At 34.6% G+C, this 72,089-nt stretch overlaps 6 protein-coding genes and 1 pseudogene across 6 annotated transcripts; all 7 read left to right on the forward strand.

The window, feature by feature from the left end:
• Nucleotides 1-2,981: 2,981 nt before the first annotated feature.
• Nucleotides 2,982-3,908, forward strand: LOC105101021 (olfactory receptor 6C76). The gene has a single exon (XM_010994108.3). The coding sequence runs from the start codon at nt 2,982-2,984 to the stop codon at nt 3,906-3,908; it is 927 nt and encodes a 308-aa protein (XP_010992410.1).
• An 8,573-nt stretch (nt 3,909-12,481) lies between these two features.
• Nucleotides 12,482-13,493, forward strand: LOC105101020 (olfactory receptor 6C65). The gene is given in 2 exon segments (XM_010994107.3): nt 12,482-12,790; nt 12,792-13,493. Coding segments are annotated over 2 exon segments (1,011 nt in total).
• Nucleotides 13,494-19,515: 6,022 nt separating this feature from the next.
• LOC105100977 (olfactory receptor 6C76) lies at nt 19,516-20,536 on the forward strand. The gene has a single exon (XM_010994064.3). It carries the CDS (start codon nt 19,595-19,597, stop codon nt 20,534-20,536), a length of 942 nt encoding a protein of 313 aa, XP_010992366.2. The 5' UTR covers nt 19,516-19,594.
• Nucleotides 20,537-34,722: 14,186 nt separating this feature from the next.
• On the forward strand, nt 34,723-35,712 carry LOC105101019 (olfactory receptor 6C2). The gene has a single exon (XM_010994106.3). It carries the CDS (start codon nt 34,765-34,767, stop codon nt 35,710-35,712), a length of 948 nt encoding a protein of 315 aa, XP_010992408.3. The 5' UTR covers nt 34,723-34,764.
• Nucleotides 35,713-47,999: 12,287 nt separating this feature from the next.
• LOC105100976 (olfactory receptor 6C2) lies at nt 48,000-48,938 on the forward strand. Its single transcript, XM_010994063.2, has one exon. The coding sequence runs from the start codon at nt 48,000-48,002 to the stop codon at nt 48,936-48,938; it is 939 nt and encodes a 312-aa protein (XP_010992365.1).
• Nucleotides 48,939-57,568: 8,630 nt separating this feature from the next.
• Nucleotides 57,569-61,400, forward strand: LOC105100975 (olfactory receptor 6C2-like; annotated as a pseudogene).
• Nucleotides 61,401-67,941: 6,541 nt separating this feature from the next.
• On the forward strand, nt 67,942-68,874 carry LOC105100974 (olfactory receptor 6C2-like). The gene has a single exon (XM_010994061.3). The coding sequence runs from the start codon at nt 67,942-67,944 to the stop codon at nt 68,872-68,874; it is 933 nt and encodes a 310-aa protein (XP_010992363.2).
• Nucleotides 68,875-72,089: the final 3,215 nt, after the last annotated feature.

Raw genomic sequence — 72,089 nt, forward strand, 5'->3', positions numbered from 1 at the left:
CCTGGGCATATATCCAGAGGGAACTCGAATTGGAAAAGATACACATACACACAATGTTCACAGCAGCACTATATACAATAGCCAAGACGTGGAAGCAATCTAAATGTCCATTGACAGATGACTGGATAAAGAAGTGATTCATATAGACACACACACACACACACACACACAATGAAATACTACTAAGCCATAAAAGAATGAAATAATGCCATTTGCAGCAACATGGATGGACCTAGAGATTATCATACTATGTGAAGTAGGTCAGAGACAACTATCATATGACATCACTTATATGTGGAATCTTAAAAAACGATACAAATGAACTTATTTACAAAAGAAAAAGAGGCTCACAGATATAGAAAACAAATTTATAGTTATCAAAGAGAAGGGAGGGAAGGAGAAGTAAATAAGGAGTTAGGAATTAATGGATACAAACGGCTATATATAAAACAGATAAACAACAAGGTTCTACTGTATAGCACAGGGAACTACATTCAGTATCTTACAATAACCTATAATATAAAGAATTTATACGTATTATGTATAACTGAATCACTACATTGTATACTAGAAACTAACACAACACTGCAAATCAACTATACCTCAATAAAAGAAATAAAAATGAAACAGTACACAAATTTTGCCTGCTTCATTTTCTAATGTGAAGGAAGCACTATTTAATGAAATTTTTCAGACAACCAACTTCATGGGTTTTATGTGTGTATTATTAGTCTCTCAGTTTTTGTTGCATCTTGTTGTATGTGCCTATCCACTAGCTATAGCTTACCTAAAATAGGCGCTCAATATATTTACTAGCAAATTTATAACAAATAAAACCTTTGAATAGCACATTTTATATTCTTGTGGCCCTTCTCTTGCTATTTTTGGCTTCTTCACAAGTTTACATTTTTAATTAAAATATATTGCCTTGGCAGAAATTAATTTCAAGTAAAAATAAAACAACATTGACAATATGAAATCCAAAATTTCAAAGACTGCTATTTCCTCATTGTTGTTCTTTGCATTATACACCTCTCTGACATTTAAGGTTTTTAAAAAATATTTTCCCAAAGATACTTAATTAAAATTATTCAACTAAATTTGGGATGAACTAATCAGCACCATCTCTCTCCAGAGGCATTTTAATTGTTTCACTGCGAGAATCCCCTGTGACTGTTTTGAGGGAAAAATGGATAAAACCAGTCTGTTTGTTTCGGAAACAATAGTTAGAAACCCTAGTCTTCCCACTGGAAAGTAAAGAAAGTAAAACAAAAATTAGAAGCCATCTTTCTTTCAAAAGTTACTCAGAACCAAGGAAGATACTGTATCACTAGGTCTTTCTTTCATCTAAGGTTAGGACGTTGCCACTGAATGGAAATCTGGGGAAAGGAGAGGGAAATGGCCTTGGGCTGTGCAACTTGGAATTGTTCTTTACATTCCAAGGATTTTCCTTCTCTCAAATTTCTACTCAAATGCCATGCAGCTCGCCTCTTTTCCACAGCTATTACTTCTTGACTCTCACTCAAGAAGGTCTGAGCTGTCTCCCTGTGAACTAAGAGCTTCACTTAATTAACCAGCAAAATATATAACTTTAGCACCTCTATTTGCCAGTTTCACTGAAGTAACTACTGCCCTGATGCTACTTTTTTTTTTTTCTTTTTTTAATCTATTTAGTTTTTTGAGAGTTTTACCCACATTCCAGGAAAGTGTGCTCTCTGGTTCTGCTGTGTAACCAGTTAAAACCTTAGGACAGTGGTCCATTTTGCTGCAATTCTCTCCCACTTCCAGGGCTTCTAGCTTTACTCCTAAACAACGAGTTAGTACCAGAGACATTGTTACTCAATAAAAAAAACTTTGCAATACTACCTGAGTCTCAGACGTTCAGACTTTACATGAATGGACTACTTGGGACAACCCACAGAGCTTCTGCTACCATGTCACCAACCCTTTCCTGCAGCACAATCTTCAGAACCTCTTGAATACTCGGCCTGCCATCTGAATGTAACACCTTCTACCAGCTAGTGGGACTATGTCACCTTTCTGTCTGGGCCTTCTCAACTTCAGGAATAAGCTTTCTCCTGGATTATTCTTTAGTATGTTCCACCTCACTCTATGCAACCAAGATCATTCGGCCAAATTCCACCTACACACTATGTAAGTATGTTATTGCATAAGAAAATCAAAGGCAGGAACAAGTTGTGAAGTCTATGCATACTCCAAAGTTAAAGCACCACACACTGACACACAGTTGAAGTAAAGTAACAGAATATTTGGGTTTGAAAAGTCAAATTGCTACCACATGGGCTTATGTAATGGTAAGCATATTTTTCATGTCTCACCTCATTCATTTTTCCATTTTCTAATCAATTTATAACTTAGATCAACTAACTTTGGTTGTAAGAATCTCTTCTTAAAAAGCAATAGATTACTATTTAATTCAGAAAAGAAAAACTTTAAGTTCTGAGTTTGTTTAGGAGAATATAAATATCAATTTTGATGGCCCTGAGTCTTTCAGAAAGTTATTAATTATCCATGTAGCCAGGAATAACATTAAAAATTTTGAAAAAACTACAGAAAATAACAAATTTAAAAGGTTTCATATTCAGAAAAATCATTAGAACATGTGGTCACTGAACATTATAACATTTTATAGAGTTCTGCTTAATTTCTTCACACATACAACTTTTAAAAGAAAGTAAAACACATTTGATAAGTATATTTTTCTTATTCATATAAGATTATTAGACTTATCAAGTGACTTACTCAATATTATATGGCTAGTGATCTACAGATGTAAGAGTTTTTTTTATCCTGGTTTACATATATTTTCAAAATTCAGTACAACTTGGTGTTTAATTTATTGGTTCATTATAGTATATATTTCTTAAACCAGCAGAGATGATAAAAAAAGTAACCCTGCACTCACTAAATCTTTGTTTCTTATTTGCATTTACAGACCAGGAAGAAGTCAGCAATAAGAAATGAAAAATCACACGTCTGTGAAAGAGTTCATTCTTCTCGGATTAACAGATGACCCAGAGCTAAATATTCTCATTTTTCTATTTCTATTTTTCACATATACACTGAGTATAACTGGAAACTTGACAATCATCACCCTCACTCTGATAGATTCCCACCTCAAAACTCCCATGTATTTATTCCTTAGGAATTTCTCTTTCCTAGAAATCTCATTCACAACAGTTTGTATTCCTAGATTTCTGGTCAGCATTGTAACAGGGGATATGACCATTTCCTATAATTCCTGCATGGCCCAGGTGTTTTTTTTCATACTCCTTGGTTCAACGGAATTTTTCCTTTTGACTGCGATGTCCTATGATCGGTATGTGGCTATCTGCAAGCCACTGCATTACACAACCATAATGAACAGCAGAATCTGCAACCAGCTTGTCATTGGTTCTTGGCTGGCTGGATTTCTCATCATCTTTCCACCTGTGATCATGGGACTTCAGCTGGATTTCTGTGACTCCAACATTGACCACTTCACCTGTGATTCTTCTCCTATGCTACTGATCTCCTGCACGGACACAGCACTCCTAGAGCTCATGGGATTTTTCCTGGCAGTATTCACGCTCATGGTAACCTTAACATTAGTGATCCTTTCCTATGTATTCATCCTTAAAACAATTCTGAGGATTCCCTCTGCTGAGCAAAGGAAAAAGGCCTTTTCTACATGTTCCTCACACATGATCGTTGTCTCCATTTCTTATGGAAGTTGCATTTTCATGTATGTCAAAACTTCAGCAAAAGAAGGAGTGGCTTTGAACAAGGGTATAGCAGTGCTCAATACCTCTGTTGCCCCAGTGCTAAATCCTTTTATTTATTCCCTGAGGAACCAGCAGGTCAAGCAGTCCTTTAAGAACTTGGCCAAAAAAATGCTTCTCAAATAAATTTTAATCATAAAGAAATTCATGACCTGAACTTTAAATGAACCTTATGTCTAACACAATTATTAACATCATTATATTTTTCCATCCACTACTATATTCAACTTCCTTTCCCCTCAGGTTTTATTTTCCATGTATCCCATTTTCACCTCATTTGATTCAACTATTTTTCTATATTGAAATGCCCTGAAAAATTTTTAAGCATGAGTGATTTGATGTCACAAAGTGAGAATGACATTTAATAAAAATTCCAGAACTGAGTTCTAATAATCACCGAAGAACTTTCCCTTTGGGCATCAATCAAGAGCTAAATAAAAGTTACTGTCACACAATTTGAAAAAAATTATTTCTCCCAGTACATAAGATTGAAATAAACCTGTCTGTGAGGTAAAGCCTCCTACGTCTAGTGTGCTTCTATTTATCCTTGTATCTTACATTATAAATGTTGATCTATGCTATTTGGGGCATAGGGATTATACTCATTGCGAAGTCCATGCTTCAATATTATAACATACTTAGTGTTTTTTTGGACAAAATTCCAAAGTTACTACAAGTGTAGTGTTGACATTTCAGTAAAACCCCGATATCCTCACCATGAAGCACCTCTAATGAACTACAGGGATGATTGCTCCATGGCCCATTATTTTCTTTTAATTTGCCAGTGATGAGTCTGGGGCTCATCTCAGGCTCCTATGGAAAGAACCTGGCATGCCTTTTCCTTCTTAAGATTCAGTTTCCTCTGATTTTTTTTGGCAATTAAAACCATATGCTTTTTCTCTCCCAGGCAATTTTCAAAATTTCTGATACACTGATGATATCCTAAAATGTTTTCCAGCATTTGTATGATTTCATTCTTTTAAAATATATATATATATATATATACACACACACGTATATTTCAGAATTTTTATGGACATTGGACGATGTAGATTTAAGAATGTTTGCATTGCCCAACTTTGACATAAATCTTTTCTATAAGAAGTTCTTAATTCTAGCTGTATGCTTATAAGAATAAATCTTTGTTTAGTATTTATCCATTTGCTTCTTTATTACATTGTTCTACAAGGGATGCATGAACACATGAAATAATTTAATTTCAATTAGAACACTTTCCCTTAATGGATTCTCAATGCTTAGGTCTTTTTCCTTACCATTAAGAAACAAAATGAGTTCTTCTAACAAGTGTTAAGAGAAACAGGATTACACACATAATCAAAAACAGGTGAAAATTAACAAATTCTGGGTATGAATGTCTAAATCATTCATATATTTACATTTTCATATCTCAGCAAAAACATTTACTACATCTTCTTGTAAAAAGTGTTTTGCTCAATTTGATAATAACTTCAGTTAGAACTGGATGTATACTGGACTCTTTTCTTAGGCATCATAGGTGTGAATTTTCTAGCTATTCCAGTATTATGTTTTTGTTTATCTCTTTGCTTTACAAGACTTTTTATTTTTCAGTTGTTGCTTTGGAGATTCTACATAAATATAAATACTTCCTTTGCACTTGTTGATGTAGATATGACTCAGGTAATGTGATGCTCAATAATGTCCAGATCCTTCAGTGCATATGAGTAGAGAAACAGTGTGCTGGTGACTGTTTAACAACCAGTTCTCATAAAAAAATACACAGACATATTATAAATTTTACTAATATACAACATACAACAAAACATACAACAAACTTCATTGCAAATTCTGTGTGCCCAAAGGATTTTCACAGAATGATTTCATTGATTTTTACCTCACTCATGTCCATAATCAACCTATGGTTGCCAATCAATCACAATTTGACAAATAGATTTGAATTTGACACCACCATTCAAATGCACAATTATAGTCATAAGTTTCAATACACTCAATAACTGGTAGAAAAAGTTTTTTAAAAATTGTAAATATATGGAAGACTTGAACAACCTTATCAAATGGACCTAATTTATATTTTTAGAATATTCCACTCAATATTAAAAGAATACTCAATCTTTCCAATATCACACAAAACATTATCTAATAGACCATACTCTGGGATACAAAAGGTCTCAAGAAATTTACAAGATTCAAGCCATACATTGAATGTTTACTGAATACTGTGCAATTAGAAGTCAATATGGAAAACTATGTGGAAAATTCACTAATATTTGAAAACAAAATAATATGTTACTATGTAATCTATGGGCTAAAGGAAATCAAAGAAAAATTAAAATACAGTTTAAACAAACTGAACGTGAAATAACATATCAAAATTTTTAGAATGCAGCTAAAGCATTATTTACTTTTTAAGATTCTTAATTTGAATTTAAGATTCTAAAATTATATTGGAAAAGAAGGAAAGTCTCAATCAACGGCCTCACCTTCCACCTCTATGAACTAGAAAAATAAGAGAGTAAATCAAACAGAGTAACCTGATGAAAGGGAATAATACGGATCAGTGTGGAAATCAATGAAACAGGACACAGAAAAGTAAATAAGAAAATATCAATAAAAACAAAATCTAGTTCTTTGAGAATATCATTAAAATTGATAAATTTCTAGATGAGGAAAAATACAAAGATACAAATTACCAGTATCAATGAAGAGTAACTTTGTATCACTGATATTTTATACTTATTGAGGATAACATGGAGATTTTGAACAATTTTAGGCGTATTAATTAAAAAATGTAAATGAAATGGGAAAATTCCTTGAAAGACATAATAAAAGCTCACTCAAGAAAAACAATAGGTATAATTGGCCTATACGTATTGCAGAAATTGAACTTACAATTAAGAAACATTCTACAAAGAAAACTCCACATTCACTGGTAAATGCTACAAAATATTTAAGGAAGTAATACTAGTAATTGTTCACAAATTCTCCCAGAATATATTAGAATAAGGAATGGTTTCCCACTTAACCTTTGAGGACAGAATTATCCTGAGAGCAAAACCAGAAAACAGACATTATTAGGAAAAAATAGTGGCTAATCTTACTCATGAATATAGTTGAAATACTTAAAAGTAAATGGCAAATAAGTCTAATAATGTGTAAGAGTTTAATTCATTTTAGTCAACTAGAGTTCATCTCAACAGTTGCAGGAAAACAACTGAAAATGTTTAACATGCCTATCTGACAAAACTCTCAGCAAGTAGATCTAATAAATGGGAAATAGCAAAGGACATATAAAATATAGTAAAAGAGAAAAAGAAACTATAGCTAACATCTTACTTCACTGTGAAAACCTCAAGCATCTCAACCTAAGAAAAAAAATAAGTCACGATGTTCACTCTTACTACTTCTACTTAACATTGTACTGTAGATTCTAATTTATGTAATAAATTAAAAAATAAATAAAATATAAAAGCATTCATATTGGAAAGGAAAACATAAAACTGATTTTATTTGCCAACAATGTAAGCACCTTCACAGAAAACTCTATTGACTTCCTGTTTCAGCTCCAACATGTAAAGAGCTTGGAAAGTGTAACCTCTGCTTTACGAAAAGAAAAAGGTGAAAAACTCAATATTAATAACTTCATTTGGATCCATCAGAGAAGTAAAGTTGCTGGGTAAATCGCACCCTGAAATCTGGAGAAACAGGAAATCCAGAGTCACAGTTGAGATCTACTTGCTCAGAACATGTTACTAAAATCGTAAGTGGGTAGGAACACTACAATAGTAATTGTGACAAATTACTGGAACTGAGCACTTACTGCATGAAAGTAAGAATTACCTAAGGATTATCATAGAAAGGGGTTCCCCACCAGGTTCTTAAGGTGAAGATCTGAGAAAAGTCTCATCCTGGTTCAGGCAAGAAAGGGAAAGAGTAACCATTCTGAAACAACCTCAGAATATTCTTCACACAGAGGTCTATACCAATGGAAAAGATTTTACCAGAAACATTTATGAAGGCCCAGAAACACAAGCCCACTAAAAAACTAAGATTTAATCATAGGATCATAGAATGCTATCCTCCTGCCGCAATTTAGAACCACACCAACAAAAATCAAAGTATCTCGCCCAAAACACTTAATAATTTCAGAGGGAAATCTTTAGAATGGAGATCTAGGAGATACCATTAACCAAGTTTAACAAAGTTAATATCAGTAATAAGATTTACAGATATCATATATCTGACAAACAAAATTGGGATGCATTCTACAAAATACTTGATCAATACTCTTCAAATACATAAGGTCATGAAAAACAAGGGAAGAATTAGGAACTTTCACAGGTTGGGAAAAGTTAGGAACATGATCTCTAATACAATGAAGGATTAAGGATCTGATCCTCAACAGATAAAGGGCATTGATCGAAAAACTGACAAAATCCAAGTTAAGTCTGTAATTTAATTATTAGTATCATACCAAAATTAATTTCTTAGTTTTGATAATATTCTATGGTTAAATAAGATGCTGTACTTAGAGGAAGATGAGTAAAATATATGAAGAAATTCTGTACTATTTTTGTGAGTCTTTTAAAACTAAAATTATTGTAAAATAAAGGCTCTTTAAAATCTGGTGCCTAATCCCATCTTCCTAAATGCAAGAAATATTCTACTAGCCTTGGATAACCTCATAAAATGGTTTGTGCTGTGGTTACACCACCTCCCTCTTATTCAAAGTCATGTCGGTTGATTCCTTATCCACTCATCCATCAATGGACACCTAGGTTGTTACAATGCTTGACTAAATGTAAATAATGCTGCAATAAACACAGGAGTGCAGGTATCTTTTCAAGTTAGTGTTTTTATTTTCTTCAGATAAATATCCAGAAATAGAATTGCTGGATGGTATGGTAGTTCTATTTTTAGCTTTTGAAGACTTTCCATACGGTTTTCCATAGTGGTTGCATCAATTTACATTCCCACCAACAGTGCACAAGAGTTCTCTATTCTCTACATCCTCTCCAATAGTGGTTATTTCTTATCTTGTTGATAATAGCCATTCTAACAAAGTATGAGGTGACATCTCATTGTGGTTTTGATTTGCATTCCCTATTGATTAGTGATACTGAGCACCTTTTCATGTACCTGTTGGCCATGTGTATGTGTTCTTTGGAAAAATGTCTATTAAGACCCTCTGACCATTTTTAATTTGGATTTGTTTGTTTTTTGCTATTCAGTTGTATAAGTTTTTCATATATTTTGGATATTGACCCCTTATCAGGTATAAGGTTTGCAAATATCTTCTCCCATTCTGTAGGTTGCCTATTCATTTCGTTGACTGGTTATTTTGCTGTGCAGAAGCATTTTAGTTTGATATCGTCTCACTTGTTTATTTCTGTTTTTCTTGCTCTGCCAAAAAAGTGTTGCCAAGACCAATGCCAAGGAGCTTTTCCCCTGTTTTCTTCCTTTTCTTTTATGACTCATTTGTGAAAAAGTGACTTTAAAATAATGGACAAAAATATTCTTTCCAAGGGCATTTTTTTTTCAGAGATTCAGTTCTGTACCGCTTCTTAAGGGACGGGAAGGGAAGGGAAGGGAAGGGAAGGGAAGGGAAGGGAAGGGAAGGGAAGGGAAGGGAAGGGAAGGAAAAAATTTAAATTCAGTCAAATATCACTGAGTATATCCACTCTTCAAAGATTAGAGATTTCCTGGTTGATAATGGTGTAAGAGTAACATAACTCCTTCAGAGAAACTCATACTATTAGGTTTTATATTGTCTTTACCACTGCCTCATAATAGAGCACTATTTACCAAAAGCATTACTTCTAGCCTACAAATCCTCCCTATTATGCAAAGTAACAGCTATTATTTTTAGCTTTGAGTTTCATTGTAGAGTACAGACCACGTAGTCTGGCATCCCCATGACACTATTAATTGAAGCCTGGAATCCACTATGCTAATGACCTAACTATAATTAAAGTATAGCATACCCAATCTTGGATCATATAGTTAATCTATTCTAAATCCAAGTATGCAACTATTTATTTTAAGAAATCTGTAATACTTTGTTAAATTTCTCAACTAAAAATGCACGGCCTTCCCTAAAGAGAAACTCAGTTGTGCTCAACAAAATACTTCTTCATTGTTTGTACTATAGAACCACCTAGATTAGGATTTCTTCTGAGTCCTAATTAAATTTTGACCTCATATGCATGTTTTCTCATTGAAATTTGCAAGAAAGCCAATGATAGTCTTTCTTCATTTAAAATAATAATCAGAAAAATAATTTGAAAAATAAGGAAGAGATAATGTTTCCATCCGTTTTTCCCTTTGTTCCATGGAAAGTTCAATATTATAGGTAGAATTCTAAATCCCTCCAATACTTAATGGCTCCCAAGGGAACTCAATTAAAAAGTGTCACTAAAATTAATTGCATTGTAGATGTACTAGTTTTCCTGTCTCCAGAGAGGTTTCGTTTATGTTTCCATCAAAAGCAAACTCTTCTGTTAACATTATACTCAAAAATATATAAAATGTGTCTGTTTCTTTTGGAGAAAACCTTTTTGGAAAATCTGTATCACTGAGCAGTATCAGAAAAGTCATGAAACACATGACATTTAAAATCCAAAACAAAATATTTTTGCAAGTTTGCTCACTGGATTTTTCTCATCCTCAAAGATTGAGTATTTGACTGAGAAAAGGATGGTTTATGATAAAGAAAATCTGAATAAAATCTTTACATTTTAAATAGTGAATGCAGAAATGTGAATTAGTTTTATAAAATGTGTAAAAATGAGGGAAGCCTTTTCTAAGAAATTATGTTGCTCTTACTATAGATAATTAGAAAAATATTTATGTTTAAGCTATGACTCAGATCCATCAAGGACTCTCATAAATGTGAGTATGTTTCTTCTTTAGCCACATCTTTAATTATCTTTCTAAATCATGTAACTCTAACAATTGCTCTCTTTGAATTGTAGCATGAGGGCATTTTGTCAATTCTTGCATTATTTTCTCTGCCTATAGCATCCTAAATTTGTCACAGCCGAACTTATAAATGTATCATAAGCTGCATTCTGCCTCAGGAGGGAGCCAGGTAGCATATTTTTAGCCAAATCTAAACGTGTGTGACCAAACATAATCACACCAGCCACAGGATCCATTAACCCACACTTTTGTGACCTGCACATTCCTATTAACACACATTTTGAGTCTGTTATTAAATCAGACTACCCTCATAGTTCATCCAATTACAACCAGTCTGGTTTCTCTCTTTTTAGTACTAGTAGCAGCACATCACTACACAGATAAATACCTTTCAAGATATTGAGCATCTACCTCACTGGGATTCCAAAACTCTCCTTAGCAAAAGTTCCCATTCTTGACACACATGGATATTCGTATCTTTATCTTTCAGGACTGACTGTTTCAGAATAATTGATATATGAATGCAGAGCGAAATACATCCAGCTAAAGAAACCTCTGGGTTTTGAAGCCAATTCAAATCTGGGCTGCATACACATTATTTGGTCATTAATTTGTTCTTTAATTCATTAAAGAAATTGAATAAGAATCAGTGTGAAAACATGAGGAATGGTGCAGCAGAAGACAGACATGGAAGCTAACCTATCTGTATATACCTCTTATGTGACCTCAGGTAACCCTTCTGCACAATTTCCTCATCTGCAAAATGAATCTCTTAATAGGACCTACCAAAGGCGTTTTTAGGCACAGGGTAAAAGGCTATTTCGATCTTTACTATAATATTAATAATATGGATAATAATAATAACAATAATAATCAATAATAAAAATGCATTATATTTTTATATGATTAATTATTGCTATTATTGCTGCTATTATCTTTCTTCCAATATACTTTCTTTCCCTATCACATCCTCAGAAACTAGTCTGATAAACAATAAAGTTACCAGATTATTATTATTTTTGAAAGCAGAGCTTGATAAAGGCTGTTATGCAATAACTTCCTGAAATAATTAATCTTAAAGAAAGTAGTATGATCTTTCATTGTTGACATGATTGATTATATTTAAGGAATCCAACTGGAATTTTTATCCTATGACTTTATTTATTGATAAGGGTTGGCATTGTACTTATGCCACCTTTAGTCAGAGGAGTGAGTAGAGTCAAGTTGGGATAAAGCAAAAGGGAATTAATTTCAATGAACTGCCCATAAATATTGTATTTTCTGTTTAAATTTTTACTATGAGTAGAAACCAAAACCTACAAAAAGACCGCATCCTGATTCAAAAGTAAGTTTTCCAAAAGCAAAATTAGCATACAGAATTTTATGGGTATTAAGTCTTCAAAAATACTATTTATTCGATATATATTAATCTTCCCAACGAAGTAAACTAAGTATTTATCATTATTACCTACTTTTATGACTGTAAAAAAACAACTTTATGTATGTTAAGTAAGTAATCAAAAATACACAGCAGAGAATTATCAAAGCTGAGATTAAACTCTTGAGTTTTTAAAGTAATAAAACATTAATTTTTCCCCATTAAATAAATTCCAATATGAGTTTGCAATTCTGACGGATAAGTATTTTGTCACTTCACATTACTGTATGCTTTATTGTTCTTTGTGTAGAATAAGAGCACTACAAATGTATTTGAGATCACACCGGGAGTTGATACCCACTCTTATTTTTACCTACAGACCTGCAGAATCCAGAATTTAGTCATGCCAAATAAAACATCCATTAGAGAATTCATTCTTCTGGGACTTACAGATGACCCAGAATTACAAGCTGTGATATTCTTCTTTATGTTGTTCACCTACTTACTGAGTGTAAGTGGAAACATGACCATCATCATGTTAACACTGTCAAACGTCTGTTTGAAGACTCCCATGTATTTCTTCCTCAGCAATTTCTCCTTCTTAGAAATTTCATTCACAACAGTCTGTATTCCTAGCTTTCTGATCAGCATCGCTACAGGAGACACAAGCATTTCCTATAATGCTTGTATGACACAAGTATTTTTTTTTAATCCTTCTCGGCTCGACAGAGTTTTTTCTTCTGGCTGTGATGTCTTATGATCGCTACGTGGCCATCTGCAAACCTCTGCATTACACAACTATCATGAGTAACAAAGTCTGCAACCAGCTTGTAATCAGCTCCTGGCTGGCTGGTTTCCTCATTATCTTTCCCCCGGTGATAATGGGCCTCCAGCTAGATTTCTGTGACTCCAACATTATTGACCACTTCACCTGTGACTCTTCTCCTATGCTGCTGATTGCCTGCACAGACACAAAGTTTCTAGAGCTTCTGGCATTTTTCTTAGCAGTATTCACACTCATGGTAACTCTGGCCTTGGTGATTCTCTCGTACACACTCATTCTTAGAACAATTCTGGAGATCCCCTCTGCCCAGCAAAGGAAAAAGGCATTTTCTACTTGTTCCTCCCATATGATTGTGGTTTCCATTTCTTACGGGAGTTGCATTTTCATGTATGTAAAAACATCTGCAAAAGATGGTGTGGCTTTGAGCAAAGGGGTAGCGGTACTCAATACCTCTGTTGCTCCCATGCTCAATCCCTTCATTTACACCTTAAGGAACCAGCAGGTAAAACAGGCCCTTCGGGATTTTTACCAAAAAAATGCTATTATCAAACAAGCACTCATCATCATGAAATCTGTAGCTAAAACCACAGATGAACCACATATAAATACAAATCATTGTTCTAGGTGGTAGGTATACAGAAGGGAATAAAAATAAAGCACACAAAACTCTTGCTATCCTAGATCTTACTTCTAGTTAGAGAACACACACATTAAACAGCCAACATAATAGAAAAGTAAATTATCTAGGATTTTCGTTAAGTGAAAATGCTATGAACAAAACTGAAATACTTTAGGGAAAGGAGGGTAGAATTCAAATTAAATAGGGTGGTCAAACATTTCACTTTGTCATTTTATAGCTCCTTTTTAATTTCATTTTCTACCTCTAATAAAAGTATTTCTCTGTATTCATTATCTTTTTTTTCCCCTGTAATTTTCCCAGGTCCATGTTTCATCTATTTCACACATGTCAAACATGGGGAGATTGTGCGGTGTCACTTTTCTTTGAAAAGATAACTAGCAAAGCTCTGGATATCTTACTCAAATCCTAAATGAAAATAAATGGTCCAAAATAAAATTCATGGCAACCCACTGGTAATGAATGGTATGGAACCTAACTTCAAGGCTTAGAAAATCATGCTTTATGACTATTTCTATCAAAGGGTTCTGTCCCCCCCTACTCTTATTTCCTTATTCTACTTGAGTCAGATATTCAGAATCTGTAAAGGGAAAAACTGATAAGCAATTATCTTCTACTGGGAGGATGGGGTATTTCAAGCTGTCCAGGTCACTTTCCTCCATCTCTGCTTCATCAGTTCTATTTCTCTATATCTGTCCAGGTTACACACTTCCTATTAAACAATAAACAGGAATCGCTACTAATCATTAATTATAAGTGGTTATTAAGAAGTTATTAATTACTAATTATTAGGAATGACTGCTTTTACACTACATGCAGTGACTTTTTTTGACATACCATATTATCAGAAAACTTTCTATTAAATAGACAGAGGTGGGTATTCACAAGATCTCAGTCCATGAAACTACTGCAAATCACTGCAGGATATTTACACACCTATTTAACATGCACATAAGGATCAGAGAGCACAATTTTATTGGTACTCAAGCAAATAAGGAAAATTCAAAGGCAACTCATGTATCTTGGTTGTTTTCAAACAATCACTCTAAGTAGCTCATGCTATTTAAATAGGAAGAATGAAAATGTTAGATTAAATATGAAAATCAGTACCCTGAAAATTAAAAACAAAAAATTCAATATGTGAAAAACCTGAAGAAAACAAAGATGATATGAAATTAATAAAAAATTAAGAAAACAGTAAGATGAAAATAAAAGTTAACACTAAAAAAACTTTGGAATTCTAGTATCATTTAAAATGTTTAGGTAAACAAAAATATTATAAAGTTATAACATTCTAAATGCTGACAAAACAGTAATATTGTATAATTATATGATACTAGTATAATTATGGTACTATGTGCAATTATATAAAATACATTCTTGACATTTTTAGGATGTAGTATTATTAGCAAATATTCATGACAATGAATGATCTGAATATATATTTTCATTACGAAAGTAGTTACAGAAAAAAACATACAAAGTTTGAAGAGCTGTGGCTCCAAAACATTCCCAAGACTTGTTAATATCTTATTAGGTGCATAAACTTTACATAAACCATTTAAAGTTTGTGTGTGCGTGATTCCACAAATTCTAGTTTATTAATGTGTGGCAGAGTTCACTTACCAGAGCACAGTGGAAGGAACTAAAAATCCTAGTAAAATGAAAAACTAGGCTTGATGCTTTATATAAGTTTTGACTTTTGATACTTAAAAACAGATTCTGTAATGCTATATTTTTGTAGAACATTGGTGTGGGGGTATCATTTTTAAATGATTGAGAGGAGTTAAAAATAATTTTCTAGTCTCAAGGATCAAAGTAACTGTAAGTGTTTAGAATAACAGAATTTTCCATTTAGAGGGGATTACAGATACATTCTCTTTCAGGGATAGCAAAAGAGACATGATGCGACCCTCCCTTCCCTATGGCTATGGCAAATAGTTGCAAATAGTTTGCATAATTATTTCCTGAAGAATGAAGCTATGACCTCAGAATCCTTCTCAACAACAGTGCCAACATCATAAGAGTCATCAATGAGATGAGATTTATTTGTACTCTTGATATAGTGCAACTTTCTCACTTGTGAGATAAAGAAAGTGAAACCCAGAAAGGGGAGGGACTTCTCCCAGGGAACTCAGTGAATCAGTGCAAATGTAGATCTACATCCCAATTCAGTTAACTTTCCATACACCATGCTGCCTACCAACTTCTTCCTTGCCTGGTCATGGCTCCTAAAATAATTAATGCTTTCCAAACAAATCATACATGCCAAAGACTAGGAGCATTTTATAGTAGCACCTAGAACATCAAACCCAGCAAGAAGATGCAAGGTATATAATTTCCCCCAAGTTGACATAAGAGCATCCTTCTCCCAGTTACCATGAAATGTTTTCTGACAGCCAATCATTATCTTAAACTCATCAGGCTTTTTCTTGGTTATCAGCCTTATTCTCAATTCCCTGATGTGGCTTCACAGGGCACAGCTGGCAAGAATCCAACAGAAAAATGAGCTTTGCTGAAAGCTCTTCAGGCATCAGACATCCCCTGCCTACCGCTGCTTATACCTCAAGGTTGCGCAGATAAAGCTTGGAGCTGCTGGAGATGCACAGTAGGGGTTCTAAATGCTTTAATGCCTCTCTCTCTTCCTTTAAGTGCAGCTGTTTGTAGAGTTTCCCAGAGGAGAACAGGAGAGGGGCCCCTTTTGCAAAATTGTGATAAGTACCCTTAACATAAGATCTACCTTCTCACAATACACTATTGTCAATTGTAGGTACAAGGCTGTCTAGGAAATCTCCTCCCTGGTTATTAAAACTAGAATAATGTCTCTGAGGTTCATTGATAATGCAGCATGTGTCAACATTTCCCTCCTCTTTCTACGGTTGAATACCATTGCATTGTATTGTATACCACATTTTCTTTATCCATTCATTTATAAGTAAACATTTAGATTTGTTGCCATATTTTTGCTACTGGGAATTAGGCTGCAGTGAACATGGGAGTGCAGATACTTCTTTGAGATTCTGATTTCAATTCCTTGGGGTAATATACTCCAGAAGCAGAATTGCTGGATTGTACAATAATGCTGTTTATCATGTAAGAAAACAACATACTGTCATCCATAGCGATTTTACATTTCCATATTACTTTACATTCCCACAAGCAATGCACAAGGATTCCAATTTGGGCTCATTCTCCTCCATGCTTGTTATTTTCTGTTTTTGTACAAGTATATAAGTGGGTGCGGGGGGAGAAAGGTATTTTATTCTCCATCATATGTGTGAAGGATTGAGTAGTCACTTTCAGTGTGCTGTTTGTGTTAAAACAGATATTCTTATAAAAGTATGAGATACAAACAACAATTTCCCTAGAGAAATATGTAAATATGTATGAAACTGTTAAGAATGCAAAGTTGTGAGTCCTAACTCCTTTTGTGGAAATGTACCCTCAAAAGATAATAGGACGATCATGACAAGATGTATATGTGTGTCTATGCATTCAAATATTATTTATGATGGGGGAATTTTAAATGCTGAACAAAGAGATATTTTTTCATTATGGAACATCCATAAAATGAAACTGTATTTAGCCACTAAAACTGATGCTGGAAATGTATACTCTAATATCAAATGACTGCTTAAAATGAAGATTTCCTAATTAGGTATCAAGAGCTTAAAATTACAGATAACACACGAAGATAAAGTCTTTAAAATGAAAAAAGTCTTTGTTGTGATTTTTTTCCTTAAATTATATTTGTCTCCACAATGGTGATAAAGTCTCTAATAATCCAATTATTAACTAAGCCTCTGGTTTTAAAGTATCCTTGATGGTTACACAAAAAGTAATTTAAATATCTTTGTTTTCACTTATCAAACATGTTCAACAAGGTACCATTTCAAAGAAGTTATATTTCTCAGCACTGCACTTATCCACTGTGGAATGAATTGTGCCTGATTTGCTCATCAGTAAGAACAGCTTTGGTACATATTAAAATATATCTTGGATTTTACACTAATATGTTGGATATAATATAGAAACATACAGGTGGAACTTGAGTTGCTTCTAATTTTAGGTGTATACTAGTTATTAGGCTCAGCTGATGAAAGGAGAAGTACTTCCTAAGGAAATTTTAGCTGGAATGATATATCTCAAAAGACTTAAGTAATTTAAAAATTGTTTTACAGACGGTAGAACCAGTCTTTTTCCTTAATAGTCCTCTGTTTTGCCTTTCATATTTTAAGCTGATCTTCCACAGTGTTAACAATGATACATGGATCATAGGATACGAACATCAGAAAATACTGGTTTATTTTTGCTAAGCTTCCACCTCCCCAAATACCTGGCCATCATCCTGCTGGATGATCTCCTCAAACTTCTCCTGGGACACAGGTCCCATAATATCAATTAAAACATATGCACCAAAGTTGATCTTGTGCATGATTCATTAGTGCCTATTACTGTTTTCCCAAAAGTCATTAAAATTTATCTCAAAGTATATTTCAGAAGCAAAACACATAAAAGGTGCTAGGTTTACATTTTTCAAAAAGAAGATAAATGGATATGGCCCTCTGTGAAATATCAGAATAGCATATTAAAAATAGTTCTAGATTGTTTTTCTTGTATAACTTTCATCTGAAGATTTAGTGTTAAGATGGCAGGTGGGATATTGCAGGCTTCCAGATTTGGGACAAGATGGGGAAGAACATAAGGAAACTGCTCCATTAGATGTTCTGAGATGAAACATCAAGGTCTTTATGAAGGAACATACAGCTTTGTAGGAAAAGAGGGGAAAAGTTATTTCTTCATAAAAAATTAGACTACTGCTTGTCTTTTGATTTAAGATAATTGAGCACACTAGTTTGTATTCAACATTAACACTAATCACCAGTCATTTGATGGTATGTAAGTATTCTGTTTATTTTTATCTGATGTTTCAACTTCTATTCATTATAAACCATTGATTGCTACCCTCTAGTGTCTTTCTCTTTCTTTCTCTAATACGTATCTTATGCATTACATATTATATATAGTGTATATAACATATACCTATGTATGTATTAAACAGTTAAATCATTAAACTGAAATGTAAATTTTTTTAATTGTAACTTCTATCAATTAACTGAAATAGTCAGAACATGGAATGCTTTCCTGTATATTAGTACGTTTACACTTTAGAAAGACCTGATATATACTTCTGGCATGAGTGTCCAAGATAGTTCAAATAACACATGTAAAGTGTTCGCATATTTCGTATCAATTTTCCACATATGAGTACCCCTGAAATTCACTAACATATTTTGTGAGCATATTGTTTGATGCTCAACCATTAACTAGATTTTTAAAAATTATTTAATTAGGAATTAGGAATAATAAAGTGAAAAATCAATAGTTGATTGAATTTTTGTGGAAAGACACCTTTTTTAAGGAAATCAAGAAGAAAAGAAGGGATTCAGAAGCTACATTAATATATGGACATAAAATGTGCGGTGGTTAAAAAATATAGATACTATATACATAAATCACTGTTTATATGTTTATTATAAATAAAAGTTCATAATACACCATTAGAATGATTTGGTCTCATTTTTACAAAGATTTTCTACAATGGAAAGAGCAATAAGTAAACTAACAAAGGTAGTATTCACTAGTTCCCCACAAGAACATATAGAATTTTCACTAGAAAACATTAATTAGGGTTGAGTTTACCAATCATCTCCAACATCAGAAAGAATGTTATGCCTGGAAAAAATAACATTAAAAAGCATAATTTTCTCTATATTTTAGCTTAACAATGAAGTATGAGAAGCATGTTCAATCACTAGATTTCCCAAGTAACAACGGTAAGAAATGGACACAGAGTAATGTATAGCAAGGAATTCAGAGTAATAAAACTGATATTAAACAGAAAACATACCTGTAACATATATAACAGAACTGGGGAGAATGAGCAGTGTACTTATAGATGCCCAGATACTTTCTGTGAAAATACAATCATTATTTAACAAAAATAAGTGCAGCTGTTTTATGCCTGTCTAACTGACTTACTATTGTCTGTCTTTATTTTGCCACTAAGACTTGTCAAAAATCAGCCACCAGAAATGAGAAACAGAACATCAGTGACAGATTTCATCCTCCTGGGTCTGACTGATAATCCAGAAATACAGGCTGTGATTTTCTTCTTTTTATTTCTCACGTACGTGCTGAGTGTTACTGGAAATCTTACCATCATCATTCTTACTCTGCTAGATTCCCACCTGAAGACCCCCATGTATTTTTTACTCAGGAATTTCTCCTTCTTAGAAATTTCATTTACTTCTGTCTGTAATCCTAGATTTTTGATGAGCATTCTAACTGGAGACAAATCTATTTCCTATAATGCTTGTGCAGCTCAGCTCTTTTTCTTTATCCTCCTTGGTTCAACAGAGTTTTTCCTCCTGGCATCTATGTCCTATGATCGCTACGTGGCCATCTGCAAACCTCTACATTATACAACCATCATGAGCAACAAGATCTGCTACCAGCTTGTAGGCAGCTCTTGGCTGGCGGGTTTCTTGGTAATCTTTCCACCACTGGCCATGGGGCTGCAGCTGGATTTCTGTGACTCCAATGTCATTGACCACTTCACCTGTGATTCTGCTCCTATACTGCAAATCTCCTGTACAGACACAAGCATTCTAGAGCTCATGAGCTTTGTTTTAGCTGTGCTCACTCTCATGTCTACTCTGACACTGGTAGTCCTCTCCTATTCCTACATCCTCAGGACAATTCTGAGAATTCCTTCAGCTCAACAAAGAAAAAAGGCCTTTTCAACCTGCTCCTCCCATATGATTGTTGTCTCTATCTCTTACGGAAGCTGCATCTTCATGTATGTGAAAACCTCAGCAAAGGAAGGGGTTGCTTTCACAAAAGGAGTAGCTATGCTCAATACTTCTGTTGCTCCCATGCTGAATCCATTTATTTACACCTTAAGGAACCAGCAGGTGAAAAAAGCATTTAAGGATGTTATAAGAAAGATACTTTCCTCAAAATCATTGATCTGACCATAGTGTTTAACTAAATACACAGCAATTTTTAGGAAAGAATCAATAAATAATTCACTGTTTTATTTCTTCTCTCTTCTTACTTTTATCACTTCTCAGATATATAATTGTTAATGGTTTTGTGGATTCAATGTTCTTATATTACATGTTCTCCCTATATGAATTTAAGCACAAAATCATTTTGAATGATCTGTAGCATTCTCCTGTGATATAACACAGAGAAATGAGTAAAGTCAGTTCGTATATTAATGTCTTTCTTCAGATAATATGCATTGTGATGATATTTAACACAACTTAATTTACTCAAATAGCTATGGCATTAGTATTTTTAGCTATTAAATCCACATCCAAATATGTGTATAGATTTCAAGTAAAAGCATATAAAGCATATATAATACAAATACTAAAAAGAAAGACGGTGTACCAATGTTAATAATAAGGTCAAGTAATCTTTAAGATCAAATTTTAAAAATCACTAAGGAGAAAGAGAAAGACTTCACAATATCAAAATTTTCACAGCTAATATAATTCTAAATTTGTACGCCCTTAATAACAGACGATCAAAATATACAAAGCAAGATCATTAGAACTTTCAAGAGAAATAGACAAATGCACAGTGAATATTTCAACAAACTACTCTCAGTAACTGATAAAACAGACAATAACAAACATGTAAACATATGAAGCATTATCTTTAAGGATAAAAAACCTGGCAAATGTAACATACAAATCTGAACTAATTGACATATGAAAAAACACTGCATCCAACTCCAGAACTGGCATTCTGCCTATGCAAGTACTTAAAGAACATTTACTGAGGATAACCATACATGGGGCCATTAAACAAATACTAAAAATTACAAAGAAGTGAAGTCACCCACAGTATAAATTCTGACTAGAATGGCGATAAAGAAGAAAAAAAAATTGAAAACCACCATATAGTTGGAAATAATTGAATAGCATCTAAACAAAACAACGGTCAAAGAATACATCACAACAAATATTAGAAAAAAGTTTGATATGTCATACGAAAATATGAAGTACCAAATTTGTGGGATAAATATAAAATGATGATTAGTAGTATACTTGGAGTCCAAATCCTATTAGGAAAAAAAAGAATAAAACCTTGAAACCAATGATCTATGCATTAGTTCAAAGGAGTCAGGCACGACATTAAACCTAACTCAATTGGAAAGAAAAAAGTAATAAAGATTAAAGCAGAAATTACAGAAAGAGAGAAAAAGAAAATAGAGTACGAGCAGAAAATAAACTGCAAAGCAAAAAGAAACTTCTCTAAGGGGACTAATGAGTCATTAAATCTCTCTCAAGAGTGATTAAAAACAAAAAAGAAGAGAATAATCCAAACATTGTACTAGGAAATAGAGTGCACATCACTATACATAACATAGACATAAAAAGTAAGATAATTAATTAAAATTTTATCAATAAATATGTAAATACCGTTGAAATTCCCACAAAAGTATATATCTGGTACAGAGAAAGCATATAAAATCTGAATACTCATGTATTTATTAAAAACTTTGAATCCCCAATTAAAAGTCATCTGATAAAGAAACATACAGAATCTAATGGTTTTAGGGAAGTCCTTAGCATTTAAATATATAAGAAAGAATTAATACCAGTTCTACACAAGACATTTCCAGGGCATAGCTAAAGGAGTATGTACCAATTTCAAAAAATGAAAACAGTATCATCTTGACACAAGACTTGATGATGACATTATAGGGGTTTTCAATGGCTGAACAAAGAGAAGTCCACTGGAAAAGGAGCCTGTGCATAGTCTATTGTGGTCAGTTTCCTAGATACACAACAGGTCACAGAAATTAAGTGGTCCATGAACTCATCTATCTGGGATAGAGAGGGACGTGATGGGAGAGGACACACAGGAGGTTTCTTAACCTAGATTGTGAATACCTCTACGATTATACACTGTTTTGTGTACACACTAGACTTTATAAAAAATAAAAGTTTTATTTAAAGCTGTGCAATAAGACAACTCTGTGATATTGTAAATATCACTGGGGAATCCATAGAAAAATTATCATAATGTATTCATAATATGATTATATGTTTAAAAATCATAGAGAATCATTTAGAAAAAAGATGACTTGTTATAAGACATATTCATTAAGATCAAGACCTTTCCTGAACATAAAAATATTGGGTAGACAGATTACATGTCAACATAGTACATAAATTAGCACCAAAAAAAAAGGAGATGAAAAAATATCTAGTGCTAAATGTTCGTGTAGTTGCATGTGTAGTTTCTTGCTTGGTATGATTCATTCTCATCATTTCAAAACCAATATATAAAGTCACAATTTTTATAAATCTTAATCAAAATCACTGTTTTAACCCCTTCTACATCCCAGAATGAAAATCTGAATACATATTGGCATGGTAACAGCTTAAAACTATAGCATAGTTTCTCCCACAACATAAATCTTAGTAATACAACTTTATTGTACATAAAATATTAAAAATATGAAAATACACAATAATTTAAAAAACAGAAACTTGATTTAAAATGAGAATTAGGGAAAGAAATCCTTAAAGCAATGTTGGAATAACAAAAACTAAGAAGAAAAGAGATTAGGAAGGAAACTATAAAGATCAGGGAGGAAATAAATACAATAGAGATTAAAAAAAACCATAGAAAAAATCAATCAAACTAAAAGCTGGTTTTTTGAAAAAGTAAATAAAATCAACAAACCTCTGGCCAAACTCACAAAGAAGAAAAAAGAGAGAGTACAAATCAGCAAAATAAGAAAGGAAAATGGAGAAATTACAACAAATAAAATAGAAATACAGAATATCATATGAGAATATTATGAAAAACTATATGGAACCAAACTGGATAACCTAGAGGAGATGAACAAGTTTCTGGAAACATACAGTCCACCAAGACTGAACCAAGAAGAAACTGACCACGTGAACAAACCGACCACTAGAAATGAAATCGAAATAGCAATAAAAAACCTCCCTACAAATAAAAGTCCAGGACCGGACAGCTTCCCCGGGGAATTCTACCAAACATACAAAGAAGAACTCATACCAGTCCTTCTCAAACTATTCCAGAAGATTGAAAAGGAGGGAATACTCCCAAACTCATTCTATGAAGCCACCATCACCCTGATACCAAAACCAGGCAAAGACACTACCAAAAAAGAGAATTATAGGCCAGTATCACTGATGAACATAGATGTCAAAATCCTCACCAAAATATTAGCAAATAGAATCCAACAACACATAAAAAAGATTATACATCATGACCAAGTGGGGTACATCCCAGGGACACAAGGGTGGTTCAACATATGCAAATCAATCAATGTAATACATCACATCAACAACAGAAAGGACAAAAACCACATGATCATCTCAATAGATGTAGAAAAAGCATTTGATAAAATTCAAAATTCATCCATTTATGAAAAAACTCTCACCAAAGTGGGTATAGAGGGAACATATCTGAACATCATAAAAGCTATACATGACAAACCTACAGCCAGCATAGTACTCAATGGTGAAAAACTCAAAAGCTTCCCACTAAAATCTGGGACAAAACAAGGATGCCCACTATCACCACTCCTATTCAACATAATCTTGGAAGTCCTAGCCACAGCAATCTGGCAAGAGAGAGAAATAAAAGGGATCCAAATTGGAAAAGAAGAGGTAAAAGTGTCACTATATGCAGATGACATGATACTATATATAGAAAACCCTAAAAGGTCCACACAAAAACTACTAGAGCTGATTGAAGAATTCAGCAAGGTAGCAGGTTACAAGATTAACGTTCAGAAATCAGTTGCATTTCTTTACACTAACGATGAATCAACAGAAAAAGAAAGTAAAGAAACAATCCCCTTTAAAGTAGCACCCAAAGTAATAAAATACCTAGGAATAAATCTAACCAAGGAGGTGAAAGAATAATACACAGAAAACTATAAACCATTGATGAAGGAAATCAAAGAAGACTTTAAAAAATGGAAAGATATCCCATGTTCTTGGATTGGAAGAATCAATATTGTTAAAATGGTCATACTGCCCAAGACAATCTACAGATTTAATGCAATCCCTATCAAATTACCCAGGACATATTTCACAGAACTAGAAAAAATTAATAAAATTTATATGGAACCACAAAAGACCTAAAATTGCCAAAAGCATTACTGAAAAGAAAGAAAGAGGCTGGAGGAATAACTCTCTCAGACTTCAGACAATACTATAGAGCTACAGTCATCAAGACAGCATGGTATTGGTACAAAAACAGACATATAGACCGATGGAACAGAATAGAGAGTCCACAAATGAACCCACAAACTTTTGGTCAACTCATCTTCGACAAAGGAGGCAAGAATATAGAATGGAATAAAGACAGTCTCTTCAGCAAATGGTGTTGGGAAAACTGGACAGCAGCATGTAAATCAATGAAGCTAGAACACTCCCTTACATCATACACAAAAATAAACTCAAAATGGATCAAAGACTTAAACATAAGACAAGATACAATAAACCTCCTAGAGGAAAATACAGGCAAAACATTACCTCACATACATCTCACATACATCTCAAAAATGTTCTCCTAGAACAGTCTACTCAAGCAATAGAAATAAAAGCAAGAATAAACAAATGGGACCTAATGAAACTTACAAACTTCTGCACAGCAAAGGAAACCATAAGTAAAACAAAAAGACAACCTATGAAATGGGAGAAAATTTTTGCAAATGAAAGCGACAAAGGCTTGATCTCCAGAATATATAAGCATGCAGTTTGGTGCAGCCACTGTGGAAAACAGTATGGAGATTCCTCAAAAGGCTAGGAATAGACTGACCCTATGACCCAGGAATCCCGCTCCTGGGCATATATCCAGAAGAAACCCTACTTCAGGATGACACCTGCACCCCAATGTTCATAGCAGCACTATTTACAATAGCTAAGATATGGAGACAGCCTAAATGTCCATCAACAGATGACTGAATAAAGAAGAGGTGGTATATTTACACAATACTATTCAGCCATAAAAACCGACAACATAACGCCATTTGCAGCAACATGGATGCTCCTGGAGAATGTCCTTCTAAGTGAAGTAAGCCAGAAAGAGAAAGAAAAATACCATATAAGATCGCTCATATGTGGAATCTAAAAAACAAAAACAAAAACAAAAAAACAAAGCATAAATACAAAACAGAAATAGACTCATAGACATAGAATACAAACTTGTGATTGCCAAGGGGGCGAGGGGTGGGAAGAGACAGCCTGGGATTTCAAAGTTGTAGAATAGATAAACAAGATTATACTGTATGGCACAAGGAAATATATACCAGATCTTATGGTAGCTCACAGAGAAAAAAATGTGACAATGAATATATATATGTTCATGTATAACTGAAAAATTGTGCTCTACACTGGAATTTGACACAACAGTATAAAATGATTATAAGTCAATAAAAAATGTTAAAAAAAAAAAGAAAGGAGATTAATTTATTCAAACAACCAGTAAAAAGGGCATTTTCTCTTTATTATTGAAATTTCTTTCTTAACCATGACAGACTTATTAATCATGAGCCCTAATCTACCATCATCAAACCATAAGCTTCTAAAGCAGCTAATATGTAATCATACAAGGTTTTTCCAAATTTTTAAAAAGTCATCTTATCTCCAAGTTACTGTAACTTTTATCTCACTTTTTAACTGACCTAAAGTAACATTTCTTCTAGCCAGTCCTCCAAACTTTAATGTCCTGAAACAATCTCAGATGGGTTGAGATGTTCCTCTGAAATACACTTACTAGGTAGATATTTCAAAGCAGGAATCCATTAGATCAGTTTTTCAACTGAATGAACTGTCTTGGAGCCTTTCATGTAACTATGGACTTACAAAGCATTGTATGTAGGCAGAATAAGGAATCGTATAAGACATCTGTAATACATATTTTTCCTATTATTGAAATGTAAATAAATGTTCCTTTGATAAAAAAAATACATAAATTTACTCTACAGTATCACTGAATACATAGTAATTTTTCTCTATGTGTGTTTTCGTATTAAATAAATACTTTACAAAAATTATATCATGGGAGATTAGGAAAAGCAAAATAGTTTGATTATTAAAATCTGTTATACCTTAGAAAATAAAGTAGGAGACTGTGTCAGGCTTGTTTTTTGGGTTTTTTTTCTCATTGGTAAAATGAGCACCTAGCCTCTGTCTGATGCTGTTGCTCCACCTAGTGTCTCAAAGGACAGTGTCCCTGCTGCTGCTTCTTTTAGTTGCTTTGCCAAAGTTCATTACACAAGAGGGTCATTAATGACATTAGAACCATAGATCACTGAGGATCCTTCACTTTATTCATTCAGATAATCCCAGTGCACCTCCAGAAGACTGAGTAGAAGAATATAAATATCATTAATTTTGGAGCAGGAAAGCCAACTCCCTGCTTAGAGCCATCAGAGTTCTTCCAAAACCCAGAGGAAGTTCTTTTTTTCTCCTCTCTTACATTAGGTTCTCTACCCTCATGACAGAGACCAAAGGAAAATGTTTCGAGGTTTAAAATAAGAAAGTCTCTAATGAGAGTCTCTATATGATATGAAGATGGGAAATGAATTACCCAAGACCCTCTAGAAGACGCCTGGAGAGGAAATGTAGGTTGGTGATCCTGTCAGGCCAGAGCAGAGGCACGTCTCCCTTAACACAACACAGGTAAGCACAGTAAGGAGTTGCCAGCTGAAACCAGGAAAAATTATCAGAAGTATAAGTACTGTTAAGTAGATAAGAGAATTACTGTCCCTTTTGAGGGATGAGGAAGAAATATTTGTTGTCAATGTCTTCTGCAACGTGGTTAAACTTGTTTCAACTTACAATACGGAAAATTGTAGTAGACATGTCGTGAATCATCCAAGAGTCCTTTGTAAAACTGAGTATTTTTACATCCATAAGTAGTCACCCATGCAGTGTAATTTCAAGAACATAGGCAAACACACACACATCAAGTCCCTGGAATTTATAATCAAAAAGAGTATTACATTGCTTAAAATGTCAACATTATCTAAATTGCAAATATTCTTTCATGATGAAAAGTTTAAGCAGAAATAACTCAGCCCTTCCTAAGCATCTAGTAGTTCCATGAATAGGTTTCCTTGTTACCTAAATCACTCCATGGAGAGTAATTTAGCCTGAGGAGAGCGAGGACGTTCTGTTGTTTATGAAGCACTCCACCGGATGAGGCAAGGTTGAGGAGAGTATTTCACTAACAGGGTTAGCCCAGTGTGTATTCAGAGGGAGGAGTATGAAAAAGAAGGTGACAACAATGATGTCAGTTTTTAGTTTCTTCACATTTCTTTCTACTTAATGCTTTATTGCAATCCTGAAGTAGTTGGGAGAGAATTAATTCTTAGATAAGCCAAAACCAAAGGACAAGTCAAAGAATAAGGCATGGTAAACTATCAGTAAACTCTTTTCCTTGCATAAAAGAGACACTGTGAATAAAATGATCCTATCTAAAAAGGCAAAACAGGATTTGCATAGAAAAAGAGGACTGAGGGGATGTGAAAGATCTCAGTTTGAAAACAAAGAAATCTCTTTTTATTTCTTTGTATAAGCTATCGTTTGGTAGAAGAAGCTCACTACGAGACCACTCGTTTGGGGCTGGCAGGGTCATTGAAGGGAACAGTTCTCATTATTTACTGATGTCTTGAAAAACCTTGAGAACTGAAGTATGAGGTAAATGTACATGACAGGCTGTCACTATATAATGTTGGCCATTAGTTTTGTTAGTGTCCTCATCTTAGTTGTGTTATTTCCCTATTAGAGTTTTCCATTAGTTTCCCTGCATCAGTGTCCATTTTCCTCACATGGTGCATTTAGAGACCGGCTGGCCCTGCCATATGTACCTTATGGGGACTTGATAAGGCACATGCCCATAGGAGGAGAGGACTTAATTTTGCCAGACTCAGAGGGCTCAGGTCGTTTGCTGGAAATATTTTAAAGCCAATTAAGTGAAAAATCATTCACATAACAAATGAATTACTGTCCCCTGGGGGTACCATTTACTTCAGTGATGGAGAAACAGCAGGAAGCATGGAGACTGTGTTTTCAGATAGGACATATTTTTACTGCTGTTACAAGTAATTAATGGTGGTGAAGGACTAGGAGCGGTTATTGCTTCCTGAACAGAAATAGAGTCTTTTTCTCTTGCTGAAGAATATACATAATGGTCACAGATAATATCAACAAAATAAAATTCATAATACAGGAAAAGAAGCTAGTGACTATTCTACTCCTCTTTCATGAGTACCTGAAATTATAATATAAATATATAAATTAAGTGATTGCATGTGATATGAGGTACAGTACTAATTGGGAGGGAGGTGAGGATGTAAGTGATAATGTTCAGTTTAGGCAATAAACTTCCTTCACTGTCTACGTAGGTCTCAAACATTAATATGTATATAATACTTGACCATCATACTAAAACATTTTCACTGACACCTAACCCCTCTCCCTCACTGCCTAGATGAAAAATGTTCAGGTGTCCCTGAGATCAGGAATCTGTATTGTGAAAAGCTCCTGATGATTCTGATTCAGAGAGTAACACACATTAAACAACATAATTAAACGCATGTTTTGTAGAAGAAGAAGGTAAAACATTACATAAAATGCTACAGGCTACAGAATTTTTGTGTAAATTAAATGAGTTTTATGATACAGAGCCTAGACCTGTGCTTGACAAACAGAAACTGGATCGAATATTTCCATTTACAATAGCTTGTCTCAGATTTTCCAATAGCCAGGTGGAAGTAAATCCTGACATAAAAGTAAGTGGTTGTGCTCTAACAGGAGGGTGGAGTGACAGAAAGGTCCAGAGTTGCATCATTAGTTAGGAAGAGTGAGCCTGGGAGAATGTCAGAGTGCAAACCTCCACACGTCGTGTGGGTCTCAGCCTTTGGATGAACAATGTTGTAACTGGACCTGTGGGTCTTATGATGGCAAGACTCCCTTTAGGAAACTTTGGGAATAAAAAATTTATCTCCCACAGGTCTTGGAAAGCACATGACACTCCTGAGGCCACACAGTGAGGTCCTGGGAATAGAGATGGAGAAGGGAGAGAGGGGAGATGGAAATTCTGCTTTTAATTGGGGTCCAGGGTCAGGCCTAGAGTTTCAAGGGCTCACTATTTATTGGTGAATATAAAACACAAGAGTGAGACTTTAAAGCCTGGGAAGAGAAAACACACGTGGCCCAAAAGGTCTGTTACCGGAATCAACCAAGATCTCTAAAACAAAGGAGCCTGATGTGAGGGGGTGAAGGGTGATGTTGGCCTGGCTCTTTACCTAGTTCTGTGACTGGCAGTGTTCACTGGAAATAGCCATCTCTGAAGAGGATGCCCTGGCAGTGAAAGCTTAAGTCAGGCACTTGCATTACAAAAAGGAAAGCCAACTGTCAGAGCTTACCTGACAACACAACTGAGGTACCAGCCAGTATACTTTGAGGAGTGAGGCAAAAGCAAGCTGGGATTTTAGGTGGGTGAGTTGGGGGAACAAAGACTATGGAGGTAAACATCACTTTTGCCATAATGATGTCTACCCTGCATGTGTGGGAAGATTTCTAAGAGAATAAGACCAAGACAAATTAGGAGAATGAGAGAATTCTTGTCTTCTGAGAAATGAGAAGATTCACACTTAATAAAATAAAGATGGACGAGGATTAAAAATGATACTGTGTTTCTGAAGTCGTAAAGAGAACGGAAGCTGATTAAATTTAAATTTTGGACAAAGGATTATGTTAGAAAATGGAAAAAATTAAAAAGCAAACTGTAGGTCAAATAAGTAGGTAAATTTTGTCCTTAAGACACTCAGACTTAATATTCTATTCTCCTTTCCAAATAATGATTCTTGAATAACAGTAGCTGTGATTCACTAACAGGTTCACAAGAGAAGGAAATCAGTGGCTGTGGAAATGGAACAGAAAGCTACTTTGCAGTACGTGTCACCACCTATTAGTAATTATTAAATTTATAATTTATCTGAATATTGTTATGGACCTCAGGATAAATCAGAATTCTTTCATTGAGTGTGTCTAATTCTAAACCCTTGAGATTTCCACCATAATGAAGTCTCTCAGCCATGATCACACTGCCAAGGGGTGATAGAGTTACTAGCTTATATCTGACTCCCGATCAAGAATCCCCGCCAAAGAGAGAAATCACTGCTGATCTACAGCTGACCCCTGAACAACAAGGATCTGAAATGCATGGTCCACTTAAATGCAGATTTTTTTCAATAAATATATTGGAAAAAGATTTTGAGATTTGTGACAATTAAAAAAAATTTAATTCTCAGAGAAACCCTGTAGCCTAAACATAACAGAAAATTTAAGAAAAAGGTATGTCATGAATGCATAAAACATGTAGATATTAGTCTGTCTTTATATATGCATAAGGTGAGTGAATTTTATACAAAATGAATAATGTGTTATATTTCTTACTGTTATATAACTTTGCTTTTAAAGAGTCACATTGCCATACAGTATGCCTCTCTCGTAACTGGAGAAACTTTGTATCAGCCTATCATCACAGGTGAGTATTTCTTTAAAAAAGTGACTGTTTCCAATACTGTATTGTAAATATGACTGTTACACTCTTTGCCATAAAAATTTTACATTGATTAATTCATCACTGCATAAGCTGGTGTACTGGGAACAATCTCCTTGATTTACAGTAGGCAACCATAAAGTAATCTTACTGCTTTCTGTTCATTATCAATGCATGAATTGCTTTACCTTAAATAAGTATGAATTTCTGTTTCATGTTATTTTTTCATTTTTGATGTCTAGTGTTAGTAACATATGTAATATCACAGTGTCTTACATTATATAAGATATTTATGTAGGTTCTGACAGACCATCTTGTAAACAGATGTTGTAAACTTACAGAATCAATAAAGAGCATACATTAAATGTATTTTTTCTTCCTTACGATTTTTAATAGCATTTTCTTTTCTCTAACTTACCTTATTGTAAGAATACGGTATGTAATATATATAACATACAAAATATGTATTAATCGACTGTGTGTTAATGGTAAGGCTTCTAGTCAACAGTAGGCTATTAGTTAATTTCCATGGGAGCTAAAAGTTTTACGATTTTCTTTGACTGCACATGGGATCAGTTCCTTTAACCCCTACATTGTCAAGGGGCAGCATAGTGTTATATTTTATACCTTAAAAGTACTGGTCCAAACAAAGACTAGAACTCTGTGCTATTTTAGACTGATTAATGGACAAGGAGATGGAGAAATCAGGAGTACTGGAAAGGTGATGAAAAGTTGAGTAACACAGTTCTAGAGGTTCTGTGACTGTTTCAAGATTCAAAAAAGAGAGGACATTATTTTTCCCTTACAAATATTTGGTTGATTGATTTGTCTTTATGCTTATGCATTTGTTTCTCAAAAGATTTTATTCACTGAGGTTGGTTCTGAACAGCAGAAAAAATGGAAAGCTAAATAAACCTAATATGTGTAGAGAGAGAGGGATGAAATTATTATAAATATTAAAAGCTGCATCATTAACAAATTTTAGGTTATATTAGCAAATAAGCTGGGAGTATCAGCAGGAGAGAAATAGGTTTTATAATCTAGGCAGGAAGTACGTTATTTAAACAAGGAAGAAACAGAATCTATCTTGAGTATAATCATAGAATTTAGCAACAATCCTAATCTTCCTGTCATTGCAACCTGAGCCTTTTAACTACCAGTATTGTTGGAAATTTTCTCTACTTTTTAAAAGAATAAAATAAAAATTGAGTTAAAATTATATATAAAGTAGATTAAATCATTCATTGAAAAACTAAATACATGCTACATGCCAGGCACAGTTTCCGTTGCAGCAAGTGATGTATCAGACAAAGAAAAAACCCCCTGTCCTTAGAGGTTATTTGTTAGTGACCTGAGCGATCCAATAACCCTAAGAGCACTAGTCTTCCTGAACTTCCGGAATGTCTACAAATATAGTATCTAGCGAATTTCAGCTGACTTTAAAGAAGACAGTACAAAGTAATCCCTTGAATGAAGAACATCAGTACTTCCTACCAGAGCAAGGGTGTTGAGTTTGGGCACTGAGGAGGGAAAGATGGTGGAAACGTGCCATACTCCAGTGTCTTTTAGAAAGGGAATCATTCTTTAGATACATAGCATGTGGTTTCAGCTTTGCAGAAGAGAGCAAAGCAGAAAGTTAAACAACTATAGTCTTTAAAAAAAATGTTGTATGGGGAGCAAATTCTGGACAATGGGAAAAAAATCTAAGCACCTAACAAGCAAGAGCTCCAGAAGGATTTCTAGAAACAAACTAAAAAGCAAACAACAGCAGGTGGAGAATTAGAATATTAAAGGTAAAGTAAGGACTACTTCAAAGGCCAGAGGAAAAGTCTGGAAAAGAAGGATTTATAAAGTTTAGAATCAGGATTTTCCAAGCCTTTAGCTTAAGAATATACTCAAAATGACTAAGCAATTTGAAACAGACATGAAAATAAAAATACTGAGTCAACTGACCAGAACATCATTAGAGATTATAGCTGAGTTTCATTTCACAGACAACTCTGTTTTGTTTCTTCAGTTCACATTTACATAATACTCTATACAGGCCAACATAAGAGAATTGAAGAGTATATGAAAGATTGTCTCTACTTTGGAGAAGTTTACAGAAACACAGAGGAGAAATATAAGTATAATGAAGTATATGATGTGATAGATTCCAAAACAGGGCAGGCAACTGGTGCTAGGAAATAACACAGGATCACCATCTCACATACTCTGGGTGGGTAAAAGAAGATTTCCTTGAAGAATTAATACCCGAGGAGAATCCTGAAGGACCAACAGGCACTGGGCAGTCAAAGGACTGCCCTTGTGGAGGAGACAGCATGTAGAAAATATGAAGAACTGTAAGTAGTCAAGGTTACTGGAACTTAAGTTATGAGGAAAAAAAGTAAGGAATTTGTAAGTGAGGAGATGTGAAAATACGGAAGGTCCTGCCTGTGAAGAACCTTGTAGGCCACACAAAAGAGGCTAATTTTAATCAGGAAATGTTTATCAGTGGAAGAAAAGAAGGCTTGGATAGAGAAAATGATTTCACTTTGAGCTCATTGTATGTGAGGTGACTGTTAAACATCCATTTGGATGATATATACTTGGCAATGATTTTTATTTGGAAAAGTCGTGGCCTTTGTGAGTCCATCATATAAATTAAATATATATATATATATTCACAGAGCGGGTATGCCAGGCAAAATAACTACAAAAAAAAATGTGCCATTGGTTTCAACAATAATAAAGTTCTTACAGGTGTTAGACAAGCAATGGGGGATTAGAAGTGAAATTCAGGTTGCAGAGGCTTAAAGCATAAACTGAGCAGGAGTAAGATGACAAGGTGAAGACACTAACATCTTTTCAAAGGAATTAAAAACATAATGAAATCAGGCACAGCCTGGAAGGCTATTTTTAAATGATATTAAATGTTGTTTTAGCTTCAGTGACCGCCATCAATTAACTGAAAACTTACATGAATTCACATGAGAAAATTCCTTTTGCAAATATCTTGACTACAACCTTTCTTCACACTATAGATAAAATAGTTGTGCATCAAACCATCTATGAATTGAGAATAAGGAATACAAGCAGAGAAGAATAAAGAGACAAAGGCAAGTCTCAGGAGCAGGGCTGTGTTTTGTTGTCATTGTTTTCTGTCCATTTTCCAGGAGAAATGTATCTAACCCTTAAAACAATCCCTGGAAAGTGACAGCTGAAGAGAATCCATGTTCTTCATTATGTGGAAAAGTCCTATATCCAAGGTTTGTCTTTAAACAAAGAATGTTTAAGTTCACAGAAGGTAACGTCATCTTTTCCCCCCTAACTTCCTTGTAAAACCCAATCCATGTCATGAATTACAAACATTTGTAAATTTTGAGGGGCAGGGAACGATCTGAGAAAATGTGGGACTGCTTTACAGTAACATGAATCCTGAAGGAATAATCCACTGCTCACACATGTACATTCAGGATGGCTGTTGAAACAGTGGTGATACTGAATATAACATGAAGGAGTAAAATAAATGCAGACTTGTTTGGCTTTATTCACACAGTCTTTTGCTACAGAATTCAAATATCAACTTCATAATATCTTTTTGATTTTTACACGCAGATTGGGTAGATTTCAAAACTCAGTGATGAAAAACCACACAGCAGTAACAACTTTTATCCTTCTGGGACTGACAAGTGACCCACAACTGCAAATTCTGCTTTTTATCTTTCTATTTCTCACCTACATGTCAAGTGTAACAGGGAACCTGACTATTATCACCCTCACACTGGTGGACTCCCATCTTAAAACTCCTATGTACTTTTTCCTCAGAAATTTTTCCTTCTTAGAAGTCTCATTTACTACTGTCTGTATTCCTAGATTCCTGTACAGCCTATCAACTGGGGATAATACCGTTACCTACAATGCTTGCGCAAGTCAAATATTTTTTGTTATTCTCTTTGGAGCAACAGAATTTTTTCTCCTGGCAGCCATGTCCTATGACCGCTATGTTGCTATCTGTAAACCCCTCCATTATATGACCATCATGAACGACAGAGTCTGCACTTTACTAGTCCTCTGCTGCTGGGTATCTGGCTTGATGATCATTGTCCCCCCACTTAGCTTGGGCCTGCAGCTGGAATTCTGTGACTCCAACACCATTGATCATTTTACCTGTGATGCAGGTCCAATCCTAAAGATCTCCTGCTCAGATACATGGGTAATAGAACAAATGGTTATCCTTGTGGCCGTATTTGCACTCATTATCACGCTAGTGTGTGTGCTTCTCTCTTACACGTACATCATCAGGACAATTCAGAGATTCCCCTCAGTCCAACAAAGGAAAAAGGCCTTTTCTACCTGCTCATCCCACATGATTGTGGTTTCCATCACCTACGGAAGCTGCATCTTCATTTATGTCAAGCCCTCAGCAAAGGAGGAGGTGGCCATAAACAAAGGCGTTTCGGTGCTCATGGCTTCAGTTGCACCTTTGCTAAACCCCTTCATTTATACCCTGAGGAATAAGCAAGTGAAACAAGCCTTCAGCAACTCCATAAAGAAGATTACATTTCTCTCAAAGAAATCAAGATTTTGATGAATCAGAGTAAAATGAAAGAAGAAAGTCCTCTAAATATTTAATGACAGCTTCTAACTTGTATCATTGCTTTGTACTTATAATTTAGTCATATTAACTTTCTCAAAGACATTTAATACTGCATCTTACTTTCACCTTAATCAAACTCCTTTTTTCCAAGCCAAATTCATACATGGTGCTTTCTCTCATTGTGAAACTATAAATAATGTATTTCTAAGTAATGAAAATTGTCTCCACTTCTGACCTATCTTTTCTTCAATGATCTAGGAAGGAAAGTAATAGTATTTAAGAGTATATAAATTATATAGAAGACACATTATACAGCAATAATACAAGTTTCTTCCTCTCAAAGTTATCAAAAATAATACCATAAATCTAAGAATCAAAAAAACAGAAAAAAATGTGCATAGATACATAGATGTATTAAAATAAATTTAATCAAATAAGGTGTTCCAGGCTAATTAAAATAATGAAAGAACAAAGTGGAAACTAAGATATCAACAGGATTTTAAGAATGATCAGAATTTTTAAAATGGAAACATCATCACAACCACTGATAAGATGTATTCACTATGTTATTTAAATTCATGAGAGAATTTCACTTAAAAGGCATTTAATTTAAAACAAATGTAAACATACATCACTTATTATGAGTTACAAAATTGGAACATATGAGTGAACTAGAAGACCAAATTTTAAACGCTAATGAAATAAGACAAGTCACATCAAAACAAGGCTAAGTGGATGATTTAAGAAGATATCAAGTATATTCAACTAGCAGAAATAGGAAAAAATAGGGAACTACAAAGGGAATAAATATTGGATTATGATCAAGAGGAAAATTGAAGAACATATTGCTAAACTGAAGGAATTAAAGTTTGAAGTAAGTAATAGTGTGCTTATCGAGAAAGAAAGAAAGAAAAAGAAAGAAAGAAAAAGAAAAAGAAAAAGAAAGAAAGAAAGAAAGAAAGAAAGAAAGAAAGAAAGAAAGCAAGCAAGCAAGCAAGCAAGCAAGCAAGCAAGCAGGAAGGACTGATTCTTTTTTTAAGCAAAATTTACATCTGGTAAAATGTACAAATCTTAAGTATCCAATTTGATGAGTTTTGACAAATGACAAATATAAGCCACATTTCTATCAACTGTCAAAGTCAATCAATTGATCAACTGCAGGTTTCCACTTCGAGTTGTGGATTACTTTTGGGATGATTTCCACAGGAAAAAAAAAAAACTGTCAATTGTAAGCACTTATACACCAGGAGATGACCACTAAAAATTACTTCAACATTTTATTGCATAAAGCAACCATCTACTATGCTCACAGGTTCTGTTCAGGAATTTATACAGAGAGTACACCAGGCCTTATTTCTGTTCTGTGATGTCTGGGGACTCATGTGAAAGACCTGAAGACTGAGAGCTGGAGTCATCTTAAGACACCTTCACTCACATGTCTGACAGCTGAATCTGACTGTCGGTTTGAGGCCTCCGTCTGGGGGGGGGGTTTAATATGCATTTCTCTATATGGTCTCTCTTTAGAGCCAGTCAGGGCTTTTTCACAGCATGGGACTGAGTTCCAAGGGTCAGTGTCCCAAAATAGAGGGATCTAGGCAGGATCTATATCCTCTCTATAACCTAGTCTTGATGGCATAGCATCAACTCTACTGGTTATAGTAGTCATTAGCTTCTGTCCAAATTCTAGGGAAGGAATTTAGAGCCTACTTATCCTTGGAAAGAGTGTCAAAGTCATATCATAAGAGGATGTTGGATGATTGATATTGTTGTGTTACTCTCATGGAGTACACAACATGTTGCTTTCTTTCTTTTTAATGAGGCTATACCAATAAAGAAGAAATATGTGACGTTTATGCAGCATGCTACTCTACACATTTACCTCTCTAGTTATTTCAGAAGGATTGACAACAACAATCAACATCTTGATATTTGAGAAATAGTCTGTCTTTCTAACTTTGCATATACATTTCTGTCTTCTTATAATTTACTGTGAAGTTCAGGGCTCACCAATAATCTAATAATCTATTTTAATTGATCCATTTATGTTTTATTTTCCCACTATCATTAAAATTAATAGATAAGTATTTTCAAGAATATTGGCTAGAGAAATGTACAGTAACTGTAGACATAGACAAGAACAAATACAACCAGCATATATGGAAGATAATCTTGTGTGACTAACTTAATCACCTCTATAGTATAAACCAACTGGTATAATGACATATACATTAGGAAAATTATGGAGTTGGGGCATCTATGTGTTATATGGGTTGACACTTGGAGTATAAAAAAGGCTAATTTCATACCCCAGTTTTGGAGGAAATGAAACACAATTTTAGCTTTAAGGAAGTCATTTTAAAAACTGGGATGGCTATATTAATATCAGCCAAAATGGACTTTAGAGCAAATAGTATTACCCTAGATATAAAGGGACATTTTACAATGTCAAAGGGTCAACTCATCAAGAAGACATAACATCCCTAAATGTACATGTACCTAATCACAGAGCTTCAAACTGCAAGAAGTGAAGACCGACAGAAATGGAAAAAAAAAAAAAAAAAAGACAGGTCTTCAACTATGAGAGATTTCAACAGTTCTAGCACAAGTAGAAAGGGAATAATTAAAATAGAGGACATGAACAACACTATCAATCAAGGTGGCCTAAGCGGCATTTAAAGAACAATCCACTAAAGAACTAAGATTGAACATTCTTTTCAATTACACATGAAATTCACCAAGACAGCACATATGTTAGGACATAAAGCAAATCTCAGTAAATTCAAGGGGATCATGATAATATAAAACACGTTTCCTGTGAACAACAGAATTATATTAAAATCAGTTTCTTTGGAAAAAATTTGGAAAATCTCCAAATGTTGAAAAATTAAATAATACCCTTTGACCATACTTTAGCAGAGGACAATGAAGAAGCTATTCAAAACAGAGAGAGAGAGAAAATATTTTGAACTGGTTGACAATGAAGGATGAAAATAATGATAAAAGCAGAAATCAATGAAATAGAAATCAAACATGCAATAGAAAAAAATCAGTGAAACATAAAGCTAATTTTTCAGATCAACATAACTGATAAACTTCTGCTTAGAAAGATCAAGAAATAAAGAGTTAAAACACAAATTACCAATTTTGCCAGTTATCAAATTATTGCCCCTCAGTCTCAAATTCAATCTTAAACCTGTTAGAATAAACAGATGATTTTTTATAAGTATTTCTTTATTTTCAGGGAGCAAGATACTAAAAAGAAACTTAGTATCATAAGATACTAAGCTTGCTCGTGGAGAAATATTTCAGGAGGAAGGGGCTTCTCTTCCTATGTTGGTTCACAAACTGGCCCCTGTACACAGAGGACAAGGAGAGACTGGAGAGAGAGGCAGGTCACTACTGACTGGTGAGTGGCAGTTTCAATAAGCAAGGGAACTTACGTACAAAGTTTGTCTTCAGCCACAGGAGGAGCAGATCTCCACACCCACCCACAAGATTCTTAAAGATTATGAACAGGCCTTAACTGGGCTCAGTCATGTATTCAGTTCAGATAATCTCAACAACACCTTACCTTCTTAAGTCTACTTTCTTGAGACTGCGCCTAGTGTGGGAATGGTGGACAGAATGTGCATTTCAAGAATGGGGGAGTGCAGGAGGAATCTCTGCTTGCAAGCCAACCAAAAGTCACCTCCTCTCCATGACCTCCTAATATTCTAGTTCTGGTAACTGCACAACCTCTCACAGGTGTGGTGTGGAGATACAGTCCAGCCACTCACCAGGTATACAGAGACCTTCAGCAACTCGTCAGTCCACACCTGGCTGACCATCACTATTTACATACTTCCTGATGTGGAGGAGGTCTCCTAACCACAGCTGTATCCTTGCTACCTCTGCACACCCTCATGTTTACCCCTGGATGTGACTAGCCAGTGCCCTAGGGTATTCTTTCCACCTGAAACAGGATTGTAGACTAGTTTAGGTCCGGGAAAACCTGTGAACTTCTCTGCCAGTGGACTACAACTATACCTTCTGCAATGAGATTTGAACCCCAGTCTTGAAGAGTTGATTCCCCCTTCATAATTGTCCCTCCTTGTTAAATTCTCCCTGAGTCTCAGGTACCTTCTAGAGTTCTCTTATATCTTATGGTTACTTATTTACCATAGTTTAATCATTCTATATATTAAATTCCCCCTTTTTAAATCACTATATGGTTTCTGTCTCCTGATTGAACCTGGACAGATACACCAATACAAAGAATGTAAGACAGAACATCAATATAGATCCTCCAGATATCACCATATTAATAATGGAAGATTATGAGCAATGTTAAACCAATATACTTGACAACTTAGATGAAATGGAAAAGTTATTTAAAAGATACAAATTACAAACCTGACACACGCACACAAATCGAAAATCTGCGGTTTTTTTTCTTTTTAGAAATTGGATTAATAGTTAAAAACCTTCTCACAAAGAAAACTCCAAAATCACGTTGCCTCACTAATGAATACCAATGTATGCAAATTCCTTCAGAACACAGAAAGACTACTTTCTCACTCATTTTATGAAATCAACATAAACCTGATACAAATACCAGGCAAAGAAATTACAATAATAAAAATGTAGACCAACACCTCTCATGATCACAGATGCAAACATCCTTCACAATTGACCAGCAAAACTTATAGGTCAATAATAGTAACCAACTAAAAATGGACAAGAAAATTTATTAGATACTACTTAAGGAAGTTACATGAATAGCCAATGAGTACATGAAAAGAAGTTCAGTATCATTAGTCATCACGAAATTTAAATTATAACTAAAATGTATCACACACTCACTAGAATGGCTACAATTAGAATACAGGCTGACAATGTAAGTCATGACAAGAGTAGGGAGCAACTGGAACTATCATACATTGCCGCTATGCATGTGAAATGATACAGCCACTTACAAAAACATTCTGGCTAGTTCATATAAAATTAAATATAGTTGTCACATGTCTCAGCAATTGCTCTCTTAGCTATTTACCTAAGAAAACTGAAAACAGATATCCCTCAAAATAACATACATGAATGTCTGTAACAATTTTATTCATATAGCTCAAAACTGTAAATATCCCAAATATTCATTAAAAATAGAGAAAACAGATAAACAAGATTATACTGTGTAGCACAGGGAAATATATACAAGATCTTGTGGTAGCTCACAGCAAAAATAAAATGTGACAATGAATATATGTAAGTTCATGTATAACTGAAAAGTTGTGCTCTACACTGGAGTTTGACACAACATTGTAAAACGACTGTAACTCAATAAAAAAAGTTAAAAAAAAAAAAGAAACCTAATTTGGTATTCTCATGCAATGGAAAACCACTCAACTACCCAAAGGAGTAAACTGCTAAAACAAATAGAACAGAAAATATCAAAAACGTTATGCTAAGTGAAATAATACACTCATCAATGTACATCAATGTAAAATTCTAGAACAGGAAAAACGAATCTGTAGTGACACATAAGTGACTGAATGAGGTCAGAGCAGAGTGTGCTGACTGCAAAGTATCATGAGGCAATGTTTTGGGATGATAGAGATGTTATATATCTTGTGGTTTGGTGATTACTTACATGGATACATTTTTCAAAATTTCTCAAACTTTACACTTAAAATGAATGTATTCTATTGTGTATATATTATACCTTAATAACACTGATTGAAAAAGCAAAGAAAATGAGCAAATTAACTTCAACAGGTACTTCACATAAAGAAATATCTAACCAGCACCTGAGTATATGAAAATGATATATGACTACAGACACACATACAGGCACTCAAACAGAAGTGGAGAAACTGGAATTCTTACACGCTGATCACAGGAGTGTAACTGGTATACACGCTGTAAAATATACTGCATGACTAACAATTAAAATCTTAGGTATATTACCACCAGAAATTTATGTGTATGTAAACAAAAAAATTATATACAAGGTATTATTCTTACTAGTAGTACTGAAAATAAGCAAGACCTGCCCTCTTCTCCTACCTACCCTTCCCCTGATGGGTAGATTTCGAACAAGGATACGATATGTTAGATCCATCCCATTCCCTTTCTTTTTTTATACTGTCTTTTCTATAGACAGATTTCAGGCTGTTCCAAGTCAAGCAGTAGAAGTGTTTGTCCTGGGTAGTGGAGTAGATTTGGATTTCCAGCACTACGTACAGTTATGAATGACTCAAGATTTCCTTATTGGGATGTTCATAGCTATGTTTTCAATACTTCCATAATGAAACTGGTATTTTAATCTCCATTTACTTGCCTACTTTCTCTCTCTACTTCACTTGGAACTCAAGCAAGGAATTAAGGGTGGGATTCCTTCAGGTCCCACAGTCCCAACAGTGACAATGAGAGACCCACTTTTGTGCATATAAGTGGTATTACACATTGGAAGCAAAATGTGACAATACACTTCAAAATTCTAAAATGTAATTGGCCTTTGCCTCAGAAATTTCTCTTCTGATAACATAAACTAAGGAAATAAATAATGTTTATATAAAATATTTAATATATAATGATATAATATTTAAGTATGAGAAGCCTTATTAAATAAAGGATAATCCATAAAGAGTACAATGCAGAACATTTACAATGCAAACCTGTATTTTTACCATGTAAGTGTTTATAGTTATTGGCCTAGAAATTGAATGTATGTAAACTTTCAAATATATATATATATATATATTATATAATATATATATGAATATTTTCTCATTGAAAACATAGGCATAAAGCAAATTCGTTTTCTTTTCTTAACACTTTGTTATCTATGGGTTGAAGACTATCCAGAAATATCTTTTCATCAGAAAGTTACTGTTTTGCACTTGGAATGTGTCTAATAAAACTGTTGCATCTTATTGTCTCCAAGGACACAATTCCCACTGCTGCCCCTATTAGGTATTTTGCCAAAATCCAGTGCCTTATAGATTCATTAGTCATATCTGAACTTTAGTCACGAAGGACTCTCTATCCACATAGAGGGGCCCCTGCACATCCTTAAGAGTCTGAGATGGTAATAAAACATTCATCTTATTTCACTGTGTAAAAATCCATCTTTGCCCAGAGAAATCAGAAATTATCTTTTTTAAAATCACCTTCTTTTTCTCAGACATTTAAAATAAATGACTTTTTACTTCTGCTTTGAGATATAAGAAATTGCTTCCTAAGTTTAAAGTGGAAAAACATCTTTCATGAGAGTCTGCTGGCAACTCAGAGAGCACTATCCGCTGCACAGAGCCGTCTGTGAATGTGTGTCTCACTGCGAGGGGCACTTGTGCACACACTTGAGTCCACTCATCCTTTTAGTTTCATCTGTGACACTACCGGGATTACACAGTCAACTAAAGCCATGGTGACCTTCCATTAGAGTAAGTATGTTCTTTGGTAATTTCAGTTTCTTTCTTCATTCAGAGTTCTAGTTCCTTGGTCTATGCCAAATATCAAGTTTATCTATTTAAAAATCAGATGGCAATAAATTAAGTTGGATATCTCCAGAAAAGAAAAGTTATTTCTAATACTTTTTAGTATTAGAAAAATGAAATGTGAAGGGATTGAACGCATTAGAAGTATTTATTACACGCATTAGTAGAGATAGGTCAGTTACCTGTTCACTCTTTCTATCCTTAGTATCTGCAGCAGAACCAGCCATATTACAGCATCTCAATAATTATATCTTGAATGAATTCATGAGTACTTACAAGAACAGGAGGGACAAACAGAAGTGACCTTCCCTACAATGTCACTCTTACCAATCAATACATATAACCAACATGTAACTATAATGCCCTTCATTAGTGTGCCAAGTTATCAGCAATGCTGCCATTAGCGATAGTTATAGTGAGCGAGTTATAAATGCAAATATTCCTTGAAATACACTAAATAGAAAATATACCTGAATGAAAGTGGTTTACCAGATCATTCATTTAATATCCCAGTATCACAGAAGACAATTATTGGTGATTATAAAGGGAGGACAGTTTGGGAGTTGGGAGCAATGCTCTGAGTTAGGATGCCACAGTGAAGCACTAAGAGCATTAGAGTTTTCTGTTTGGTTCAGCAGGGTCAGCTCCCTAATAATACTATCTAAAAGGGTACCTGATTATCAGCTAACTGTTTCTCCCCTGAGTGGAGATTAGGGCTCCTTTTCTATAGAGATGCCTTTAACCGTAGGTCATTTTCTATCTACTGTATTCTGACACTGTGATTTGTTTCTGTTTTGAGAGAAATAACATGCCTTGATTCACCAAATCTTAGGAGAATACATTTCCACCTTTCTTGTAGGACAGTGATTGCAAAAAATTAATTGAAACCATTCATACAACAAACTAATTAATTTTTGCATGGAAAAGCTTTTTTACTCCTTAGAATGGAGGGAAAACAAAAGACATAAACTCTTTACTAACAAAAGGAAGCAGCTGCCCAAATACTTACTTAGTAACAGCTGAGAAAGAAATGTGGAATATCTATTGCCTTGTGTCCAAAATTGCAGAGCCTCTGAACTCTGCCCATAGTATTTCTCTGCAGAACACTGAACAGGTTATCAGAGGCACCAAAATCCACATGCTTTATAAAGAATGCAGGAAAGAAAACACAATAGCTGCAATGGCCATTGATTAATACTCTTATACATTATAAACATAAGTATTAGAGCAAGTTACAGAGCAAAAAAAAGAAGAAGGAAATAAAGGCGATAAAGAAGTAGGGGTAGTGGCTTTAACTTACCATCTACCAGGCACTCTGCACAGATTATCTCAATCAATACTCACAGTAATTCCATGAACTACATGTTATGGGGAAAACTGAGGCTAAAATGGAAAGGAGAAATGAGAACACTGAAGCCTTACTCCAGAGACTATGTAAAAAGTACAGAAAGTATACTTCCTCACTACACATCAGTCCACGGGAAAGCAACAGAGTTGGAGTCATACCTGCTTGACATTAAAAATCAGTTTAAATTTTACCATTAGGCTCATATAAATATTTTTAAAATCATCTTCAAGGTCATTCTAAAGATCCAGTAAATCATTTTAAAGAAAATACCTTGTATTTGATGTTTAAGACAAATGCAATGCTCACTTATTTATTTGAATATTTATTAGCTGGAAGTATTTCATTAATCTAAATGCTTGTGCATTTGCAATTCAAAATCCATGAATATGTTCCTTCTCTTCCTTTTCACAATTCTTACCTAAAGCCTAAATGAATTAACTTCCATGTAACTGAGAGACAGACGAAGACTTTCAAGGAAATACCTAGCATGGGATAACTGTCAATTAATAACAGTTCAAAACCTTTTTCCACAACATATAGGGGAGAATTAATCATATTTGGGCTTTAGAAAAATGATTCTGATTGTATTGGTTCTAAAATATCGAATGGGAAAAGCAGAGATATATGTTAAGCACATGTCAGTATACTTTCACAATATTTCAGCTATGAGATAAAGATACCCAGGGTACAATTAGTATTGGGAGTGAAAAAGCAAAAGGACCAAGAAGATAACAGAAATGGCAAGACCTGGTGAGAAACTGAAAATGGGAGTAAAGAAAAAGATATAATTAAGACTGTTCTTATGACTTAGGACTGACAGGGCAGGAATCACAATAACATGCACTATGTTTGAAATCTTGAAATGGACACAACTAGAGGACTCTCAAAAGGAAATAATACAGAGACAAGTAAGAATGCCTCATATAGTAAGTAGTAATGAGTGTTCACTGTATTCCAGATGCAGCTGTAGATATTTTAGCTGCATATTTAAATTCATCAGTACAACCCTAAAACGTGCATACTATTTTTATCTCAATTTTGCACATGAAAAAAGCACAGAACAAAGAAGTTAGGCAGACTGCCCAAGGACACTCAGAAAAGAAAAAGGAAAACTCTGAATTCAAACCTCTCAGTCTGATCTAGATGTCCAAAAATAAGTTGAATGTTAAAGCAAAAATACTGTAAGATGTGTTTTCTCTGCAGATATAAATTTGGGAATTATACCTGATTTGAAGTTCCCTTGTTTATAAGAATCTCCTAGAGAGAGAAGAGTGAAAGAAAGGACTGCCTAGAAAAGAGATTTTAGGTCAATCAACAAGTAGATAAGATTAGAAAAAGAAAAGGCACCCTGAAGGAGAATGGAGATAGAGTGGGAGGAAGAAATCCAGGAAAATGTGAAATAGTGTAAGTTAAGCTGTCATGGCTTTCCTAAGTTAGCAGTTTATTCTCTCTCATGCAGCAGAGAGTTTGAGTTAAATGAAGGCTGAAATGCATTTAATGAGTGAAACAAGAGGGAGGCTAGTCATGGCTTGTTGAGAGTAATTTAATTAGCACAATAATCAGATGAGTTAATCTATAAATGGTTAAAAGGACAAAGAAGACAATTATCACATAGATGGAACGTAAGTGAAAATATAGAAGCAGAAATGAGAAATGGCCAAGTCTTACTAAACCTGATACTGCTAAATGTCATTTATAATAATGTGGCTAAGTGTATTTCAAGCTGAAACAAGGTTGACCAAAAACATTTTAAAAATCAGGGATATGTCAAAAGGACACATGCACCCCCATGTTCATCGCAGCACTATTTACAATAGGCAAGATGTGGAAACAACCTAAATGTCCATCAACAGATGACTGGATAAAGAAGATGTGGTATATACATATATACAATGGAATACTACTCAGCCATAAAAAAGAATGAGATAATGCCATCTGCAGCAACATGGATGAACCTGGAGATTATCATTCCAAGTGAAGAAAGCCAGAAAGAGAAATAAAAATATATGATATCACTTATACAGAGAATCTTTAAAAAAAAAGGCAAACTTACTACAAAACAGAAACAGACTCACAGACATAGAAAACACACTTATGGTTCCCAGGGAGACAGGGGGTGGGAAGGGATAAATTGGGAGTTTGAGGTTTGCAGATACTAACTAATATATATAAAATAGATAAACAAGTCTATACTGTATAGCACAGGGAACTATATCCAATGTCTTATAGTAACTTATGGTGAAAAAGAATATGAAAACAAATATATGTATGTTCACGTATGACTGAAGCATTATGCTGTAAACCAGAAATTGATACAACATTGTAAACTAACTATACTTCAATAAAAATATAAATATACAACAATTAATTAATTAATTGAATTTTTAAAAATCAGGGCTCTTCGGCTCTATAAATATACTCCTAACGTTCCCTTTCTTCTCTGTAATAAATTTTGAAGCAAACACATTACAAAACATACAATGAGTGAAAATACATCATTATCAAATGTGGTTAGAAAGAAATAATAGAATTCAATTTAGAATTTTAATACCAAAAAGCTGTTCTGAATGAGAACCCTTTGGTGGGAAAAGAGAAGCAAGCTCTCAAGATCTAGAGAATATGAAACTGCAGAAGCTAGTTAGAGTACACTAGGATTTTCCCTGTCAAAGGAATCAAAAACAAAGCAATCCACCCAAGAATACAATCCCAGAATTCAGCTTGTAAACTGGGGAGAAATTCTTTGAGGAACAAGGATATCCTAGGAAGTATAAAAATATGTAACATACTCTATTCTAACAGTAGGCGGAAAATATAATCAAGGATATATATTACAAATACTAAATACATACATTTGAAATAAATTTTCTATGAGGGAAACCTCAAAGTGTTTGGACTGTAGCGCATTTAAATGAATCTTTAAGAAAATATATCCAGTAAAAAAGTCCTAAACACACTTCTGAGAAGCTGGACTGGATACGCTGAAACAGGATAGACTATGTGATAAGTACTCACTGCCAGTTTAATAATAACACACACGTAACTTTAATGCCAGCATCTTAACAAAGACCATTTGAGGGGTACTTCTCTGCTAGAAGCATGTTTGAAAATAAGAAATTGGGGGAAAGTAGATTTGTTGACCCAAAAGCAACTTACTGAAAGAGACATTTTTTTCCAATAATATTTACAAGATATGCTGAACTGACACCAAACTAAGTTGTACTTTATTAGAAGCAGCAGTATGAAATAATGATTTTAAAATGAATAGTCAGTTTCTGTGACACAAAGAGGTGATGAAACATTGTCATGTGCTGCGTGCTTGCTTCTCCACTAACCAATTGTATAGGAATCACTCTCAGATTTACTTCGCCTGAGGTTAGAAACTGACCTGGACTCTGGAGTTCCTCATACAAAGTCTTATTGTTTCAAGCAGAAGGGGCAAGAGACAACCATCGAGGATGAAAAACCAAACCACAATAACAACCTTCATCTTGCTGGGGCTGACGGATGACACTCAACTGAAAATTCTGCTTTTCATCTTTCTATTTCTTTCCTACATGTTGAGTGTATCTGGAAACCTAACCATCATCACCCTCACTCTGATGGATTCCCACCTCAAAACACCTATGTACCTTTTCCTCCAAAATTTCTCCTTCTTAGAAATTTCATTCACAACTGCTTGTGTGCCCAGATTCTTGTACAGCATATCATCCAGGGACAAGTCTATCACCTATAATGCTTGTGCCAGTCAACTGTTTTTTACAGACCTCTTTGCAGTAACAGAGTTTTTCCTCCTGGCCACCATGTCCTATGACCGCTACGTGGCCATCTGCAAACCCCTGCATTACACAACCACCATGAACAGCAGAGTCTGCAAGAACTTCCTCCTCCTCTGTTGGTTAGCAGCATTGATCATCATACTCCCACCAATCAGTCTGGGTTTGGGCTTGGAATTCTGTGATTCGAATGTCATTGATCACTTCTGCTGTGACGCTTCTCCTATCCTGAAGATCTCCTGCTCAGACACATGGCTGATAGAACAGATGGTCATAGTGTGTGCGGTGCTGACCTTCATTATCACTCTCATGGGTGTCGTTCTTTCCTACATTTATATCATCAGGACTATTCTAAGGTTTCCCTCTGCCCAGCAAAGGAAGAAGGCCTTCTCCACTTGTTCTTCCCACATGATTGTTGTTTCCATCACATATGGCAGCTGCATCTTCATTTATGTCAAACCGTCAGCCAAGGACGAGGTAGCTATTAATAAAGGAATTTCGCTCCTCATTACTTCTATTTCACCAATGTTGAACCCCTTTATTTACACACTGAGAAATAAACAAGTGAAGCAAGCTTTTCTTGACTCAATTAAGAAAACTGTATTCCTCTCAAAGATGTAAAGGAAAAATGAGTCAGTGAATCTTAATTAGATGATCTGGCACAAAACCTGAAGCTTCTGATACTGTTTGTCCCTATAAAATTTATTCTCCAGTCATATTGACATTGTATAATTTTCTTTTTAAACTTGCTTACTGTGAACCCTGACTATTCCATCTTTTATTCTTCACTGAAACTAAACTCAGGATGCGTACTCTCACCATCTGGCAGAAACTGCTATTTGCCAAACATATCAGTTGTTACCTGCTGGAAATACGCTACACCACATTTTTCTGACATGCTGCTCAGTGTGGCTATGCAGCCTCTGTTACAGCTAACAGAATGGGTGTGGAAGTGCTGTGCACCATTTTTAGATTGGGTCTATAAAAATACCCAACATGGCAGCCACCCTCTGTTTTCCCTCTTCTATCTTCCAGATGTCCATGTTGAAATGACTTTGTCAGCTTCACTTTGATGATGAATGAGCTTGGTTTTCCAGTACCTCTATAGTCTTTACCTAAAGGACAGGCAGTCACAGCAAGCTTGGTAATGCTTCCCCTCTGCCCTCTGTGCAGGGAGTTGTCACCAAATTCGACAGGTAAAGTATCACAGAACTATTCCTGCCACCTAGCAAGGGGGCCACGTTCACAGTTAGCGCTACACTGGGTACAAGGCTGAAATTACGACCCACCCGAAGTATCATTACAGGTACATGCTGCTAAATTTGGTGGTATGGATATTTTGGTTGACTACTGGCATCCTCCTCCTCAGACACACATAAATTTATGTGACTATGTGAGGAAAATTTGTATTTAAAATAATATATAAAAAGTTGTGAAGCTGTAGTACTAGCCACCCGCTTTCTTATCTACTGATCCTATAAACCTTTCCAGGGAAGTGCCTGTATTACTTCCTCTCATTTCACTGTGAGGAGGCAATTATTTAAATAAAATTCTAGCCTTTAATGTTTGCCAACCACTTCTTTTAAATAGCTAGTGTTTAAACGGCCCTTTCCAATTTTCAATGAGTCCACTGCATGTAACATGTCTATGCAATACTTAATTTTTCTTGACCCTTTATGTACACTGGTAGCACGAAAGTAACTTTATCAGAAGAAATACATTCAAGAGACCCTCAAGGTTTTCGTGCAAGTAGATGTTGGTCCCTCAGCTAATCTCTTTCAGTTTCCATAAGCCTAACTGAGGGACTAAACTTAGCCCCCTGTACAAAAATTTGCCAATCATAATCTTTCAGGCTAAAATAAATTGAAGAAATCTGAATGAGCATTTTAAGATGTCCATGTGGAGCTAAAGTGGCTTTCTCACATCCTACAATTGGTATTTCACAATTAATTCTTTTCGTTAATCCTGATAATTCATCTTTTTCATACTCTCCAAAAGTTGTCTAAACAACTTATTGATTTAGCCAACTACCACTTTGACCCCATCTTTTCACTTCTTCCCTTTGACTGATCACTCCCTTGGATAACATCAATCTTGTTTGTTTCCATCAAAGGTATTTTTTACCTCATGAGACAACTGAGAATTCAAGTACAGCTTCCTGAATATTAATTTAATATTCTGAGAATAAATTGATAAAAGATGCACAAGATTGGGAACTCATCTATTACAACAACTGTTATGGTCTGAACTAACAATATTAACTCAGGTCTGTCTTTCTGGTCATCATAAATTTTGTCTAAGGTGGTCTGCATGTGCAATATCCCCACATCAAAAGGAGTATTTCAATTGTGGGTCAAAGAGGGAATGGAGGAATTACCACTTTCAGGGTGGGCCTGCACAAACTCTGCCTTTACCCACTACAACAATACCATCAATAGCACACCGGGCAATGTCTGCTCACAGACCTTTGCAGCCCCTTGAATCATTAATCTAAATAATTTGTTCTATTCAGTAGGGCCTAAAGTTAATGAACTAATCCCTTTTTACTCATTCCAAGAATCCACACTAGTCAAGATTCATTAAGCTTGTGCTGCTATTTCTTCATAAAATATTCTAGATCTTTTAAAAAATGGCTTTGGAATCTTTGATCATCTGATCATTGCCTCTGGCTACTTGTTACCCACATGAGTCAGTGGTCTTGAGTTCATCTGAGAATGAATGAATTTCTGCCCAGGTGACCATATGAGCATGTGAAGGCTTTTCAGCAATGGAAAGACTTTATCTTGCTCACCTATACTCAAACTTCTTCCATTGGATGAGGGAATAGAACATTTTGCTAATTTCCGTTGTGCATTGTGTTCCCTGTTTTTCCACTTGCATACTTCTTTGGAGGCTCTGTTAATTTACTTTGAGTTTCATTGGTAAGATTTGTATCCCCATCTCTTAAAGATTTTCATCACTTCATAAAAAAATGGCTTGGCAGCCACCCTGGCATCCAATCCTCTTTATGATTTTCCTTCTCTCTCCCTCTCTCCCTCCCTCCTCCCCCCCATACACACACACACACACACACACACACACACACAGAGAGAGAGAGAGAGAGAGAGAGATATCTCAAGATATAAAGAAGAAACTCATGGTAGGAGAGGCAGAGGCCATGTATAGTCAAGACACACAGCCCTGGAAGGTGACCCACAAGTAACAGGAGGATAATCACAACTGCAGATGTTCTCCCCAAGGGGCTAGAGGCCTGAGCCTCACAACAAGGTTCCCAATCTGGAGATCCTGCACCAAGATGAGCTCCCAGAATATCTAGCTTTGAAGGCCAGCTAGGCTTGCCTATGGGACAGATGGAGGGCTGCAGGAAACAGAGACTCTGCTCTTAAAGGACACACGCAAAATCTCACACACTCTGGGATGAAGGGGGAAAGAGCACAAACTTAAAGTGAACAAAGTCAGCTCCGACCCAACCCTCAGACCTCCAGAAACCTGGGGCCTGACCCAGCCCCCAGTAAAAAGGTGATGGCCACTGAGCAGAAGAGAAGCCCTATTTCACACCTGGCTCTGGCCCTAACCCCTCCTTCTTCAGCCCCACCTCCTACCAAGTTAAGATCAGGTCATCAGGATGGGCTCTGTTCCAATACAAGATGTTCTTATAAAAAGGGTAAATTTGGATACAGAGACAGACACAAACAATGAGAAGATGATATGAAAGCAGAGACATAGAGGAAGAAGACAGCACGGTGACAGTGGAGGCAGAAATTAGAGGGCTGAAACTGCAGTGATGGAGCATCAAGGATACTGACTGCACCATAAGCTAGGAGAGAGGCATGGAGGAGATTCTTCCTTGGAATGCTCAGAAGAAACCAACCTACCAACACCTTGATTTTGGAATTCTGGCAACCAAAACTGTTAGACAATGCATTTCTGTTGTTTTAATCCACCAGGTTATGTTGTGTTGTTATGGAGGCCCTAGCCAACTAACAGAGCACCTAAAACAGAACTTCAGATATCTGCAGCAAAAACTGACATGACAAATGAAGACTAGACAAATCTACAGTTACAGCTGAAAACTTAAATACTCCTCACTCAGTAACAGAACTTCTAGGCAGAAAATCAGCAAGGATATAAAAGATCACCATAAACCATCAACCAACAGGAAATAACTGACATTTATAGAATATTCTATAAAATAACAGAATACATGGGAAAGTATCTGGGCAGGTCTGAGACAGATGTAGGAATTCTGGAGAGAGTCAGAGAAGCGCTCACCTTTATTACGTATATAAGCATTCACACATTTCAGGATGAACGCTGAACCACATACCCATGGTTCAAACAACAACAAAAGAAAAACTCTTTTAGCAAAGGCTTAAAATACTAAACTGAGATTTCAACCAACACTACAGAAGGTAAGAATCAGCTTGTAGTCGTAGTTTTTGAAGTTGGGAAACCCTGTGAGGTTTATAGCCAACTTAAATCATTCACATTTTCCAGATGAATATAACAGAACACAGAGTTTAAGTTCTGTAATATTCAGTGTGCAGGATATAATCCAGAATTACTGGAGATAGAAAGAATGGGTAAAATGTGACCCATCCCAAAAGAAATGACAATCTGTAGGTACAAAGTCCAGGATGACTCAGATATTGTGTAGAATTATAGAAGGACTTTAAATCAGTCTACACAATTGTGCTTTATGAGATAAAGAAAGATAAAAGTTAAGATTTCTCAGAAGAGAAAGAGAAAAAACACAGTTTTAAAAGGAAAATGTTTAAAATGAAAAATACATTATGTTTCAGAAAAAAGTCACAGTTTTGGCTTAATTATAGAATAGAGATTACAGAAGAGAAAGGAAATGATTTTGAAATTAGAACAACAAATTCTGTAATCCTTATAAAAGAGAAATAGAAACTGTTTTTAATTTACAGAGATGCTGGGACCTATGGTGCAATGTTACAGTCTATCATATCTGTAATTTGAATCCCAGAAGAAAAGAGAGAATGGAGCAGAAAAAAATACGAATAATTTATGGCTGGGAACTTTTTACAGGAATAATAAATTGGATAAATTTATCATTTTAAAAATGCCTTAAAAGATATCAAAATCATAGCAAATCACTGCCTTGTAATCTGACTTTTTACTGCATGCCTGGCCTGCTTCTGATGCTAATGTTATTTACACATGTGTCTCTGAGGACATTTTCCTCAGTTCTGCATTCTCTCTACCCAAAGTCCTATTACACAAGAGATTCATCAGTAATGTCAAAGACAGAACCACCAAGGACATCTTCGTTTGTTTCACTGAACTGAAAATTGTGTCAATTCTTTTAAAAGGGAAATTCTATCATTTAGAAATATGTCCCTCTGCCAAAAACATCAGAGTATCAACTTTCCCAACAGACAGAGATCCTTATTTATGTTAGCTTTGTAGTTACAGAGTAAAGAACAGATTTCCTGGGCCCAAAAGGAAGCAGGCTTTCTGCTGAAAAAATCTTCATCTTGTGTGGGAGGTGGAAGACAATGAAAATTCTCCAACTGCGGAGCTTTCTGTGAATCTGTGGAATCTGTGTTCCTAAGAATGCACAGAGCCCACCCACCTCTCTCCACCAGAAGAGATTCCTGTATGACTTTTTCACCCTTTGCAACTTGGGAGTTCAGCAAACATCTGAGGTTATGATGATCAGAGAAGTAGTTTTTATATTTTCTTTTCCTTTTTTGAACTCTAGAATGATGTTTTTTTCTGAGGAAAGTGTCTATACCAAAATAATGATATGATTTGTTATTTTAATATTTTAGGAAAGGTTTTAACAATCACTAATGAAGTGTGGCTTTTCAACATGAGTGGCAAGTAATCGGACAGTCACAGATAAGCTGTTTTTATGCATCAATACAATAAAGGTCATCTACACATAGTGGAATTTTAGAGGGACACACCTAGGTATTCTCTGCCATAACCTCACCTTCATTTTAAACAAAAACTCTGTACAAAATATGTAAATTTTATCTCCATTGAATGGCTTTTTTGCTGATGTTTTATCAATTGGTGGCCCCATCTTCTAATAGTCTTTCACATTTCAATGGAAACTCAATTTTTTAATCTCTGTATCATTACCAATGTCAATTAATTTCTAGCCAGTGTTCTTAATGTGGAATATGAATGACTGAAGAAAATAGTGGTATTTTTGGAAGAAAAAATACTATCCCCAGTACATTCAGGCTGACTGAGATGCTTGGGCATTAGTTAGATGTCTGGAGCTGTGGTGATGAGAACTGAGGGGAGGTATCTGAGCTGCAGATACAGTTCATTTCTCTACTACCATGGGAAATGCTGTGCTGTCCCTTTATGACCTTTAACCTGGTGTGGAGATGGGAGGGTAACTTGTGGGCAAACCGTTCCCTGTTCTTCCCTTATTCTGCTTTTCTATAACCTCTTTAGGCCAAACTATCAGACTAGGTACAAAGTGGGAGCTGATATCTGACTTTCCTAATTATTTGGAATGGAATTATTTGAAGCAGCCAAGTGAAACTCTATGTAACCATTTAACTGAGACCGCTAGGCAAATGTCTTTTGATTCAGCAATGTAGTAAAATGACAAGGTAACCAGACAATGACTGAAGGATAGGAAATATGTGAGTTAGCAGCTATGGAAATAGTCAGAGAAAAGACCAAATATATAATACTTTTTGATCCAAGCAAAAAATTTCAAATGACTTTTTTTTAGTGTAGGACCATATCTGACATGTAGCCGTTTTTTGTACTGCCAGAGAGCAGAGAATGATTTTTATATTTTAAAGAGCTTGTTTAAAAAAAAAATGAGAATAGACAACAGAGACTACATATAGCATATATACTATGTACGTGCAATTTTTTTTATATCAACTATACCTGAATAAAGCTAAAACACAAAAGAATCTAATTGACTCTTGGTAGGAAAAAAATGCATACCCCCATCTGGGATTACATACTTACATTAAAGAATGCAACATAAAAGAGAATGGTAATTTCACTAAATGAGGAAACAGACTGCTTGTTCTGAGTCAGAAGAGTACACAGAAAATTTATGAATCTTACAATAAACACATTCATTGCGCTCTTGATACACTTTGAACAGGGCTAGCTAGCTGCCATGGCATCTCAATGAACAAAGGCACAGCCCAACCTCAACAAAATTACTGTCACCTATTTCGTGGTAACAAAGAGATAAGCACAATGTGCTAGCAGGGCAAAGAGGAGAAGCTGATAACTTAGACAACGAAGTTTCAAGAAACTTTTTCTCAGGAAATGACACTAAGCCAAAACTTGGAAAACATACCCGTTTTGGTCAAGCGAAGGTGAGGACAGGGGTGGGAAGCTCCGAGAACAGAGTTGTGACCGGAAACAGACGCCACTCGCACTCGTAGCCATGTTGGTCTGGTTTGTGGAAAGTTGAGTGCCCCTCTCTGAGGGAAGCATTCCGAAGAGCTGTCTGAGAGGTGACTTTCCGTTCAAAATACTGACATCATCATCACACGAGGTATTCTCTCTGGGGCAAAAACTCCAAGCACTTCGGTTCTTCCTGATCGAAGTTACAATTCTCATTTTTAGTTAACAAAACCTAGGCAATTGAGGTATTGCTAATCAATATGAATCCATAATTTCAACTGTAAATGTTATTTTCAAATGATATCCTACATACTTATAGATAGAAAAATCCGTATCACCACAAAAATTTGGCTGAAGCAGCACAGACGACTGGAGGGGCGTACACATATACCAAATTGTCCATGGGAAGACTTGCCCCAACATGCCGCCTAGCAGATGGAAAGTGCTCAGCAACTGCTGTTTGGTTTTTTGGTTTTCTTTCTTTTGTTATTTTTTCTTTTCCGGTAAATTTTAAATTATAAAATAATTTTATACTTACTGAAGAGTTGTAAAAATAGTGCAGTCAGTTCCCAGGTATCCTTCATCCAGCTCTCCCTAATGTTAGCATCCCGCATAATCCTAGCGCAATTATCAACACTGTATACAAATTCTAATAACTAAAGAACAGATTTTAGGGTGGCTCTAGGCCGTGGCCAGGCCGGGAAAGGCGGCTCAAACGCCGCCAACGCCGCCACAGCTGCAGCCCCAAGTCTCGCGCGCTCTCTGGCGCCCCCCGCCGGCTCGGCGGCGCCGAGGCCGCATCTTTACTGGAGATCCCAGCCCCGGAGGACTGAGCATGCGCAGCGCGCTTGCCGCCCTCGCTGCTGTCTGCGAGTTCCCGGAGGCGCTTAGAGGAGAGCACTTGCCACTTTGACTTGGGGGGGATCTCCGAGGAGCCAAGGGTTTTTTTGGAAAAAATTAGATAAAGTAAATTAATTTAATTAAATACAGGCTCTATTTGAATTTTCCCAGCTTTTCGACTAACGTCATTTTTCTTTTGCTGGTTGCAATTCGAGTGACAACTTGACAAGGAATTGGCATGTCTACTTGGTCTCGGTCAACCTGTGTCTCACCCTGTCTCCCCTTGTCTTTTATGACCTTGAAAGGACAAATAATTGAGGTTAAATTTTTCAGGGTTTTTTTTTCCCCGCGTATAGCCAATAATTTCTTTACCCAATGCTGTAGTGTGTAAGTTGTTTATATAGTATTTATCAAACACTATGTTCTATCAGAATGAAAATAGAGGGAAAGTCTGTTACTGATGTGGAAACTTAGAGATAAATAGCAAAACTGGAAAGCAATGGCTGTTACTCGAATAAGTCTGATACCAAAAGCAAATTACAGTGAAATAACCTCTTTGGTCGTTGCAGTAGAAGCAAACGTTCATATACTGCACACATGGCCTATAGGCTCTGTATAAAATGTCAAACTCAGCCACTTATTTGCATTTAACGGGAACCAACACTTCAGGCAATTTGTAAGTTCATTCAGCCTTATGATTGGTGAAGAATCATTAGGAGCAAAAGGACATTATAATATCCACAAAACTGTACCACACAGATGATCCTTCCTAATTCTATAGCCAAATATATTTCAGAAAATAAATGGAAGAATTTAGATTAATTGAAAAACAGACATGTGAGAGCATGCAAGACGGTGAAAATAATGGATTGCAGTACAAACTTATTTCAGAAGAACATAATCTTAAGACCTATAATGCACATCAGAAAAACTGAGAATTCCAGAGTTTGGGTGGGTCATTAGCAACTCAAGGAAGAAAATGACTATTCCTTACATTGATTGGATTTTTTTTACCCAAAGGCTATGGCCTCATTATTTCATACAAGTTTTCTCAATTCATTGTCACTTGAGTTTGTGAGGAGTTTGAGAAGTACAAGTAAGCAATGAGAAACTGTACATTACCTACATTCATACTTCTGGGACTGACAGATGATCCTCAAATGCAGATTCTGATTTTTATATTTCTGTTTGTCTCCTACACATTGAGTATAACTGGGAATCTGATCATCATTATACTCACTTTAGTAGATTCTCACCTTAAAACTGCCATGTACTTTTTCCTCAAAAACTTCTCCTTTTTAGAAACCTTATTCACCACCGTCTGCATTCCCAGATTCTTATACAGCTTATCAACTGGGGACAAGACTATTTCCTATAATGCTTGTGTTGCCCAACTATTTTTGTCTTCCTTTTTGGAACAGCAGGATTTTTCCTCCTGGCCATCATGTCCTATGACCGCTATGTGGCCATCTGCAAACCCTTACATTATGCAACTATCATGAACAGCAGAGTCTGTGGATGGCTTGTTATCTGCTGCTGGATAGCAGGGTTTGGGGTCATATTTCCACCAGTTTGCCTGGGCTTAAACCTGGAATTCTGTGACTATAATATTATTGACCATTTTCTCTGTGATGCTTCTCCTATGCTAAAGCTCGCTAGTTCAGACACATGGTTCATATAACAGATGGTTGTTGCCCTTGTTGTGTTGACCGACGTCATGACACTTCTGTGTGTAGTTATGTCCTATATATACATCATCAAGACCATCATAAAGTTCCCTTCTGCCCAGCAAAGGAGGAAGGCCTTTTCTACCTGCTCTTCTCACATGATTGTGGTTTCTATCACCTATGGCAGTTGTATCTTCATCTATATCAAACCTTCAGCAAAGGATGAAGTAGTAATTAACAAGTGTGTGTTTCTGCTTACTACTTCCGTTGCCCCCATGTTAAACCCATTTATTTATACTCTAAGGAACAAGCAAGTGAAACAAGCTTTTACAGACTTAATCAAAAGAATTTCATTGATCTCAGAGAAGTAATGGAATGTTGAAATTAAGCATAAAACGTAAAAAGAGCAGTGAGCCTTAAGGTCATAACAGTTCTTAACTATTGTACCCTTGTCTTTTGTCTGCTTATATTAACATGCTTGTACCACTATTATTATTGAATTTTGGACCCCAAATCATCATTTCAATGATTCTTGAAATAAGCAAGTTGAGTGTTTTCAACTCTTGTTGAAAACAAACTTTCTCCAAGATGACATCTCCTATCAAGAGAACATGAAATTAGATTTCCAGGAACAGGAACTTACCTAAACTATAACCCGACTCTGATCAATAGAAGCATTATTAAATCTTATGTAGAAACAAAAATGAACCCTTGAACTACAGAAAAATAATGGAGCAATAATATCCATTGCTTTTTTTAAAAAAAGCAAATGTCAAAAAAAGCATATATACAATTACAATTATTTTTCTCAAATAGGAATAAGATTTTTTTCAAAAAAATGAGTTAGTTTGAGCAAAAAGGAATGGATTTTAATACTGGAGAGGAAAACATATGAGTTTAGACACCTGGAAATCCACGTCTACCTTGTAAAAGAAACTGTAAAGACCAAAGATTTAGAATTTAGATTCACTGGATTCTCTAAAGTGAAAGAGCACAGCCTCTACATTAATTCATCAACCAGGTGGCAGTGTTCTGATAAAATCTACTGAGCCAATGAAACCATCTTTATGATGACAAAGCAAGACTAGTGCTGAATACATAATATAATGCAAGTCCTAAATATATCTAAATTAAGCCAACAGGAGCCAGCAAATCTCAGCAAATAATAGTCCTAGACATCAAGAAAATTAAACTAGCAAAATACATGGAAGCCTTGGGTTACAGACAAGGAATCCAATATGAAATCATAATTGTTTCATCAAAGATTATCTTCAACACTGGAAAAAACATAAGGTATGACCTTCACTAATATTTCTCAAAGAAGGATTTTCTACATTTGGTTATTTTATTCCTTACCATCTTTCACATTTCTCACCATAAACCTCCATGGTCCAGACTGGAATGTTTTTGACATTCATTTCTAGACTTGTGCTCAAGGTGTCACCTCTTACAAAGATTTTCTTCCCTGAATCCGTCCCTAGCCCTCTTAGTACTCTTGGCCTGTTTGGAACCCCTTGTATAGGCACCTGTCACATTCTACAGTTAGTTATTATGAGATAACAAATCATCCCCAAATCGGTGGTTTAAAACTTGAGTTTCTGGGTCAACTGGGTGTTTCTGCCCATTTCAGCAGACATCAGCTGATCGCGGCTGGTTTGGTCACAAGATTGTCACTATGGATGACTGGGTCTTGCTGTCTAGTAAGGCCTCATTCACAAATTTGTAAGCTGAATGACTCCTTACTACGATAACTAGATTCTCTTCCAAACAGTGCTTTATCTGCTAGCTTAACCATAGTTCCCATGGTAAGACCATGGGGCTCCAGGGGAGAGTGGAAGCATGCAAGGACTCCAGATCGTAGGCACAATATCCTTTCTATTACACACATTCAATTAGCCAAGATTCAGGGAGAAAAATAAAATTACTTAAGCATAGAAGGAGCTAGAGAGACACATTGCAGATGGCGTGAACAGAAAGGGAGGGAGCCAGGTTTGCTATCCATCTTCCACAGGCAATATGCTTCCCCTATATTTCATAATTCTGTTTTGTCTATTGTGTCTTCAGTATACTAGAAAGATGACAAGAAGGACGGATGAATGTAGAAGGAGGACAAGGGAGGGAAGCTTATATGTAGTCTTCTATGTAATACATACCATGGTTCATTGGAGAAAGCACACTAATCCATAACAAAAAACAAAGAAACAGAGAAAAATCTTCTTTTAAGCTGAAACAGAGACTCCACATTCTGATCAAGATTCTTTTAGAGTGAATCAAATTATATATTATGTATTAGCATTCTGACAACGACCAACTTGTTAACCAAAAGCATAGCATTATTTTAACTGCACCAAATCTTTTTTTTCTATTATTTTTTTAATTGAAGTATAGTCAGTTTATAATGTGTCAAGAGCTGGTGTACAGAATAATATTTCAATCATACATATACACATATATATTCTTTGTCATATTCTTTTTCATTGTAAGTTACTATAAGATATTGCATACAGTTACCTGTGCTATACAGGATAAACTTCTTGTATATCTATTTTATATATAGTAGTTAGTATCTGCAACTCTCGAATTCCCAATTTATCACTTCTCACCCCCTTTCATCCTGGTAAGTTTGCTTTGTACGTCTGTGAGTCTGTTTCCGTTCTGTAAATAAGTTCATTTGTGTCTTGTTTTTCTTAGATTCCATACATCAGTGACACCATATGGTATTTTTCTTTCTCTTTCTGGCTTACTTCACTTAGAATGACAATCTCCAGGTCCAGCCATAATCTCACTAAGATTTTAACCATACAAATACAAAAAAAAAAAAAAAATTCTCTTTATTGAGTTTTATGAAAATGTCTTAGTATTTCACCAAAGTCTGAAGACATTATAAGATATATGATTAAATAAATTCACTGATGAATATAGGTAGACTATTCACATAGAATCTTAAAAAATAGTCAAAACTTATACTATGATCAAGATTTACTTCAATAATATAGGAGTACAGATAGATAATAGATAAACAAATGATAGTGGTATAGAGAAATGTATACAGATATAGAAATGTGTATATATATTTGTGTGTACATATCCATATATATGAAATATAGCCAAATTTTGTTGTAACAACAAAACAAAAGAGGAAATTTATATATGGATTTTGATTAATTGATTAAATGATCACTGGAAAAGAATCATTAATCTCTCCCAATAAATTTAAAGGAAAATAAGAATATGATGAATTACTAAAACAATATTAAAATTTCTAAGGAAATAAAAATTTTTAAATTTTATTGTGTCCTGTATTCACCTTAATTAAAATCAAGAAACAAACAAAAAAGGGGGATACTCACTTTCATCATTGATATTCAACATTCAATTGCCATCTTGAAAAGGCAGTAAGATAAATAAAACAGTTGGGATTATTATCAAAATGAAGCTACGAAATTATATAGTTAGAAATTATGAAAGCTGTATTTTTCAAGTTTTTACATCTTTGAAAGGTAGATGTGCCTTCTTAAAATTGTGCATATTTTAATCACTAACATTTTTCATAAAATACATAAAAGTACTTAAAATAATGACAGATACTTAATTAGAATGAAATACAATATTTTCTTTCTGATAAAGTTATTATATACTTAGAAAACAATAAAATCTAACAGGAAACTAATAAACCTAATAAGAACATTTAGTAACTTGGATGAAGAAAGAATACATGCAAACGAAAGTCCATTGACAATATTTATAGTAGCAATAGGACCCTACAAATCAAAGCAATCATTATGACAGCCAAGCAACAGATCCTGTAATGGGTTCGATGCATTACATTATAAAATATCAATTTGCCCACTCTTAATGTATAAAGTTAACACAATTCTAATTAGAATCACCTTTCAAATTTTTTCTAATTGCACAAATTATCTTTAAATGAGAATGGAAGAATTAAATCTCGTGAATGTAAAACACATAAATGAGAAATAAATATTAGTGAATAGAAACTTACTTTATATAATATAAAAACATTATAAATCAAGGATTTCAAATTGATATGGTATTGGAATAAGAAAAGATAAAACACTTAGCAGAACATTTGAAATCATGAAAGTATAGAATAACCACCTTTATTTTATCTAAAGGTTTATTCTGCTTGATACATAAAAGTGTGATATTTATAGTTCATTAGGAAAATCATACTTTATAATTACTTTAGTCACTAAAAACATCAGAAATAAAAATGTTTTATTTTTTACTCATACAGCAAACAGGTTACATTCTAAATGGTTTAAAATTATAAGTATAAAAATAAACTAGTAAAACCTTATTAGAAAACATACAAGGTCAAATAATATAAAGGAGTAAGAAATTTTCTTATTTAAAAAATTTAAAGGCAGAAAATGACAAAAGGCACCTACTTGATTACTTCTGTACTAACCATTTTGACTGACAAAAGATACCAGTGAAAAATTCATAAGTCAAATAATAATGTTGAAACTAAATGGATAACACTGACAAACAATATGATTTCTAAATAATACAAAGAGCTCTAATAAGCGAACAATAAAAGTGAAAAAATCTAAATATAAGTAAGCAAAAATCAGAAATAAGCCTTTTAGAGAATATTAAATCCTATTTAGTAAAGAATATATGATTGCCAACTGCTCTTATAATCAGTCTAATGTCAAAAAATGTACACTCAGGTAGAAATTTATACCAATCAAACTGTCAGTTTTAAAAGCACCCTCGCATCTGTTGGTGAAAAGATCAGAAGCAAAAGTCTATTTTCCTGTAGTGTATGTAGAAATTTAAATTGCTAAAGCTTTTAGGCAAACAATTAGATAATTCCCAGTTTGAAAGTATACTTTGAAATGGCAAGTCATTTCTGCAATTCGGTCTCATATAAATTAAAGCACCATTCTGAAAGGACACACAGTATTAAAAGCATAATATGATAAAGAGACAGAGCATGGAAAGCAGCATTTCTATGCCAAAAAATAAAACTGAAAGCAAAATGAAACCCCATCAATTAATGGAATGCCATGCATCTATTAAGCATAAATATATTACAGTTACGTTATTTGATCTGGAGTAATTCCTGTGAATTTTTTTTTTGAAAAGAGGGAAAAGGTAGAAAAGTACATTTAATATAATCAAGTTTTCATAATGGAAATCTTGGCAAAAACCAGTATGTGTACATAATATATGTGCATATATATGTATATTGATAGATATATGTGCATAAAATATACATATAATAGAGACAAATATATTTATCTTTACACATTTATTCATATCAAATTTTTAGTATGGATAATGTTAACTATGTTTACTGGGAAAACTAAACTAAAAAAAATACTAAACACTAAATAAACGAACCAAAACAAAAAAAGCAAACAAAAATGCACCTTACTGGAGAAATAGTTATTGGAAGGTTTGAAACAGGAAAGCAAGAGAGGAGCCTAGAAGTCCTTATTGTGCTAGTGTTGGCAGGACCAGGTTGCTCACGGCCTGCACATTCCAAGAAAGACCTGTGTCAAGACTGGCCCTTGATTACCTGCTGGGAGATAACTTCTGAGCCCTAAGAACACTCTGCCTGATCAGAGTGGTTTTTCATCCCCTGAGGCTCTGGCCATCCTGTATCTGTTTGGCCTCTGGGGCACTGGAGACTGTATAGCCATGGTCAGTCCTGGGGGCCCTGCAGACCTGTGTGACTGACCACCAGCAAAACCCCTGGGCCCCAAGGCTCAGGTGAGCTTCCCTAGCCAGCTGGACTTTGCACATGTGGTCACACATTGTTGCTGGAGAATTAAGTTCTTCCCTATGTGATTTCACTGTGAGGGGACTCCTGAAAGCTTGTGCTTGATTTTTCCTGGATCTTGTCCATTGGATGGTGGTCTCCATTTTCTAGCTTGTTGTCAAGCAGTGGCTACTCTCCACTCCTAGAGGTGGAGTGTCTCATGACCTCCTCCAACATCAAAGCCAGAAATAGACAGTCTTCTTCATTACAAATCTCTAAATGTTTCAAATCTCTTGCACCAGTAGATGCTTCCATCCTTTTTAAGAGTTCATTTGATTAAGTAAGGCCCACCAAGGATAATTTCCTTATCTTAAGTCAACTATTTTGACCCTTACTACGTATGCAAAATCCCTGTACAATAGCACTTGTAATCTTTGTGACGGAAGCAATAGAAAGTGTGTGTACATCACATTCTGGGAGTTTGATTATTTCCAAATTAATGTATAGATTCAAATCAGTCTTAATCAAAATCCAAGCAAAATTTTTTGGTAAAAATATTGTCCACTTGAGTATAAAATTATTCTGGAAATTCAAAAGGCCAAGAATAACCAATTCAACCGTTGAAAAAGAACAAAGTTATACTGCCTACCTTATTCAAACACATATAATGCTAAGTAATCAAGACATCATGATATTGATGTAAAGATACAGAAAAGGGTCAGAGGAAAAGAACTAAGACTCTAGAAGGAAACTTATATTTATTGTCAATTGATTTGTGAAAGAAATGTAAAAAATTTAATAGAGAAACAGTCTTTTCAACAAATGACACTGGAATAATTGGATAGTCATATCTGCAATGAACTTTGATATATATATCTTATACTGTTTACAAATAAATTTACAAAAACTAACTCAAAATGAATCACAGATCTTTACATAAACCAAAATGTAATACTTCTAGGAGAAACATATGAAGAAAATTGTTGTTCAATTAGGCAAAAACTTTTAGATAAAACAGTAAATACCTGATGCATTTTTTTAAATGAGAAATGCCATTCACAAAAACTAAAAATTCCTCTTCTTAAAAAGACACTATTAAGAATATGACTAGCCATAAAAAGGGAGAAAATAATTTTGAATCACATATATGACAAAGGTCGTGTACCCAGACTATATAAAGAATTGTCAAAACTCAATAACAAAACGTACAACACAATTTAATAAAAGACAAATAATTTAAGATACACAGATAGCAACTAAACACACAAATGATTTTCCACATAATTAGCTTTAGATATATGAAAATTAAAATCATAAAAGGATAACACTACATACTTACTAGCCAACATTATTAAGAGTGAATAATCGGAAAATTATATAATATGATAAATTAAGATATGTTTCAATATAGAAAAGTGCATCTTTTTATTGTCATGAAATATACATAACAAAATTTACCATTCTGATCATTTTTAACTGTAAAATTCAATGGAATTAATACACTCATTTTGTTGTACAAATATAAAAGCATGTTTTGTATCCAATTAACAGATGTGGCTGCAAATTTTCATGTATTCATGAAAAACACCTATAGTCCACATATTTACAGAAAGGAATACCTGGAAAGATAAGGTCTGTAATGTAAGCAGTAACCTTGTATAATTTTATAAACTATTACACTTTCTTATCTGATTGAAATTGTCCAATAATAGTAAAACATTCATATAATAAAGGATTTTATTCAAACATTAAAGAATTACAATATTCAAAAAGTCTTACCACATGTGAAAGGACTTTTTTTAATGAGCTGTGTAATTGAAATGATACAATTGTCCTCCTGACCTGTGTCAAATGCTGCTGTAACATTCTCTTGTCTCCAAGGACACAGTCCCCACTTAAGACTGAGTTACTTGTGTTTTTGCCAAACTTCGTTACTCAGAAAACTAAGTAATGGTTCTTGATTGCAGGTCAGTAAGGACCATTTGTTTATTTCATTTAGTGGCATTTTTGCCAAGTTAAAGAGAAAAGTCACATTGCATACTGGAAAAGTATGTCTCTCTGTCCTGATGATTTAAAATGCATCTCCTCCACCCAGTGGGGAGACTTACTCAGCTCTTACTATAATTTATTTTTGTTTTAATTAGTGATGGAGATAACAAGAAAATATTTGGACATTTATAACAGCACTAAGCTCAGCATATGCAAGTCTTCCCAATTTGTTGGAGATGGTGAACAAAGGGAGACTGATGTGTTCCCAGACATGCCCATGAATCAGAAGATACAAATACCTTTATTAAAACATGGCTTTTAACTTTGTAGTCTTAAATTTGCTGTGTTTAAACAACCATCAGAAGCTCTGATTTACTAACAGAAGAGTAATTATGATAAAGTTTGTCTCTTTGATTGTAATTCCCTTTGTAGGATCCAGGTTATATTTTCCCCTGGAAATAAAAATGAATTTTGGTAATAATTTATGTTTTTAATGTATATAAGATATATTTTTCAGACATCAAATTTTGGAATGAATTTCCCTTATGTAGAAAAATGTCACTGCCTGAGAGATTTCTATCCTTAAGATATATTTTAAAAATCTGTATCTAACTAAATATAAGAAATACTTAGGGTAATTTTGAACAGATATTTAACCCAAAATAAAATGAGGGTCTTCCTGTATATAGAAGTATACAAGCATGCCCTTTCATTCCTCTTCCCATCCTCCCTACAAATAACACTGTGACTGGAATGACACATCTCTTTACAGATCCCTGTGTTCACATTCAGCACTCTTTGAAAGATAGAAAACTCAGAAAACAGATACTTATACTTTATTATCAATCTGTTTACTGATTTCTATTATAAAGTAAGTTGTAATGTCTTATAGAAAAAGATATATTTCAAGAATTGAAAAATGGTCAAAGTTTGAAGAACAGAGTAAATTTCACAAGGATGCACATATCATCTGAGAGATTAGAAGAAAAGATGAAAGGAAGGTAGGTAGACTGTAAATATATATATATATATGTGTGTGTATATATATATATACATACATGTGTATATATATACACATGTATGTATATTCCTTCTACATCTCAATTTGATATAAATACTTGAATGGCAGACTAAATTTACTAAAAGAATTTTAACTTTTGAGTAGCCATAATCCTCAGTTAGTGATTTTTCTCTATATTGGAAACACTGGAGCTGGGTACATAGTCACAACCAAGACTGCCCAACCTCAGGAAGAAGAGATTGCAATAAGTTAAACAATTAAGTAAATATACTCAAAACAAATGAACCAGGTACACAAGGGGAAAATCTTTTTTATTGACCGATGTCAGAAAACTCCAAGACATGAAACACTAATTGTACATTAGAAATATTTGAGTCCCCACTAGTGTAGCATCAATGAAAAGAATTCATTGACTGGAAGGTGCAGAAGGGAAGAGAGGGCAGTCATCATATGTGTCAGCAGGAAACATACACATACTCAGTAAATACAATGCAGAAACAGACACATGGACTATGTGGCAGGGGTTGGTGGGTGAGTAGCAGGCCTTAGGTTGTTTGTAAGAATTAAGCACGCTTAACCTAAAAACCAGCAAACCAGCAAACAAAATTTTCTTTTGGAACAAAGACCTCAAGTTTTGCTCTAGAGTCTACACAGTGAACACAAGTCCTATAAGCACTGCCTTAAGAAAGACTCAAAGTGTCAAGAAAAGATATGAAATCAAGGGTGCAATTTTCTGAATTCATTTCTGAATAGGGAAAAAATATTGAGAGGCAAAAGACATTCTAGCTACCCATTTAATTACACCTCCTCAGCATCTACGTAGTCATCACAATGGAAAATCCTACACCCATAAGAGACATAAAATGGGGATATATATACTTATTTATATACAATATTGTAGATAATGAAATATAAAAGTTTAAATACATTAAATTAAAATAGTCTACAATCTATAAGCAAATTTCTCTCACTATCACACACGGATTGGAGACAAGTCAGAAGTCAGTGATGAGAAACAGTACAGTAACAACATTCATTCTGCTGGGACTCACAGATGATCCTGAGCTACAGGTCCTGATTTTTATCTTTCTGTCTATCAACTACACACTGAGTGTGACTGGAAACCTGACCATCATCACACTCACATTTGTGGATTCCCATCTTAAAACACCCATGTACTTTTTCTTAAAAAATTTCTCCTTCTTGGAGATCTCACTCACATCTTCTTGTATCCCCAGATACCTGTATAGCATAGCAACAGGTGACAGGGTCATTACCTATAATGCTTGTTTCATCCAAGTGTTTATCACTGACCTGTGTGGAGTAACAGAATTCTATCTGCTGGCCACCATGTCGTATGACCGTTACGTGGCCATCTGCAAACCTATGCATTATGTGACCATCATGAGCAGCCGAGTCTGCAGGATTCTAATCATCTCTTGCTGGATGGCTGGTCTCTGTATTTTAATCCCACCACTTATCCTGGGTTTAAATCTAAAATTCTGTGACTCTAATAGGATTGATCATTTTGGCTGTGACGCATTTCCCTTAGTGGAAATCTCATGCTCAGACACATGGTTGATGGAACAGACTGTTATAATCTGTGCTGTGCTAACCCTGAATATGACTCTTACTTGTGTGGTTCTGTCATATGCTTATATCATCAAGACAATTTTTAGGTTCCCTTCTGTTCAGCAAAGGAAAAAGGCTTTTTCCACCTGTTCTTCACACATGATTGTGGTTTCGCTTACCTATGGCACCTGCATTTTCATCTATATGAATCCTACAGCAAAGGAAGAAGTGACCATTAAAAAAGTGGTTTCACTGCTCATGTTTTCTGTTGCACCTACATTGAACCCATTTATTTATACCTTGAGAAACAATCAAGTTAAGAAAGCCTTTAAGGACTTAATCAAAAGAATTGCCTTGCTCTCATCTTAATAAAAGAACATAGTATTTTTAAAAGATTGTGTCAAAAACAAGAATAAATGGCCACAGAGATTTATTTTTGAAGCTTGTAATCTTCTTTTTTAATAATACACAGGTAAGTAACAGTAAATTTCTCAACATTTCTGTAACCAAGCTTCTATTGAGCCCTGCTCAAGCCATGTTTGTATCTTCATTATTTAAACCAATACCTGATAGTTTTGCTGTCAACTTCTTAAAAAATCATTATGAAAAGAAAATAACTTCATAAAATTACTTTAGTATACAATAAAAGTCACTACTCTGGATATAGGGGTAAATGCCAGGTAAATTTTTATAGCTCTTCTCAAATATCGACAATAATTACATGAAGGGCATGTAATAAGTTATTTTACATAAAATGTCTATAATGAATGATCACATAAGTTAAAATAAATGTGAAAGAGAATAATACCACTTCCAATATTGAGAAGACAGAGAAAAAATATGTATTACTACAATAAACACACATAAATAGTGGATGAAATTTAAGAAATATTCTTTTGAATCTATAGCTGAAATCATTGCAAAGTGTTGAATAGAATGGATTATAAATAACGATTTAACTTAAAGTAGAGCAATAACCTATGAAAGGATATGGATATTCAAGAGAATATAGACAGGGTATGGGAATAAGTTTTACATAATGGATCACAGAGACTTAGGTCTGAAGTCTCAGGATAAGTTTAGTGAGAGCGCTTGGTGACACATTAGATGCACACTCAATGAAAGTCTGAATTGAGAAAAACCATGCTCATTTTCACAGAAAGTTTACATTTTTTCCTGAAAGGTATTGTCTGCTGCTTATAGAACTGACTCACGCGAGAAACATTCCCCAGTGTATTTGATACCTGTGCCAACATCTAACACAAATTAAGCTTTTAGAGTCCAAATTTGGTCATAATAATCTCAATTATTAGATACAACGAGTTGAAAAATCCACACAAATAAAATTCCTTAGAAATTACGGTACTTACACCAAATTAACTAATTGCTATCTGGAATGCAATGAAATGCAGACATGGCATCACAAATTACTTGGAACACTGAAAAAGCTGTATTCACTAGGAATTCTGTTATCGTAAATGTATTCATTACTTACAAAACTGTAAACTAGCCAAAAAGAGAGAAACTTATCCTAATAAATTTGAAAAATAAAAAATTTTAAAAAGTAAATGAAAAATGTTACTTACTAATGGTAGAAGATGAAATCAGTTAAATAAGCTAACAAATTTAAAAGCCAGTTCTTTCAAAAGGCCAACAGCATAGATTAAACCCCTCCCCAATGAATGTGATGAATACAAAACATAAATTTTCAATATTTTATTGGAAAACCTTGCATATGCAATAACATAATTAAAAAATCAGGATAAATATGGGAAGGGATAAATAAAACTACTGAATTGAATTGATTTTAAAAGCATTCACATTTTGTTTTCTGAAATGGAGGTATGTCACACAATGGATGATATCTACTGTTGTTCATAGTTTAATTGCAAATTTTTAAGTGATATGGTTATATAATTATATTTCTTACAATTTAGGATATCTTAAAATGGATGCAAGTAGACATATTTCTTTTACCCTGAGGATATTCTTCCATATCCAGAAAACTAAAGATATTGTAGTAGGAAAGTAGGGGAATTAATAAGGAATTTGTTGCTTTCGTGGAAAAAATTGACATTATTTAAAAATCAGTAGACTGTCATAGTAATAAGCAACAGAAAATCAATGAGCAAATATTATTTCAGTCATGATAGTCATAAAAATGTAATCACAAGAGAATAAATTTAACATAAAAGTACAGTATATATGTAAAGAAAGTATAAAATCTCTTAAAGTAAAATATAATTAGAACAAAAGAGATGTTATCAATATACTTGGTTGCAAAATTTTAACATGAGCATGCATATGTGTATAACTAAATGTATTGTGGAAACACTTTTTATCAATTTATTTTTATGTAGTCACTAAGCAAGTAGAATATTAAAGGAAAACAAATTTTAATGCAGGCTGTCTAAAGCAGAAACAAAGTGGTGCAATCAGGAAGAAGAATGGGTAGAATAAGAAAAAAAATCAAAATAAAACATTGACCATACAGTCCTATGAAATGTGTAGGTCTGGTTATACTATATTGGGGTGTAAAGAAAGAAACTTTTTTTCAAATACATTTCCATCTACAAAATGACAGCTTATCAAATTTCTGTTACCAAGTGAAAGAAATTAAGTCACAGTTTATTTTACACTAATTAAGTAAAAATGAACAAAAAGCACAAAAAAGAAAAAACCCCTTGAACTGTAAATGTTTCACATTATATAATGGAGTATTGTTCAGCAATTAAAAATAGAAAATCATGCCACTTGCAACAACATGGCTGGAACTTAAGGGTATTATATTAAGTGAAATAAGTCAGACAGAGAAAGACAAATACTGTAAAATCTCATTTGTATGTGGAAACTAAAAAACAAACAAAAAAGACCAACCTCATAGAAAAAGACGTCACATCTGTGGTTACCAGAAAGGAGAGGGTAGTGATGATGGGGGACAAGGGTGTGCATACATTGGAAGAAAGTAGTCAAAAGATACAAATATCAGTTATAAGATAAACAAGTATTGGGGATGTAATATAGAACACTGTGGGAGCACAAACTTGGGTTAACAAACTTTGATATTTTAATAATTGCTTTACCAAATCATATTCTCACCTTTATGTAAACACATAAGAAATGTATAATCAAAACCAATGCTCTCTATATTTGTCTGTATACTGCTACTTCAAAGCAAAATGTCCAAAAGCACAAAAGACTAAACTCAATACCGGTCACCACCTTATCTATGGAACTTAGCTCAGTTGCCTTGAAGCTGCTTTGCTAGCAGGAATCTGCTACAGTCTCCTTGCCATAAAAAGCAAAGACATGCTTTGCTTGCTTTGCTAAGCTCAAGGTCATAGGTTCAGGGCTGCTTATGCTTATGGAAAACCATAACTCGTTCCTTGCACTAACCAGCAGGACATGCTTATCAGACATAGGTGGACAGTGTAGGCTGCTCTTGCTCACAGAAAACTGTGACTTAGCCCTTGGCTGGAAACAGCTGGGCTGCTTCGCATGCTTAGATGATTTCTGATCATTGTATAGAGCCTCTGTGGTGGTCTGGGTTTTCATTATCAATTGTTCAGAACATTGTAACCTTG

Source organism: Camelus dromedarius, chromosome 11 (assembly GCF_036321535.1).
Source record: "Camelus dromedarius isolate mCamDro1 chromosome 11, mCamDro1.pat, whole genome shotgun sequence".
Taxonomy (NCBI): domain Eukaryota; kingdom Metazoa; phylum Chordata; class Mammalia; order Artiodactyla; family Camelidae; genus Camelus; species Camelus dromedarius.

Bases quoted from the DNA above. Each gene is read 5' to 3' on its own strand.
- LOC105101021 (XM_010994108.3), top strand. From the start codon at position 2,982: ATGAAAAATCACACGTCTGTGAAAGAGTTCATTCTTCTCGGATTAACA.
- LOC105100977 (XM_010994064.3), top strand. From the start codon at position 19,595: ATGAGAAACAGAACATCAGTGACAGATTTCATCCTCCTGGGTCTGACT.
- LOC105101019 (XM_010994106.3), top strand. From the start codon at position 34,765: ATGAAAAACCACACAGCAGTAACAACTTTTATCCTTCTGGGACTGACA.
- LOC105100976 (XM_010994063.2), top strand. From the start codon at position 48,000: ATGAAAAACCAAACCACAATAACAACCTTCATCTTGCTGGGGCTGACG.
- LOC105100974 (XM_010994061.3), top strand. From the start codon at position 67,942: ATGAGAAACAGTACAGTAACAACATTCATTCTGCTGGGACTCACAGAT.